This window comes from Miscanthus floridulus, chromosome 7, assembly GCF_019320115.1.
Source record: "Miscanthus floridulus cultivar M001 chromosome 7, ASM1932011v1, whole genome shotgun sequence".
Classification (NCBI taxonomy): Eukaryota; Viridiplantae; Streptophyta; class Magnoliopsida; order Poales; family Poaceae; genus Miscanthus; species Miscanthus floridulus.
Window position 1 is genome coordinate 97,718,568 of NC_089586.1, and position 72,089 is coordinate 97,790,656.

At 44.5% G+C, this 72,089-nt stretch overlaps 3 pseudogenes; all 3 read left to right on the forward strand.

The window, feature by feature from the left end:
- The first annotated feature begins 20,800 nt into the window (after positions 1–20,800).
- On the forward strand, positions 20,801–37,412 carry LOC136465927 (uncharacterized; annotated as a pseudogene).
- A 4,909-nt stretch (positions 37,413–42,321) lies between these two features.
- LOC136465928 (uncharacterized) lies at positions 42,322–45,702 on the forward strand (annotated as a pseudogene).
- A 4,659-nt stretch (positions 45,703–50,361) lies between these two features.
- On the forward strand, positions 50,362–63,018 carry LOC136465929 (putative ripening-related protein 2; annotated as a pseudogene).
- Positions 63,019–72,089: the final 9,071 nt, after the last annotated feature.

Here is a 72,089-nt window from a genome sequence, read left to right on the forward strand (position 1 = left end):
CTTCGCCCTCGATGTTTGAGGAGCTCCTTGATGGTTCACGGGCCCTTATATCATAGCTTGTGAACCAAGGACTCGCAAGTGCTCCCAGACAGGAAAGCTCCTATGACGTCGGTGTCAGCGACGTTGGGCGGCTCGTTGCACTACCGGGAGAAGCGCTGGATGTACCCACAAAGAGTTTCCCCAAACTTCTGTTGGTAGTTTTTGAGATCCCATGGGTTCCCAGGATGCATGTATGTGCCCTGGAAGTTTTCCATGAAGATTTCTTTTAGGTTCGCCCAACTTTGGATTCAGTTGGGCGGAAGGTGTTCCAACCACGTTCGTGCCGAATCGGCAAGGAACAATGGAAGGTTGCGGATAATGAAATTGTCACTATCTGCTTTGACGGCTTGGCAAGCAAGCCAATAATCCTTGAGCCACAGTCCGGGGTTTGTTTCCCTAGAGTATTTCGAGTTATTGGTCGGCGGTCGGTACCACGGTGGGAAGACAGCGTTGAGGATGTATCGGCTAAAGGCCTGAGGTCCTGGCAAGTCAGAGCTCAGGCTTCGGTCCTCGCCGATGTCATAGCGTCTGCCACAATGAGGGTGGTAGCCATTGCTAGCCTCCTCCCTCTCGTTGATGTGGGCACGCCTATTGTAGGATCTACATGAAGACAAAGAAGGCCTAGATGGGGGTGAATAGGCCTGTAAAAATTTAACTCAAAACTCTATTAGAACAGAGGGCGGCACTGCCGGCCTTACAGGACGACACTACCGCTCCGCAGAAATTAATCTAACACAGTTGAGATTTAACAGATATGAACCTGACCCCACTAGCTGCTTAATCCTGCAATATAACTTCAAGATCCAGTTCGAAGACTGGATACCACAGAAACTTCACACAAATGTAAATTGAGCAACTAAACCCTAACAACAGCTAGCAACAAAGTAAACAGCAAGTATAATCAAGATGAAGCACGCAAGACACAAGATTTATCCCGTGGTTCAGCTCACCACTAAGGTTTGCCTAAGTCCATGTTGTTGAGGAAGCCACAAAAGGCTTGAGCTTGCCACAAAGGCTTGCCTTACCCTCGTTCTCAAATCAAGAGAGTGAACTCTTGAAGTGAGGGGTGATTTCTTAGCTTTCGAGTGAGGTTACAAACCTCCTAAGGCTGCCACACAAATTGGCAAGCACCAGGGCGATGCCTAGCCGGCTAGGAGCTAGCTCCAAGAGTAACAAACCCTAGAACCGCCGGCCAAACGTGAACCAAATGCTCTTAGACTTTGGAAATCAGTGGATCTATTCTTCAATCGAGTTTTGCTGCCTTTTCTCTCAAGTTTTGATGGTTGGAATCAAGGATTTGCTTGAGGGATGGGGAAGCAACAATGGAGGAGAGGGATGAGCTTTGGTTCTGTCTGTTTTTGAGCAGAGTGACTCCGTGAGGAAGATGACCGTTGTGGGCCGGGCCTGAGGGGTATAAATACCCCCCCAAGTCCAACAGTCAGTTAAGGGTGGCACTGCTGCTCTTAACAGGGTAGCACTGCCGCCCTAGCCAAAACAGGTAACATGATCTAAAATTTGGTTGGCTGTTTTGACTAGGTGAGATGATGTAGATCTATGAATTTGAGCATCTGGTTCAACAGTTGACCAACTGTCCTAAAATCCCTCTTAATAGTACGGCTTTTCCTAAACTCAAATTCAAAACATAAATGAATTTAAACCTCTTTTGAGCTAGGTCTAGCCACCTTTCGTAATTAGGACACTTGTAACATGTACATCATCCTCATTCTTTGATTCCCTGCTTGTCATCTCGATAAACCTCAATAGTCCTCTAATTTGGTGGTCATCAATGCCAAAACTCACAATAGGGCTTGATTGCACTTACACCTACAGACATCCAGGGTGTCGCGCGCGTCATGGTGGAGGCCGAGATGCTCATGCACCGGGACCATGGCGCACGCCCTATCACCTTGCTGTGCCTGGTGGACTGGCATGTCCCTATCAGGTCGCTTTGAAGGCGCGCGCTGGCTGGCGCCGAGCTCGCATCGTCGGGACAGCGAGCTCTCAGCCTATTGTGCCACCACGCGCTCGAGTAGCGTGCGAATCTCATGATGGGTTTGACGATCGTCGGGCGTCGCGGGGCCTAGAAGCCCCCGGAGCAAGGCCGCCATGACAGCGATGTTCTGGCTTGCCCGGGTGAAGTGTGGGAGGACTTCGTCATCCTCGATGATCCTCCGGTTCACTTCACGGGCCATGGCATGCGCACGCTCACTGTCTCAGTGGCTCTTGTTCTCTCGCTCGAGCTTCGCACGTTCCTGCTCGAGCTAGAGCATGTTTCTTTGAGCTCTTGGTGCCACGCCCTCAGCTGCTCTATTGCAGGCGAGGTGGGGCCCCTGCATCCCCCTCGACCTCATCGTTGAGGTCATCTATTGGGGTAGCCCCTCCCTTGTGGATGCTTTCGATGTATCCCTCAGGGGTACCTGCCATGAAATATTCTTGCGAGGGGTGATGGCTCCCCCTACTAGAGTCAGAGTTGAAGGGCAACTCTGATTCTCCTGTAAGAAGGTCGTGGAAGGATTCCACGACATATTTGGTCATCCCCATGAACTCGTCGTTCATAGGGGATGGGGGCATGCGCTGCGCCACAAGGTGGTCAACGGTCTCTGCGGTGTGGCGCAGACCGAACGGGAGCGCTATCGGGGCGCTCCGGATGAGGTATTCCGGGGAGAGGGCTCTCCTCCAGTAAGCTGCGTCATGACATTGGCGAACGAGAAGGTGAGGTGGCGTAGGTCCTCCCGGGATGGTCGGGGTCCCAGGAAGGCATCGAGCTGGCGCTTTAGCCTCCCATAATTGAAGTCAAGGAGCTAGTCGCTCCTGGGGGAGCGGGTCTTCATTGCGTGCAGCTACAACTCCTCAAGCGCCTCGGCGGTCATGTCGAGGCTGACGGAGTGGATAGGTTGGACGGCGACGGGAACCTGCGCCAACTCTTCCTCTGTCGTAACGATGAAGTCTAGGTTCCTGAAGCGCACGTGCATGCCCGGGACACAACTGACACCATGACTAGCCATCCAAGGCCTGATGTGGACGTCGAGATACGCAAAAAGCCCCTACCTGGCACGCCAACTATCGGTGTTTTCGGACCACCGATGAGTAAATTTGTATTTGTGTGTCTGGCTCGGATGGTGTACTCAGAGGACACAAGGATTTATACTAGTTCGGGTGAAACGTCCATACGTCTAGTTTGCTGCTACTCGTATTACCGATACTTGGTTTGTAGTAGGGGTTACAAACAGGTGAGAGAGGAAGAGGATCCCAAGTCTCTGGTGGAAGGAGTGAACGGGTGTTGGAAGCTCGCTTGCCGCTCGCTCAGCCGTGTGCTCATGTCGTGCTCTTGTGTTCCGATGTCCCATGTCTAGATCACGATCCCCCTTCATGGGACGCCCTGCTTCCCCTTTTATAGGCGAACGAGAGAGAAGAAGGCTTCTAGGGCTGCCAGATCCTTCTTCTCCTTCATACGGGTCTCGCTGATAATGTAGATGTCAACAGGGAAGGCTCCATATCGTGGCCCTGTTCGTCACTAGTGCCATGCGCAGGCGTCATCTGCTAGTCATGGTGTTCCACTCTGTCCCGACAGACGTCATGGTGAACTGACGTGCCTATCAGCGTCCGTACGAGGATTAGGCAGAACAGCACTGGCACGCCCGACACTGTTCTTGATGTGAATCCCCTGGTATGGCCTGTTATGACCATGGGTTACATCGAGGCGTGCTAGCCTCTCCCCTGGCGTCAGAGTTTTGACCCAGACCCATACGCTTGGGCCTGGAGTGGTTGGCGACGGTATGGGTCCTCATCGGACGAGATGAAACCTGGGTCCTCGAGGTCGGGCGGGGCAGAGCCCGCGACCTTGGGCGAGACGGAAACCGCGTCCTTGGGGTCAAGCGAGACGGAGCCCGCACCTAAGGGGTCGGGCGAGACGGAGCCCGCGGCCTCGAGGTCGGGCAAGACGGTGCCCGCGGCCTCGAGTCGAGCGAGACGGAGCCCGCAGCCTCGAGGTCGGGCAAGACGGTGCCCGCGGCCTCGAGGTCGGGTGAGACGGAGCTCGCGGCCTCGAGGTCGGGCGTGACGGAGCCCGTGGCCTTGGGGTCGGGTGAGACGGAGCCCGCACCCAAGGGGTCAGGCGAAACAGAGCCCGCGGCCTTGGGGTCGGGCGAGACGGAGCTCGCACCCAAGGGGTCAGACGAGACGGAGCCCGTAGCCTTGAGGTCGGGCGAGACCTTTTAATTCGTCTCAAGCCATCCGAGAAAGTCAGCGTAGGCGCTAGCTTCCTTACTTTGGGTATCCCTAATATCGGTACCCGACACTATTTTCTTTGTTTTTTGGGTGGGGTAGGGGAGGGGGGGGGGTTTAAAGTGCATTTGAAATTAGTTCTGGCGGTAACAAAGTTCTAAGCAGATTATTATTTCTGCATAAAGTTCCAAATTCTTATGGGTCATGGTATTTCAGTTTATGCAATTGATACCACAATTCCACAAATTCCTATTTATTTTTGCTAAGACGTTCGATTATTCAGCTTTATCAATTAAATTCTATAAACTTGAAGAATCGAGCATAGTTTAAATGGTTAACGGCAATGAGGGAAGGAACCCATGTTTGATGTCATGCGTGTGAATAGTAGGTAACGTACACATTAACAATAAGGCGTCTGTGGTGATTTCACTTTATTAATTACAAAATCTTCATGCCTAACCCCTATAGACATTTCTCTGTCTACATCGACCACTAAGCAAACAGATACAAATGTGCAACTCTCCCAAATTCCATTCTCACGAGCGTTCACTTGTTTCCAATCCTACGAACGATCCAACCGAACAAACACTCTCCACCACGCGTCCATGCCGTGCATTGCTCCTTCTCCTGTAAAGCTTTTGTTGTTCTTTATCTCTCCCTTGCCTCTTTCTATTACACGGAGCGGAGGCTGCCGAGCTGTTCGAGTCGAATGCGCGCAAGTGCTCGCACGCTTACCGTAGGTGCGTCGATCTTTCTCTCTCTTTTATTTCTACTTTTTCCTTTTTCTTTTTCTTTTTTATACATTAACCTATCTATTTTATTTGATCATATATGTATTCATATACTAGTTGTAGACGTATAATATAAAACAGTGCACCATATGTTTTTTTTCTTTTCACCATTTTCTCTCTTCTTCCACTTTTTCTCTTCTTCTGATCTAATTGAACCTTATGATCATAAATCTACAAAAGTTATAACGAGAAGTCGTGCTAATGATTTGTCATGTAAAAAATTATGTACATAAGTTGTGAGTATAACTTTGTAATTTTCTAAAAATAAGAAGTTATGATTTTTTTTTCCGAAAAAGAAAGTCAAAAAAATTATGATGATAAGTTGTTCTGTAAAATGTTGTGCACATAATTTATTTATATAACTTGTAACTTTCCAACAATGAAAGGTTTATGGAAATATTTTTTCTAAAAAAATTAAAAGTTACGATGAAAAATTATGATGATAAGTTGCTACGTAAAAGGTTATGCATACCACTTACATGTATAATCTTGCAACTTTCCAAAAAAGAAAAAAAATATGGGAATGTTTATTTCCATAAAAGGAAATTGTGTTAAGTTATGTTTAACAAAATATTATATATAAAAGTTATGAACATAACTTTGTAACTTTCTAAAAAATATGGTGATAAGTTTTGCATAAAAAGTTATACGTAAAAGTTGTGAGTATAACTTTGTAACTTTCTAAAAAAGAAAGTTGTTGGGCTGGTGTCTGGTGGGATCGCTGATTAGATAGGTCAGACGTCGGAGAACCAGCACGCATGGCAGAGCATGCGATAAGAGAATGAACGGCGCACGCCAGACACTGTCCAAATAGGGAAAGAGGTGGAAAATTTTTTCTGAATAAAGAAATTTGTGGGACGTGTCGAATTGATCGCTGATCTACAATTAAGTGAACTTCACGAATTAGTGAGTCAACGACTCTCATTTGAGCCCAAGGATGGTTAATGAAACTAATAAGGAAATTTTCCCAATTTTTAAAAAATACATTAGCTTGTTTTTTTTTTGGAGGATGGAATGAGTCGGCAAGGGGATCAACAATCTTCTAAAGGCCCACACATTGTTCTTAATATTGGGATAAAAGGACTCTGAACAAGGGAACTCTATTCCCATCTTGCGTAACTGACCACTGCAAATCAAGTTGAAAGTACTTATATGCTTAACACGTTTTTGTCTCAATGACAGGCCGCTCGAACATTGTCTGATTTTTTTGAAGGATATTATTTGGCTTTCCATGGAAAATACCTACTTTTTTTCCTTTTTTGTTGCTAGTATATTGTGAACTTTTATTTTCACTTCTGCTTTGAGATATTTGTGCAGACATGTTGTGCCTTATATAGTAAAATAAAGAAGAAAACTATTGTAGCCAATCACATTTTTTTCTTTTTACAAAAAAAGCAAGAGCTTTGCTATTAAACTTATTGGTCAAAGAAAGAAAAGAAGAAATGACAGTAAAACAACAATAAAGGAGGACATGTGATGGGGAAGAATAAGCAACTCAAACCAACTCCACTAAGCCTGATCCTGGCTACACATGTAATAGCGACCTAAAGCCTCAACCCACCCCCCCCCCCCCCCACCCCCCACCCACACACACACAACCAAAAAGGGGGGAATTTAGTAGGGACGGTCCTCATGTAACACTAATGGACACTTACCGTGGATTCATGACACGTGTCCATACATATGCAACAACATATGGGACTATTGTTTAAATTTAGGAGGAATAATTGAAAAACTACAAATCTCTGATGTATTAGATGCATACGAATAGACACGTGTCATAAATCCATCGTGATTGCTCATAAGTGTTTCATGGACAGTCCCCACTAAAGTTTTTTTTTCTAAAAAAGGGATTGCAGAGAACCAACAAAAAAGAAACAGAATCGAAAAGAAAAAAATATATGTAGAGATCCTTTTACAACTTTTGGAATACAAGAAAATCATCTCTTAGACACTCTACACTTATATAATATAACCAATATCTTGCTTGAATTGACTGTCCATAATTAACAAAAGCTAACATTACATCAACATTTTGCTAAGCAAAAGGGAGCACAATAATGGAGTTCTTAAAATAAAGGCATTGGCTCTTATAATATACACTTAAAAAAGAAGTAGGTAGGTTTTGCACGGACAAACTTGGTGCTCAGTAGCATGCTCTAGAGAGGCAGTATAACAGGGAATAGGCGACGTGTTTGCAATTGCATCCTCGCAATCTGAAGCTACATGCAAATGTGTTCCCGAGGGTTAATCTATAATCTAAAGAGCGCTTGTTACAGGAACATAAACACGCCTGGACAATGTCAATCACCAATTGACAAAATCTGCAGCAATCATTGGAGACTTCCAGGACCCCCCAATTGAAGCAACCCTTCAATAAAAACCGGTCGCTGGACTGGCCCCTGCTAGATCCGCACCAAATCCAAATCTGGGCTCCCCGGTGATTGTCGCTGTAAAGAAAGCACGGCATGGTGACACCTCCTCCTCGACGAGGCGGTGGAGCCTCCACAGCACGACGGGCCCGGCCCGGGGCACTTGCTATGGCCTATTGGGGCCGGTGGGGCGTAGAGGCACCGTCACGAGTTCGGCCGCTGGGTCCTCCTCCCATCCCCGGCCCCCGCCGCTTTATCGCCGGCCACGGAGGACCCGGCCACTCGTCCGCGTCGCGCCGAGTCAGACGCCCGTGGCATGCATCAAGTGGCATTTCTTTTTTCTCCCCTCTGTCGTGTAAAGTTTGATGTTGGAGCATGTACTTACGTGGAGAGAGGGGTCCTTTTCAAGTTTGAGCATTTCCTTTCCACAATATTTTAGTCCGCGAGCTAAAGAATTGTTTGTTTGGAGTTGAGAACATTCGAGTAACCGTACGTCTGTTTGGCACAGCTCACAACAGTTTCATGAGTTTTTTTTTTGTCAAACACTCATTTCTAAAACAGTTTTATAGGTGATGCTATTTTCCTCCTCCTCTCACATAGAAATTAGTTGGGTTGAAACTGAAAATAGTAGCTTGTCCCATCTTCACACCACACATGTGGGGCCCATCCTGAAAAAAGACAAGTGTTGCCCCACTGGAGAGAGAGAGCGAGCGTAGATGCCGATGCTGTTGAAGGAGCGCATGCGCCGGGGGTGCCGCCACTAGGAGCCACGCACGGAGGTTGCCCGGTCGCGAGGGTGCTTGGACGCCGGAGCTCGGGGCACGGTCACTAGGGCCATTGGTGCTCGCCTCGCGAGCTGCTGCTGGGAATTTTTTTTTATTTTTAACACATTTTGTAAACTAATTTTAAATCTAGCATTGCTTCATTTTTTTTCCAAAACTAACACTTCTGGCCGCGTCTATTTCCCTGGCGCGGCAAAACGCCTGTGCCGCGCGCATGTATGGTGGCACGACGAGAGGGATGACATGGCGACGACCGAGGCGCTGACCGGTGATGTGGCAGGGTCTGCCGCGCCACCGATCTGGGCGCGGCACTGACGCGCCATGGAGACTGGCGCGGCGAGGCAAAGCTAGGCATGGCCGGAGCATAGGCCTGCCCGCGCGGCCTCGGCATGGCATCTAGGCCTGCTCATTGTAGCGGTGACTATGGGCGTCTAGGCATGGGCACTGTGGCTGTCGTCTTTACAGTGGGATGTATAGGGTTATTATTTCATTTCTACTGTGGGCATTTAGCCACTCAAGTGCTTTGATATGATAGCGGGTGAGGACCGGTTGGAAGAGTGTAGTCCAATGTGGGTCCACTGGTCTAACAAGATCATGAGGTTCACCTATCAAGGAAGGAGACTGTATGCGTTACGTGTTGGGCCAGCTGAAAAGGATACCGCAGGAGGCTTTCCGTCCCCTCCGACGTCCATCGGACTGCCGAGCGGGCGGCAGCCTCGGTCCCCGCAAAAGGCTAGACGCGAGGGTCTCGACGACCAGCTAGTACGGAGTATATCTACAACGGCTTCCGGTAGATGCTACTAGATCTGACTAGTGGTAAAGGATCTGATTCAGTTGTTTTCGTCCCTCCTGTTAACTGAATTTTTTTCATGTACTTATAGTGTCTTCTAGCTATATTTACATTGTCTTGTTACTAGATTTATAATGATTTCTTCAGTGTAATTTATTGAACACGGTGGTATAATTTAGAGATAATACAAATATATGCCAAAATTTTCAGAAATACTTTCAAATTATTTTTATGAATTGCAGATACCAGAGAAATATATTTCAAATTATTCACAAATTTTCCATAAATTTCAAAACAAATTTTCCCAAATTGTGGTGGGACCCACCTCCCCAACCTTATCCCTTCCCTTCTATAGCCTGCGCACTTCCCTTTCCTTCCCTTCCCTTCCATCGAATGCACACGCAAACAGAGTCCGGAGAAGAAGAAGCAACGGTGAACCGACCTGGGGGCGGCCCTCCTCGTCGCCCTCCTCGTAGTCGGCCGTCGGCTGCTGCGATGGCCGGGGCCGCGAGCTCTGAGGCTGGCCGCACCTGCTGCCTCGTTGGCCCCCACTGACTGCGCGTGCCTCGCCTGTTCGTCGGTCTCGCTCCCTGCTAGCCGTCTGCGTAAGATCAGATGGCCCAAAAATCAGTTGATTGGAGAGGCCAAATCAACCGGTTGAGGTTTAGCAATTCTGTAGCTAAAATGTTTCAGAAAAATGTTCCCTCTCGCACGAGTTAAAATTTTAGAAGATATAAGTATTAGGTACTGCAATGATGTATCATACAAAACGTCTCATACTTATATTTTCTAAAATTCTAACCCGTGCGAGACCACGGGTTGATGGACACATTTTAGCTATAGTCAGATCTAGTAGCATCTACCGAGAGTCGTTGTAGATGTACTTCGTACTAGCTGGTCGATGAGACCCTCGTGTCTAGCCTTTCGCGGGGACCGAGGCTACCGCCCGCTCGGCAGTCCGATGGACGTCGGAGGGCAGGCCTATGCTCCGGCCTAGATGCCCACAGTCACTGCTACAATGAGCAGGCCTAGATGCCACTTAGCTCCAGCTAGCTTATCAATAAGTTCATTAACTATTGCCATGGGGTGCTTATTCTTTACTATTTGAGCATTCAAATGCCTATAGTCCACAAAAAATCTCCATGTTCCATCTTCCTTTTTTACAAGCAGAACAGGTGAAGCATAAGGGCTTTGACTTTTGATAATTCCATTCTTCATTATTTCTGCAATTTGCTTTTCAATCTTATCTTTTTGAGCTGGGGAATATTTGTATGGCCTAATGTTGATTGGTGGGGGCTTTAGGCAATAACTGGGTGTGACGATCAAAAGGTCTCTGGGGAGATATTGAGGTGGGTTCCTGAAATAGATCAGCATAATCATTGTCGGTGTTTCGAGTAAACATCAACGAGTAAATTTGTATTTATTGCGTGTTGGGCCCGGATGGTGTGCTAAAAGACACAAGGTTTATACTGGTTCGGGCAGAATGTCCCTATGTCCAGTTTGCTGTTGCTGCTCGTGTTATTAGCACTGAAAGGTTCATAGTAGGGGGTACAAACGGTCGAGAGAGGGATAGGTCCCAAGTCTCTGATGGAAAGGTTGAAAGGGCGCTGAGAGCTTGGTTGCTGCTCAGCTGTGCGTTATGTGATGCGTGGTGTTGAATTGATCCGTCTAGTGTGCCATGTCCTCCCTTTTATAGATCAAGGTAGAGCAGGAATTATAGATAGGAGAAAGAGGAAAAACCACAGGCAGAGAAAGTCCTTCAAAGGTACTGGGTCTTCCTTTTCCTTTGAGCCTGCCCTGCTGACATGGCAGATGGTGCCAGGGATAGCACGTTCGCTGATCCTAATAGGGCCATGCTCTAGCTTCGTTCAGCAAGTGGTCATATCCCATCCCACTCCAGCAGGCGGCACGACGCGCCAGGGTGCTGAGCTGCGACCCTACGGGGAGCAGATGGCGTAGAGGCCCCATGTTCGTTATTGTAGATGACATGAGTTTCCTAGTGAACCGTAGTGGTTGTCGTATATTTCTGTCAGGATTCGTGTCCGAGGGCAAATGCCGGCGCCCATAACACCGTAGGACAAATGTCGACGCCCACAACACTGTTTGGGCTTTGACATGCCTGGAAGAGCTTAAAATGCCCACCTGGTCATATCCTGATGGCACTTTCCTACAGATGTGCAGGGTATGGTCCTTGGTATTACGGTTGACTTGAGTGCCCCGCCTTATCTGCGCGCGTAGTTATGAAGGAGCAGCGCATAGACGTCGGTGCGAGGCGGAGCCTGCCCCTGGACGTCGAGCGAGGTAGAGCCTGCCCCGGACGTTGCCCCCGGACGTCGGGTGAGGCAGAGCCTGCCCCCGGACGTCGGGCGAGGCGGAGCCAACCCTCGGACGTTGGGACGTCGAGCGAGGCGGAGCCTGCCCCCAGACATCGGGCGAGGCGGAGCCTGCTCCCAGACGTCGGGCGAGGTGGAGCCAGCCCTCAGTTGTCGGACGAGGCAGAGTCTGCCATCGGACGTCGGGCGAGGCAGAGTCTGCCCCCAGACGTCGGGTGAGGCAGAGTCCAGCCCTCGAGGGTCGGGCGAGGCGGAGCCAGCTCTCAGGGGTCGGACGAGGTGGAGCCAACCTTCAGTCGTTGGGCAAGAAGTGTAGTTGCGTTCTTGTCTGTTCGGAAGCATCAACGTTTGATGATTATTAGCTCCTCCTCTTTGGGTACCCCAGTATTTAGTCCTCGACAATCATTAAGTAATGACTGAATTTGTTGAGGTAACATTGCAACCTGCCCTTCATTCAGATCATGAATTTCCATAGCTGCTGAAGACTGTCGTGCCTGATCACTTTCCCATTTGAATTGTACATAATGCTGGACAGCTTCCCTACTGAATAATACCTGCAAGGCAACAAAAGTTATAGCAGGGCATTGTGAAATCTGCCGCTTAACCCCATGAAGCTCAATTCTCCTTCCTTGATATGTGAACCTCATGATCTTGTTAGACCAGTGGACCCACATTGGACTACACTCTTCCAACCAGTCCTCACCCACTATCATATCAAAGCATTTGACTAGCAAAAGTCCTCACCCACTATCATATCAAAGCATTTGACTAGCAAAGTGCCCACAGTAGAAATGAAATAATGACCCTATACATCCCACTGTAAAGCCGGCAGCCACAGTGGCCATGCCTAGATGCCCACAGTCACCGCTACAATGAGCAGGCCTAGATGCCACACCGAGGCCGCGCGGCCAGGCCTATGCTCCGGCCATGCCTAGTTTTGCCTCGCCGCGCCATTCTCCATGGCGCGTCAATGCCGCGCCCAGATCGGTGCGCGCGGCAGACCCTACCACGTCACCGGTCAGCACCTCGGTCGTCGCCACGTCATCCCTCTTGCCGCGCCACCATGCATGGCACGACACAGGCGTTTCGCCGCACCAGGAAAATAGGCGCGGCCAAAAGTGTTAGTTTTGGAAAAAAAAAATTAAACAGTGTTAGATTTAAAATTAGTTTACAAAAAGTGTTAAAAATAAAAAAATGGCCGCTGGGCCTCAGGGCGCAACCGTGAGGGCCGCCGGGGCTCACCTTCGTGCCGCCGTGAGGGCTGTCGTCAAGTTCGCGGGGCTAGGTCGCGCCAGGGTGTCACGGGTCGCCAGGGAGCGAGCGCCGGCGCGGGGCGGGGCATGGCCGCTGGTGTGGGGCTGAGCGCATTTGTCGGCACGAGGAAGGGCGCAGAGCTCGACTCACAGGGCGTGGCTGCCGCCGGAGTCACAGGGCACGGCCGCCGGCGTGGGCCGAGCGCGTCCGCCGGCACGGGGCAGGGCGTGGCCGTAGGACGCGGGGCGAGCGATGAGCACGAAACGACGGAAGAAACAGAGTAGAAAAAAAGGAAAAAGAGAAGGGCATTGGGGTTTTTTTACGAAGCTATTTTGCTAAACAATTTTTTCAAAACAGCCATTTTGCAAAGCTGTGCCAAACTGGCCCCTAATGTCGTAGACTGATTGATTATTCTATTATATTTGTGTGTATCAGTGTATGTACTCGTGTTTGCGTAGGGAGACTGCACAGCTCTTGGCCGGTGACGGTGAGGCTGCAAAAGGTCAACGGCGACGAGCGCGACCTTTATTTCCTCCGGCAGTGGTAGCGTGCGAGTACTACCATGTTTGCTGAATGAAACAGGAAAGGAACCGAGGAATCTAAGCGCGCGGAAACTTACACTCCGTCGTTCCTTGCTCTATCAGATGTAGAAAGAAATCTCGCAAAAAGGGGATGTTTATATAAAGAGCGGTAACTGGAGCACGAAAGGTACGGAGACGGTGTGTGTACATCCATCTCCGTAACAGGAAAACTGAAGTTTCCATCAGCTTGATGCTTCAGACAGTTCAGACTTCCGGGCGGTGGCCAAGGACTGAATGCAGCGTCAGTTCATCTAGAACGCCAGTCCTAGTTCAAACTCATTTGTTTTTTCAATCTCCAGCTAGAATTCTAGGTGCTTTGGGTACGTAGAAACCAATCAATGCGAGGTCTGTTCGTTGGTTCGATCAATAGGCTTTGTTTGCCTCTGGTGGCTTCAGCTTCAGTCAAGAACTAACTAACTTACTCTGTGTAAACCATTCTGCTCACCATATCTCTTAACGTGCAGTATATAGTACTTGATGATGTTTGCTCATCATACTTACTGGCTTATAAAGGCAAGATAAAGTGGCCAGCTTATCAATCAAGCAGAGACCGAACCGAACGACCAGACCGGTAGGAGGAAACTAAAGCACTTTTGCGTGTTTGCCCCATGGGATCCCCCTAGGAACACCAACACTGTTCTTTCCTTAATGAGGAGGTGCAGCAACCGTGCGAGCGAGACCATAGAAAGCCAAGCCAAGCCAAGGGCCATGGCTCCCTCATCTAATTTTTTTAACACTTTTTGTAAACTAATTTTAAATTCAACACTATTTATTTTTTTTTTCCAAAACTAACACTTTTGCCCGCGCCTATTTGGCTATTTCCCTGGCGCGGTGAAACGTGTGTGCCGCGTCATGCATGGTGGCACGGCGAGAGGGATGACGTGGCGACGACTGGGGCGCTGACCGGTGACGTGGCAGGGTCTGCCGCGCCACCGATCTTAGCGCGGTAGTGACGCACTCTGATCGGTGGCGCGGCAGAGCCAAGTAAATATCGCCCACGAGCCGCCCTCCCTCTGTCTGCCTTAACGCGGTGGACGACTTCCGCGCCGTGCCCTCCCGCCACTCTCAAGTGTTGTCGGCGCCCGACCCTCTGTTGCCGCCTCCCTCCTTCCCTTCCATTCCATTCCCTGGCCGCCTCCCTCCCTCCTCGGCCTCATTCAAGGTAATGACACACTTTTTATTTTCGTTTGAATGGTGGATTAAAATATTATGAATGGGAGTTAAGATTAGGAGGAAAATTATGTTTGGGAACTATGGGCTATGGTTTGGAGAAAGATATTAGTTTGATTTTGTCAATGTTAAGGTTAATTATTTAGTTAGAAGTATGTTTACCATGTATATTTTTGTTGCTATAAGCATTAGTTATATTATTTGAGTTGCAATACAAATAATTATATTTTACATATTTGTGTTATTTTGATTGATGTTTAATTTGAATCGTTTTATTAGACGGAAGACATGTTTCAAGAGCAGTTGTGGCGAAAACGGGGTCGTCCTAGAGAATTGTACCCCGACGAGTCTAGCAAAGATGCCCCGTCCCTCCTGACCTTCATGTCCCTAACTGTGACTATGGTCATCCGGCCAACGTGTTTCAATCGAGATATCCGGACACAGCGGCTCGTTGCTTCTACACATGCAGTCGTTTTAATGTAAGCAATTGTTTCCGTATGTTTTTTTCTTCATTTGTATTACTAGGTTACTAATATTTTGTTAGAATTTTGTTGTGTAGGCCCATGAGAGGTGCCTTTTCTTTTAGTAGATCGACGGTGCAGATAAGTTTGACTCTAGGTACCTCCTTTTCGACGATTAGTGGAGAGGGCGACATCCACGAGAGCACTTCGAGCGGTGGGTTTCAACTCCCCCTAACCCCCTCCAATGACGGTTAAGGAGAAGCACTTAGTCGTAGTTAAACGACTCGAGAAACCTCCTCTGTGCGATTACGAAGATCGAGCTGTGATAAACCCTGATAATACGTTAAAGTTTGTGTGTCCAAACAAGCATGAAGTAAGTGCAAAGTGTATGTGTTGAAATATTGAGCTATATGTGTTCATGTACTAATGTCACCTTATTTAGGTGTTTTCAATGATGAAGTGTCGTTTCAAGGAGTGGTTGTATGGTCCTAAGAACCAATGGCCGAAAGAACCGCCAAAGATTAAGGAAAAGAAGAAAGAAAGAGTAATTTATAAAGCACCTCCTGTCATGTGCGAATGTGGTATTAAATCCAACTATGACCTAGTCCCTTCGAAGCTTGGAATAGACCATTATTGCGGCCATATGGTTGACTATGATGAGGTTGGTTATTGGTGTTGAAAACCTAAAATTGTATTTTCTGGATTTTTTGAAGAATTATGATATAATTTTTCGTTTGAACAGAGCACTAGGAAATGCAAGTGGGAATCTTATGATGGTCAAGATAAGTTCTTGGATGACTTGAAGAGGATGCAACTAATTACACGGAAGAGGGGATATGGACGTGACTATGTTGACCACTTTGTTAAACTGCGAAAGAAAAACATGCGTGAGTTTGCTAGAAAGAGCGGTATTCGTAACCCGATCGATGTCAGTCTTGACAAATGGGGGTCAAAGAGATGGAAGGCATTAGAGGAGGATAGGGCAAGGAAGGCTGCAATGGAGGAGGAAACAGTACAGATGCAGGTCTTGAACGACCATGTTGTTGTATTGTGTGCAAGTGAGTCATTGGAAGCCTTCTTACTTTCGTTGCCTACTTTTAAATGTACTATAATAGCGTTGTAACTTGTTGCATTTTATACATGAAGGGATTAGATGCAGTGGAGACCATGTCGCAGAAGTGGCCAGTGCAAGTTATGTGGAAAACAAGTTACAAGAGCACAGAACCCGAGCCGGTCACCGATCCTGTCCTCCTCCTGCTCGTCCTTTTCCAGTTCGAACTCGTTCACATCGAAATCATTGCTTATACAGCCTACATGACTTGAATAAAACTTCTCCTGCATCAACTGACCGTTCAAATCCATATTACCCTGAGTTGCTTCCCATTCGACCCCCAATTCTTGCTCATTGCCTCCAACACCGTCAATGGACGGCCCATCTAGGACACCCTGCATCCTGTACCCATTCTCCACCACCACCTCAGCCATGGGCACATTGGAACCTTGGAGCACCCTAGTATAGCGGGACCAGTGAGCAGGGTCACGCAAAGGCATGAGGACATAGTGTGCCCTAATCTTCCCAGTATCAAACCTCCCCTTCAGTGTGAAATCACCGCCAAACTTTGCATTCAAATGGACACAAAGGTCGTTGAAGCTAGGAGGTTCATCAAACCATTCCAATTCTTCTTCCATATCCTCAAACATACCATCTTCTCTCCTAACACTTTCTCCGTAAAAAACTCTAACACAACAATCCATCTACAAAAGCATTTCAAGAAACTTCATCAAGTCGTCGAAATCGTCGTACGTAATGTTCATAGTAATATTAATACATATTCTAACTATAACTATACTAACTAATCTAATATTAACATCTATACAAGGCTAACTACAACAACTAATTATACTAAATACAATGTATAACTAGACTCACTAACTGTACTAACTAAACTAACTAACTTTACTATCTATATCAACTTACTATATTGCCTATACTAACTAAACTAACTAACTTTACTAACTATACTAACAATACTAACTTTATTTATTTTACTAACTTACTATATTAACAATGTCGATTCAATCAATAAATATACTAGGGGAGTATCTCGCGGCAGCGGCGCGCTAGACCGGCGGCGGCAGTCGCGGGAGCTGCAGTGAGGGTTGTGGTGTGGCAGTGAGGGCAGTGGCGGGCGTCCGTGGCGCGGCGGGCAGCCGCCGTGTGTGGCCGAAGGGGGTGGCGCGCCGGCGTGCGGGCGCGGCGGGCGCAGCGAGCGGCCGGTGTTCGTGGCGAGGCCGACGCGGCGGGCAGGCGCTGCCGGCGGCAGGCGCGGCGGCGGGCACGAGCGGCAGGCAGACGCGGTGGGCAGGCAGGCGGGCAGGCGCGGCGGCGGGAGGGCAGGCGCGGTGGGCGCGGCGACCGCGTGCGGGCAGGTGGGCGGGCGGGCGCGGGCGGGCGTGGCGGTGGGCAGGGCGTGGCGCGGCGGGACTGGGCCGCGGGCCATTAGCTGGCTCTGCCGCTCCACCAATCAGGGCACGTCACTGCCGCGCCAAGATCGGTGGCGCGGCAGACCCTGCCACGTCACCGATCAACGCCCCGATCGTCGCCACGTCATCCCTCTCGCCGCGTCACCATGCATGGCGCGGCACAGGCGTTTCGCCGCGCCTGAAAAATAGGCGCAGGCAAAAGTGTTAGTTTTGGAGAGAAAAAAATACAACAGTGTTTGATTTAAAATTAGTTTAAAAAAAATATTAAAAATAAAAAAAATCCCCTCATCATCGGCCATCAGCCAGGCTAGCTCCTCCTAGTGGTAGCCCTACCTCCTTTCCACTGATTCAGATTAAACGTCGCCTGCGCAGATTTCAGTCGCAACGAAAGGAACGATCGGAGAAGGCTTTTGACATTGACCTCCACGCACCCGCGGCTGCAGTTGCAGTCCGACGGCAAAAGGCGGCCGTGCCTGTTGTAAAGGCGCCCAAAGCACGGCGGAAAGCATATGCAGCCGATGCGATCGCAGATTAATTACTCGGGGAAACCGCCAATCATGCGTGGGCTACCTCTGGCCTCTGGGCTCGTCGGCTCGATCGTTCGTGCGTGTGCGGGGGCTCCACCCCCCCCCCCCCCCCCCCCCCCCCCCCGCCGGATGGACTCTCAATGTAATGCGCTAGATTAACACGGGGTTTTACTAGTAGCTTTTCTGCTTGATTTGTGCGTTCCAGTCGAAAGCACATGATGACATGAAAGGCTCGTAGTCTAGCAGCGATCCGACGTGCCGACCGGGCGTGGTGGGCTTAGGGTCCCCCGGCTTACATTGCACACACTTGCGGCAGCAGCAGCTAGCAGCAACATGGAGTCGGGACCGGCAGGCAGCTCCTGCAGGACTGGGCCTCTGGGGAGCTTTTCGGTGCCTGTGCCTCGATCGGTACTCTACTGGGAACCATATCTGGTTGTCGTTGGGTTTTGGGTCGCTATATGCTCCTGTGATGATCTCCGGTGCTATAGGAGCTTGCTTGCAGTTGCAGTTGCAGGTGTGAACAGGTTGCATCTCCTGTCCTGACATCGCCAACTGCCAATCTTGCATTGGCACCCCGCTTATCTTATCGGATCATATTTGGTTTGCTTTCTCAGAGCAGACCAAAAGATTTGGAGCTAGCTAGGAGCAGAGAGGGGACAGGGTTGCGGTAGTTCATGGGGTGTTTCTGTCTGCATTGGAAGATTGTGCCTGCGTTGGTATGGTTAGGTGTCAGACTCATGGAGCATGGTTGACAGTAGATAAATAGATAACCCATAGTTAAGCAGGATTTCAGAAGACCACATGTTGGATCTGAGGATTAGTTATTTAGTTTAGTTTAGTTGTACAAGTCACTGTTGTTTACACTGCCCTGGCTTTGGCTTGCCGGTAGGAGCGCGAGCACTGTAGCAGGAAAACTGCAACCCAGAAATGGTTTACTCTGTCTTCCTCATACGTTGGATGACACGAAACGACGAGACAGCGTTACATAACGGGTGGAACTTGTCTGCCAAGGCGGGTAAAAAAATTGCACCTACTGCACTAGCTCCTTGCGAGTTACTCCTAGCTACCAAGCCCTCGTTTAGTTCGGCCCGAATTCGGCGCCGTCAAAGTTACTGTAGCCATAGTATGTGATGTAGCATTTCATTTGTATTTGGTAATAATTGTCCAAACGTTGACTAATTAGGCTCAAAATGTTCGTCTCGCAAAGTACAACCAAACTGTGCAATTAGTTTTTGATTTCGTCAATATTTAGTACTACATGCATGTACCGCAAGTTTGATGTGACGAGGAATCTTCTTTTTGCATAGTGCCAAAATTTAGAATTTGGGGTAACTAAACACCCCCAAAGGGAGCAATCAGGCAACGACCCGTTTGTCGGAAAAGTTCCCCAACTTACTCCCTTTGTCCCAATATATGAGTCGTTTTGGGACTGGGTGACAATACCAAGGAAGTGAACCAACACTACTAGACAAACCCCCATTTAACAACGGATATCCACCAACGTTTAATTTATGTGTCGCCGGCAGCACAGCAACAACGCATGTGAAATGTTAGAACAGGTCATCCGTATCTAAAAGTGTTCCAACGGTAGCGTCTTCTGCCCCCTCCGCTCACCGTGTGCTCTATTACTTTTTATTAGTTCCCCACCATCTACTGTTATTCTTTTATTTTCTATTTCCCTCCACCAGCTACCGACGTACTCCCTCCGTCCCCAAATACAAGTCGTTGTATGATTCAAAAATGGTCTCACAATACTTGACGTTATAGACCGACATATCAGTCTAATCATAGCCAACTTACATCAAGCGGTCAGATCCTGTCCTCCACTCACCTGAAAGATGGATTAAAAAGCAAAAAAAAAAAAAAACGTGTACTGATAGCCTCTACAGTGTGGAGAATTGAATAGAAAAATATTTCGAACCTCCTTCTGCAGGATGTCACCATCACCTACGAGATTGCCGTGTAGGGGCGTTAGGGTCTTCTTGCTTGGGCATTGGTCTTCATGATAGCTTCTACAACATCCTTTAGGGTCTGTTTGGTTCGTCTAGTAGCTACTAAATTTAGTAGTTTTTAGTCACTTTAGTAACTTTTCAACCAAACACTATGACTAAAAGCTACTAAAAGGATTTTAGTCATCTCTAGTAACTCTGGAGTTACTAAAATTAACTAAACCGTTTGTTTAGTAGCTCGAACCAAACACCCCCTTAATCTGGGACAGAGGGAGTAACAAGTTCCATGTTTTTAGTTTTTTTTTTTAAATTTATATCACCAGGTACTGGCGTACAACAACAAAATAAAAACCTTGTTTCAAGGAGAATCGAACAGCTGACCCTTTTACATGCCTCCTATCCACGCTAACCAACTGAGCTGAACTCTGTTTCGTTAAACTAGGATTCACTAATTCTTTTATTGAAGAATAGATGTGAGCAGGACAAAACCCTCTTCGTGGTTTCCCAGGGTCTACATCCTAACCACAACGGCCGCCGCCGCTCTGCGTGGTGCCGTGGTGTGGTACCCCATCCGCCCCTGTGATCCTGTCGGTGCCGCGTCGCCCCATCCTCTCCGTGCTCCTCGTGGCTCCGTGCAAGTTGTGCGACACCACAACGGCAGCAGCGGCGGACGCGGCCACTGGCGAGATAGCGACTGCGAGAGCTGAGCAGCAGGCCGGTACGTATGTCTTCAAGTCTCCAATTGCTTAAGCCAATCAACCTACAAACCACACCCTCTTTGTCGTTGAGATCGTGCAATTTGACCCCGAATGATGAGATTCGAGTACTCCATTCAATTAATTAAATCGAAATCAAGGGTCATGCTTGCCCTCACTGATTTGACTATTGTGTCCTGCTAGCTCTTTATTGTAGCATTACTGTTAAAATTCAGTCACAGCATATGACCACAGTGTTTGTAATGCTCAAGTTGCTATATGCGATTCTTAGCATTGAACTTACCGCCTCTATTTATTTATACAACAATAGCTTTTTATGATTTCACAATGGATTTAAAAATCATCAAGCTTCTTTTGGGCTATCCTAAAGATTCTACTTGGTACATAGCTGGTGTAGAAGGATTTGTTGAATTTGCATTTGAAGATAAGCCCGAAGATACCAAGATTTATTGTCCATGTCATACATGCGTGCATACTAGTCTCCTATCCAGGGATGAAATATATGAACATTTGGCCCGCAATGGGATACTTCAGAATTATGAAGATTAGGATTTTCATAGTGACCCTTCGGTACAGCACACCGTTGATGAACAACCACAATTTCAGAATGAAGAAATGCATCATAACATGAGTCAGCTGCTTCATGATGCATTTTATCACATGTATGATGACATACCTATGACAGATACCGTAAATCTTTCGAATCCACCTGTCAGCGGGCCAAATTTAGAAGTAGAAGAGTTCTATAAATTGGTTGAAGATTAAAAAAAAGCCTTTATGGACAGGATGTGAATTAACACTGCTAATTTTACTTGTGCTTTTGTTCAATGTAAAATCCATGAACAAATGGTCAGATAAATCATTAGGTGGTCTACTTGGTATTTTGCAGAAGGCTATTCCAAATGGAAAGGAACTGCCCAAAAATTTTTATGAGGCTAAGAAAATTATTTCCAAATTTGGCTTGGGCTATGAAAGCATTCATGCATGCCCAAATGATTGTGAACTATTTTGGAAAGACAAGGAAAATGATGATTTTTGCTCAAAGTGCAAGGCTTCTAGGTGGATAGGTATGGAACCTAAAACCAAACTAACAAAGAAGCAAAGAAGGAAAGCAACGCCTTGTAAAGTATTAAGATACTTTCCTATTAAAGACAGGCTAAAAAGACTATTTATGTGCAAAGAAACAGCATGTTGACACAAAATGTGACACACTGTGCCTCACACACAGCAAGCCGGAAAGCGTGGCTTCAATCAGGTCCCCGGGTGCTTCGTGATCCGAAAACGTGCCAGTCAGTTTGACCTGAAAAAAACTAACAAGGGATAAAACAGTTAAATGCCAAACCAGAACATGTCGGGTGAGACCAGACAGTTCCATATATATACGACCCTGAAGCCACTTACAACGACATACAGCTATAGGAAGTTGTCTGCCAACAAGTTTATAAACCATTCAGCTAATCGTAAGATGAACACACGTAAAGATCTGATTGCCGAATGCATGTGCATGGGAAGACATGTTTGAACAAGTAAAATTAATTATGAGTTAATGCATAACCAAGCTCAGCAGTCCAGCCGAGTTGGGGTCCATGAAGAAGAAACATGCAAATAAACATGATTAAACTAATCTAAAACCTGCATCTGCCGCACGACACCTAGTTTCGTTAAAGCTTAAACGTAATTAACATGCATGAACCCACGACATGTGACAATCTAGATTAAAATAATTCAGCCATTACGAGCATGTTATCTATTTGCAAAGGTAATATGAAAAGCAATGATCATTGAAGCACGAATAAAACCATAAGAGAGGGCCGAACAATATCAATCTAGATTGGGCAGAAGTGTGTTACAAATATATAAAATATTTAAAACATGCAACACAGGATAACTTAATAAATCTATTTAGATTTTGCCGTATCTAATAGAGCCGATAACTGTCTTGCTTTCACTAAGCATATTGAGCAAACGCCTGCCGCACGGTATCTACTCATAAACAAAGCATAAGCAAACACTTCTTGATTGTCAAGCAAAGATTCGCCGCACGATCATTGAAAACAAACAAGACTACTTGCATCACGTCTAAATCCACCGCATGATACTAAACATGATAACAAGGTTGTCGAAACTTATGGAGGTCGACGGATCGATGACTCCTCTCGAAGAACTCGACGACACGACAAAAGAACTTGAAAGTTGGCACGGGGCCGGTTGTATTGATTTGGTTGTGAACCCCTATTACAATGGTCGAGGGTCAATATTTATACCCTAGACAAAACACGAGTCCTAAAAGACTACAATTTACAAAGGAACTCTTAAACAAACTTGGAAACTACGATTCCTTGCCCTAAACTCTCAGAGTCCTTTATTATTACAACTTTCATCTTTTCGATCGGCTTTGCCTGCCATCTTCTGCTTTCCCGAATGGAGTCACCACCTTCTGAAGTAACCGACTACACAAGCATTTAGCCGACCGCTCGTTTTGTTTGCCGAATATCCTTCTTCCCGCATGCGGGTCCACCTGTCATCCTCCAAAGTCGACCAAAATCCAGTGTTAACACATGCCCCCTCAATTTCGGGATAAAAGTTGTTTTATTCTGAAATTGACCACAAGCTCCTTCTTCCTCCTAGGTCAGCACCGTTCAACACCGCAGCCGCTGTCCAAAAAATTCAAGCTTTCAGTGCAACCTCGGACCCACTTTGAATCTTCAATGGTGACCCAGGATGAAATTCCAGAGGTAAACTTCACTTATATTCGGCAATTTCCACTTGATCTTCCCGTTCTTCTTTTGGCTTATTCCTCTTTGATTTCAATCACCCTTTAAAGGAATACAAGAATCAGATTTTGATCCCTTATGCTGCCAACCCCAATTCCTATTTCCTCGGCCCAATGGGAAATTCTGACCCTTTTGAAATTATCGAGAAGGGAACCCAAAGAATCCCTTTCAAATCTGGGATCACCTTGCCAAACCGATGGCCAAACACGTTCAAGAATTGGCCATTTCCCCCAATCGCTGGATGGCGGAATTGGTATAGGAGAATGCTGGAGAAAAGCAGCAGCCACTGGGAAAGTCAAGACATCAGTCATTGTCTGGAATTATCCTTAGCAGAAACATCCAGAAACGATTCCCTTTTGATAGCAGCTTCCCATTCTTGGTCTGACACCATTAATGCCTTCATCTTCGGCCATGGTATGATGACCATCACTCTAGCCGACGTGTTCATGATGACTGGCTTGAACGTGTCACTACCAGTATACCCTCATAAGTACAAGAGCAAAAGTAATCAAAGAGCCGTCAGCTCTGGATGTGGATGGGTCAAATACATCCAGAACTACATGAATGCATCTGGCACCATTTCTGACAAAGAGTTGAAAGCCTTCATGAATATGTGGCTATGCAGATTCATCTTCTATGGAAAATCCAATGAACCAACTCTGAATCACATGGTGATGGCTGAAGACTTAGCTGCAGGCACTCAGATCCCACTAGGCAAATATCTCTTAGGGTCTGTTTATCATACGATGCATCAGATTACTCTTCAGATGCGCCAAGGTGGAGAAATCTCTTGTGTGAATGGTCCTTGGTGGCTAATTCAAATGTGGCTCCAGCTATACATGCATCAAATAACCCTTGTGAGCCTCTTCAATCTAAGTTTTCTTTCAGTTAACTATGCTGAAGGCAGTACAGCAAAGGTTAAGGCTTGTCAGACTTATAGGGAAGCAGCATCATCTATCAGCATTGACATAGACATTGGTCATTTCTTCAAGCTGTTTTTCAAAGGATTCGGCAATGTACTCTGGTTCCCTTACAGAGAAAATGAAAATTTGACTTTGTCCTGCAAGTTTAGCTATGAAATTGGTTGTTCAGGTCAAGAATCCACGGAGATCTTTAACTCCTTTATCAAACCTTGCACTCTGCCAGCCGAATTTCATCATGGGAGGTTAGTGCAGTCCACCTATGAATTCTACTATCCAAATATGGTGGCCAGACAATTAGGATGTGGCCAGCTGCCCCCAAGATTCCTCTTCTCAACAATCATAAAGTCAAGGGAAGTCATAACAGAAAGAATGGAAGCCAAGAAAATCTTTGAATTAGGATGGGAATTGCCAACATACGAACCATCTCCATTTGGGCTAATAGATGTTGCTCATCCCTTCTTTGTCTCTTGGTGGCAAGAATGGCATGCTCATATCTTCAATATATCAGTTCATCCTTTATGCAAAAACTTACAGCCCGATTTTACTTCTGATAGTGAGGTAATTTCATTATGCTCATCATTTCCTGCTCTTGAATTCACTTCTTATTTTAACATCTGGTTATGCACAGGATCTTGAGTCTACTCCCCCTGCCGAAGCAATTCAGTACTATTCGGCTGGTCCCAAGCCTACTCTGGGGTTTGATGCTCCAAAATTAAAGGAATTCATGAAAATTCCTGCAACTTTGGATTCAGTACCTTTAAAGGCACTCATGAGAACTCCTGCTACTTCAGCTACTGCATCTTCAAGAGGAAAAAGCAAAAGGAAAACACCTGAAAGTTTTCTCTTACCCAAGAAACCAAGGACCAAGAAAGCCAAATTATCTCTTAAGGTATGAACCTTTTATTCTCTATCAGGTTAACAACCCCACTTAGCAGTAAACCTGACCACCTCTATATTCATTACTTCCATTGCAGCCACAAGTCGAAATTCCCAGACTAGGCAGCACCTCAACAGCTGTAAAACCAACTCCTGAAGTTTCCACTGAAAATGAAGAAATCCATGACAGTGAAGCTTCAGAGACTCATGAGGCTGAAGGTTCAAAGGCTCATAAATCTGATGAGACTATAGGTAACATCGTTCAACCAATTCTCTTTTTTTCTTTTTTTTTTAAATAACATCTATCCCTTATGCTCATTATCATTTACTTTATTGAGAATAGATGAAATCTTAGATGAACTGGTAAGGGAAACTTCTCCTGATCAAGCTCCAAACCCGTCCCTTTTGAACATTCAGCCAAGTCCTCCAGCAAGCCAGGGTATAACCCATCCTGATGATCAATCAGTTCAGCAGGTAATGCCTTGTCTTACACTATATTTTAGCAAATTCACCCAATCGGCTAACACCTCCTTTCTTCTCTTTTCTTTTAGAAGAACATCACTAAACCGACCACCAGCTACTCCTTCTCTATTGAGGACTACATCATTGAGAAAGGTGAAGAGATTACTTCTCAACAAACCTTATCGCTGGAAAATCAGGCTCGGCTAAAAGAGGTGATCATTCTGCTGAACAAGGATACCATTAGTCTGGTTCAGGATGCAGATCAGATAAGAGACCTCCTTGAACTCATTGATCAAGATATCCCTTCTGCTCTCAAGGCCCCCCTAGAATCTGTAGCCCATCTTGATGACCACTTTGCCATGGTGAGAAGGGCAACCAAGAACATATCTTCAAGGGCTGCTTTGCAGAAGGATAGATCTTTGAAGAAGCTGGAGATTAAAGATCTTTACTCTCATATCCAGACTACAAGAAATTCCTTGACAACCTTGGAGCCTGAACTGAAAGCCATGGAGGATGAAAAAAATAGACTAGAAGCTCAACTAGCCGAACTGAATGCCAAAATTCAGTCTCACAGGGCCCATATAGCTAATTTGCCGAAGAACATAGAAGCAGCTTCACTAAAGATAACTTCGGCCATCAAAGAAGATTAGCAAATCAAAACTAAGTTATCCAGCATCCAGAGTTCTGGAGATGAGGATCAGAAAGTGCTAGATAATGTTAGCCGAATCAGGACTGAAGCCATAGAGGCAATCAATGAGCTTCCAAACAAGTAGATATTGGGCTTGTAATAAACTTAAGTGTGATATCCTCTATCCCTTGATTTAATCAACTTTATGTTTACATATTTTCATTCGTTTGAAAAAGCAATCGGCCATTTTCCCTTAAATTTCTCGATTAGAATATAGCCGATTGTCTCCATTCTTCCGATAGCCGAACGAATCCTAATTTAAATGTTGTGAGGGTATAGCCGAACAATGCTGGCTCCAACAAATCAGGGAGATAGTCGAACGACGCCCGACTTAATCCATGCCTGGCCCAGCCCAGTAGCGGTCCAGCTGAAAGGGAAAAACCCTACTCCATCGTTCGGCATTCTCGCCCCACGACTCCGTGGAATTCGCCACGATTCTTCGCTTCGGCTTATAAATAGACCCTTCCGTTAGCCTTCATCGCTATCTCCATTTTAGCGTTCTCATACCTGTCTCCTCCACTTCCTTTGTTCGATTCATTCCAGAAGAAAACCCTAACCTCCACCAAAGTAAATGGCGAACAGTGGCGACCGTGGCAAGCGACCTGCCGACGGAGAGGCGGAAGGAAGCAGAGCATCGCGCTGCCGGCGCCGTGGGTACGAATCGGCTTTTTGCCCCCTAGCGATTTTCTCGTTCATCTCTTAGTTTCGATTTTTTCTTCCTCATTCATCAGGATAAGGGTCATCAGCTCCAGCCAATATCATCTCCTTCCTCTAGCGACAGCAGCTCAACCGGGAACTCTATCATTCGGCTCCTCTGGATCCTCCAGCTCTTCAAGCTCCTATCATCCCAATCCTTGGGGCCCAGCGGAACCAGCAGATGCACACCATCCATATTCTCACGAGGAAGCGCTCAAGTTTCGCCAGGAGAGGGACGAGGCCCAGGAGGAGCTAGGCGACGTCTCCAAGAAATTCGGCATCGAGCAAGCCGAATGGGAGGACCAGCGGAAGCAACTCTGCGACGCCATCACCGGTTTGATACCTTCATTTGGTTTTATCATTCTGGCTTCCCCCGCTTGCTGACCCATTTTTTTTTCTCTTCTGCCTAGCTCTTTCTGCGGAGAATGACCGCCTGAAGGCGGTGGCGAACAAGGTTGCCGACAAGGTGAATGCCCAGGGGAAGACATCCGAGGCACGCCTTGATGCTGTGGACGGCCGTGTTGATCAGGCCGTCATCCAAGGTGTGCACCTTGGTGTTTCTCTCAGGCTGGCGGTAATGACCTCCCGAACCAACGAAGACTACTCCTTCCAGCCAGTCGGCTTCGCTGGAGGACGCCCGGACGAGATCGACGACATCGATGAGCGTCTGGAGGTCTACGATGATCATGCCGTCGCCCTTGCCGAGTCAACAAATCCCCAGTCCGTCCTCAACAAGTTATTTGAGGAGTAGTTTGTATTAGGATGGACTTCTGTAAATAAACTTGTCTTTTAGAAGAATACTTATTTCTTTGATTCTTTTCGGTAAAATTCTGCCTACGACTGTCAGAAAAATGCTAAAAACACCCCGGTCTTGCATAAACATTCTTGTGCTAGAGGCGATGCAAACTGCATCGGCTATCTTGTGCTAAAGGCGATATGAACAATATCGGCTATTCTCAGTTTTATTTTTTAGGCTAAAGGCGATTTCCCTTTTATCGGCTTTTCTGATCTACGTTCATGAACCAACCTCAACACTGGGGTAATATTTCTTAAGAAATCTTCCATTGATAGCTCTGGTAAACTCCTCCTCAAATAAAGTCTTCAATATGTATGCATTACCAGGTACACATTCTACTATTTGGAAAGGACCTTCCTAATTTGGAGACCATTTGCCGAACGCTCTATCCTTTGTTCCAACTAGCAATATAGTTTTCCAAACCAAGTCTCCTTCTGCGAATTGCTTCAGCCTAACCCTTTTGTTATAATACTTGGCAACGCGTATTTTATTTTTCTCAATATTTTCCAATGCCTTGAGACGAATCAAATGTAAATCTTCCAATTCATCCATCATTAGATTCTTATAATCTTCTTCTACCAATTCTTTCTGTAACACAACTCGCCTTGAACCTGACCGTAATTCCCATGGTAATACAGCATGATGCCCATAAACCAGTTCATAGGGAGACATTTGAGTGGACCCATGACAAGCCATTCGGTAAGCCCACAATGCTTCATTAAGAACCAAGTGCCATCTCCTTGGTTTTTCATCAATCTTCTTCTGGATGATTTTAATCATAATCTTATTTGATGCTTCTGCCTGACCATTAGCTTGTGCATAATAAGGAGAAGAATTATACAACTTAATCCCCATATCTTTGGCAAAATCACAGAATTCTGAAGAAGTAAACTGAGTTCCTTGATCAGTTGTTATAGTTTGAGGAATCCCGAATCTGTGAATTATATGTTCCTTAACAAAACTGATCATATTCTCTGACGTTACATTCTTCAAAGGGATAGCTTCAACCCACTTGGTGAAATAATCCATGGCCAAGAGTACAAATTTGTGTCCCTTACTAGAAGGAGGATTAATCTCACCAATTAAATCTATACCCCATCCTCTGAACGGCCAAGGCTTGATTATGGGATTCATAGCAGACGTTGGAACTTTTTGAATATTGCCGAATTTTTGACAATTGTGACACCCTTTGTAATATTCAAAACAATCCTCCAACATAGTCGGCCAAAAATAACCAGTTCTCCTAATTATCCACTTCATCCGATAAGCTGACTGGTGTGCACCACACAATCCTTCGTGAACCTCATACATCACTTTCTTGGCCTCTTCTTGACTTAAACATTTGAGCAATACTCCATCGATGGACTTGTAATATAACTGATCATCAAGGAACACAAATTTGAGAGCTTTGTACCTGAGTTTTCAGGAATCTTTTTGAGATGGACCTTTCAGATAATTGGTAATTTCGTATCTCCAATCACCATATACTTGATCAGTATTTAAAACACCTTCTTCTATAGCAAAAACTTCCCGACTCTCTCGATATCCAGAAGCAGCTTGAGCTAACTTATTTGCTTCTTCATTATACTCTCTAGGGATATGATGCAAGGTTACTACCAGAAAATTCTTCAAAAGTTCTCTACACTCCTCATAATATTCTCTTAACACATTGTTCTTGCATTCATACTGACCACTCAGTTGATTAATCACCAACTCAGAATCCCCAAAGATTTCAACAGCAACGGCCTTTACTTCTATAAGAAGCCGAAGCCCTCTAAGCAACGCTTCATACTCTGCCTGATTATTAGTAACATGAAATTCAATAGGAACCGCATACTCAAAAGTTTTTCCTTATGGGGAAATCAAGAGAATACCAGCACCACCACCTTTGTTACAAGATGATCCATCGAAGAACAAGGCCCAAGGCACAATGCTTATCGCCTCAACAGAAAGATCCCGATGTTGGGTAATAAAATCGGCAATAATTTGACCTTTTACCGCCTTTGCCGATTCGTACCTTAAATTAAATTCTGACAATGCTAAAATCCATTTACCAATTCTTCCATTCAAAATTGGCATTGATATCATATGTTTGATTACATCAAAACTAGAAACTACCACGCATTCGGCATTCAACAAATAGTGCCGAAATTTGGTACATGAGTAATACACACACAAGCAAAGTTTTTCTGTAGCCGAATACCTTGTTTCCAGGTCTAACAGCTTTCGGCTAAGATAAGCTATGACTCTTTCTTTTCCTTCAAATTCTTGCATAAGGGCCGATCCTATCGTTAGGCTATCGGCCGCCACATACAACTTAAAAGGCTTGTCAAGTTGTGGAGGTACCAGCACAGGTGGTGCCTTCATATATTGCTTGATCTCATCAAAAGCCTTTTGTTGTATGTCACCCCATATAAATTTTTGATCCTTCTTGAGCTTTAATAAAGGAGAAAAGGGTAAAACTCTCTCTGATAGATTGGATATGAATCTTCTTACAAAGTTGATTTTGCCTAACAATGATTGTAATTCTGTGAGATTGGTTGGTGGCACAACTTTGTCTATTGCTTCCATGCTCTTTTTCCCAACTTCAATTCCTCCTTTATGAACTAAAAAACCCAAAAACTCACCAGCCAAAACTCCAAAGGCACATTTGTTTGGATTCATCTTCAAGCCATGCTTTCTTGTGCACTCCAGAGTCTTTCTTAAATCGGCTAAATGTCCTTCATGATTTCTAGACTTGACCACTACATCATCGATGTAGATCTCTACAATCTTGCCGATCAGCTCGTGAAAAATATAATTCATAGCTCTTTGATAAGTTGCACCGGCATTCTTTAATCCAAATGTCATGACTATCCATTCAAACAAACCAATATGACCAGGACATCTGAAGGCCGTTTTTGAAATATCTTCCATTGCCATAAAAATTTAATTATAGCCAGCATTACCATCCATAAAACTAATGACTTCATAACCTGCTGCTGCATCTACTAGTAAATCGGTAACTGGCATTGGGTAACCATCCATGGGAGTGGCCTTATTAAGATTTCTGAAATCTATGCAAACCCTCATTTTTCCATTTTTCTTGTATACCGGTACTATATTTGAAATCCACTCTGCATACTTGCATGGCCGAATGAAGTTTGCTTCTATTAATCTTTCAACCTCCTTCTTCACATTGGCCAATACCTCCTCTTTGTACATCTTCCATGGAGGTTGTTTGTAAGGACGAAATCCAGGTTTAATGGGTAATCGATGCTCAACAATGGAACGATCCAATCTAGGCATTTCCGTGTAATCCCAAGCAAAACAATCTTTAAACTCTTTCAATAGATCTATCAACTTTGATTTATATTCTGGGTCTAACTTTGCACTAATATACATCGGCCTTGGCTTAGAACCATCACCAACATCAATTTCTTCCAACTTATCAGCCGACATAAAACCACGTCCCAACTTTCCTTTGTTGCCATCGACAGGATTTCCCATTAAAAATTACTATGAGAGCCGACTGCTTGGATCGGCTGTTGGCCCTCGCTGAAAACATTTACAGGACCTTCTTTCCACACTTTTCCAGGGAAACAATCGACGCCTTCATATTCCCAGTAGGTAGATTCTGTGGCAGCAACACTTACCGAATCATCAGCATGTACAACTTCAACGTCATCTCCAATCCATTGAATGAGAATTTGATGCATGGTTGAAGGAATGCAGCAATTAGCATGGATCCAATCTCTGCCCAAGAGTAGACTATATGCCCCCTTGCCATCAATGACAAAAAAGGTAGTAATCAGAGTTTTCGACCCAATAGTCAGCTCGACATGGATAGCACCTCGGGTATCGGAAGGGTTGCCAGCAAAGTCTCTAAGCACCATGTCAGTTTTCAATAATTCTTCATTAGTCATCCCAAGCTTTTTGAAGGTAGTATAAGGCATGATATTGATAGCAGCCCCTCCATCAACAAACATCTTAGTTAAAGGCTTGCCATTGACATATCCCTTTAAATAGAGTGGTCTCAAGTGATGATTCTTGATTGGTTTGTCAAAAACAGCCTGCTGTGTTAATACAAGCTGAGCCATCAAATCCTGACATTCACTTTCATCAAAATCAGAGTACACCTCTTCTTGGACATCTTGGCTTTCGGGAGCTATAAACTCTGATGGGAGGAAGAAAGCCATGCAAGCATCAGTCGAAGGACCACATCCATCAGGCTTCTTCTTAGGACGCCATATTTGCTTTGTTTCGGTAACTTCCTGTTTCAATTCCCTATTCCTCAACCGTTGAACTCTTCTTTTCTGACTTTTCCTCAGGCCTGGAGGACACCATTGTCCTTTTTGCCATACGTATCTATAGGAATCAGCTTCTTCATCATGCACCCTATCATGAATCCAACCTTGACCTGCAAATCTTTTCCTTTGCTGATTCTCAAAATCATCTATTTTTAAGCGCCGATCATCTTCAGGAACCTTCGTTCCAAGTCTTTCATAGACGGGACGGCGGTTGACTCGAGATTGCCTATACTCGGAGTACTGAGCACTATACTCCGGACAATTATTTCTAGCAGGCAACCTCAAGCCTTCATTCCAACAATGCCTAAAGAATGAACAACCCCAATGAGACTGCTCCTGTTCTGTCATGTATTCTTCTTGCTCCCTTCGGTATACCTCTTCCTCATACCTCTGGCATTCTTCCATAAACCATTGCTTCTTATAGTAGTCCTTCTTTTGCTCTCTCTGCCACTTGTTTAGCAAAATACGTGATGTAACTCTGGGTTTGGAAGTTTGATCTTTCTCGGTTCGGCTATTCTGAAACCAAACTCGTTGCTGCAGCTCTCTACTGGTGACTTGCCGATCCGGGTCAATAGCACCACTTTTCTTTGCTCTATCAGAAGTCAACACCTTCATCTTGCCTTTACCTTTGAGATCATTGGTAGAGACCATATTCATAGAGAAAGAAATCATATTTTGTGGAAAAGGTTGATCATCAATTCTCATCTTGCCATCAAACTTCAAATGTCCCTCTTGGATAGCTTTTTGGATTCGTATTCTGAACACTCGGCAATCATTGATAGAGTGAGAATTAGTGTTATGGAAGCCACAATACTTTTTGTCTTTCACTCCTTCAGGACGTAGCATGGGATGTCCTTCTGGCAGCTTGATGCGTCCTTCCTTCATCAATAATGCAAAAAGCCTGTCTGCCTTAGTAACATCAAAATCATAGGTTCCCTTTTGTTGTTTCAACCAGCGTTGACTAATTTGAGTAGGCTCCTTTGCCCAATTCAACTCAGCTGCAGCTATCTCATCTTCATCAATATACTCAGTCGCTTCCTCCAGAAAACCTTGATACACCTCATTAGTGGCATTGTTCTTCTGAAAGCGATTATCTCTCCTGAATCCTTGGGCCTGATTACTCATAGCTGCTAAACGCTGTGCAAGTTGGCCAAGATCATCAAACTCCATGCCGAACAACTTCTCCCTGATATTCGGCAACATTTCTGCTATAGCTATTCCAGGTAGTTGATCATCTGGTAAATTCAGAGAATAATACATATTCTTGGTCTCCCTAAATTTGCGAAGATATTCCAATGGTGTCTCATTTGTTCTCATCCTCAGACTCATGAGATCGACCAACTTCTTCTCATTAGTACCCGTGTAGAAATATGAATGAAACTTCTGCTCTAGCTCTGCCCACGTACCAATGGAATGAGCTGATAAAGACGTGAACCATGTGAAAGCTGGTCCTGTAAGAGACAAAGGAAAATATCGAATCCTCCAAGCTTCATCTGAAGTAGCTTCTCCAAGCTGCATTAAGTACCGACTGACGTGCTCTATGGTACTAGTATCATCTTGACCAGAAAACTTGGTCAAATCTGTTGGAGGCTTCACCCTTGGAGGTAATGCCACTCTGTTGTACCACTCTGGATAAGGAGACTTGTATGAATAGGATTGATTTTTTGGCTTCAAGCCGAACTGATTTTGCATCATATTAGCCATCCTGTGCATCAAAACATCAATGCCTGAATCCTGATTTCCTTGTACTTGCACTCTAGAAGGCAATCCTGAAACACTCCTATACCCTAGATTTGGCACAGCATTGATAGCATTGTAATCAATAAATTCTTGATACCCATCTCCATACATATTCTTCTGTAATCTGTTTGATGCTGGAGAAACTCTATAAGCTGAAGGTGGCACTTCTCCTGTGGTACCAAATGTCACCTGGCCATAGGTGGGATGTGACTGCTTTTTAGTGTGAGTCAATCCACCTATATTTGAAGTCGATGCTCCTTCTTTTCCAACAGGCTTCTCTTGATGCTTTGGAACATTAAAAAGTGTCGATCCACTGAGTGGGCCAACATTTTCTTCAAAGTATTTATCAACCATTGGACCAAAAGTACTGATCATGATTGCCCGAAAGGTATTCAGAAAAGCTGTGTGATGGTTTGTCATGGTTTCTCCCATAGCTTTATAAACCAGGGCTGCCATCTTCTGAGCATCCTCCTCTTCAGTGTAATTAGTTTGATGTGGAAGAAGAACCCTTGGCATTGACTGCTTTTGAAACACTTTATTGCTCTTGTTTTTGGAAAAAGACATCAAACACTTCCGTTGGTATTGCTCACATGCTTGTAGCACTAAATCCCTGTAATTATCTGGCAATTCTGCCATGCTCACATCCAGAACATGATCATTGTTGATCTCAGACGCCATCTTGAACTAACAGATTGTCCCACCGGGCGTGCCAAAAAGTGTGTTGACACAAAATATGACACACTGTGCCTCACACACAGCAAGCCGGAAAGCGTGGCTTCAATCGGGTCCCCGGGTGCTTCATGATCCGGAAACGTACCAGTCAGTTTGACCTAAAAAAAACTAACAAGGGATAAAACAGTTAAATGCCAAACTAGAACATGTTGGGTGAGACCAGACAGTTCCATATATACGGCCCTGAAGCCACTTACAATGACATACAGCTATAGGAAGTTGTCTGCCAACAAGTTTATAAACCATTCAGCTAATCGTAAGATGAACACACGTAAAGATCCGATTGCCGAATGCATGTGCATGGGAAGACATGTTTGAACAAGTGAAATTAATTATGAGTTAATGCATAACCAAGCTCAGCAGTCCAGCCGAGTTGGGGTCCATGAAGAAGAAACATGCAAATAAACATGATTAAACTAATCTAAAACCTGCATCTGCCGCACGACACCTAGTTTCGTTAAAGCTTAAACGTAATTAACATGCATGAACCCACGACATGTGACAATCTAGATTAAAATAATTCAGCCATTATGAGCATGTTATCTATTTGCAAAGGTAATATGAAAAGCAATGATCATTGAAGCACGAATAAAACCATAAGAGAGGGCCGAACAATATCAATCTAGATTGGGCAGAAGTGTGTTACAAATATATAAAATATTTAAAACATGCAACATAGGATAACTTAATGAATCTATTTAGATTTTGCCGTATCTAATAGAGCCGATAACTGTCTTGCTTTCACTAAGCATATTGAGCAAACGCCTGCCGCACGGTATCTACTCATAAACAAAGCATAAGCAAAGACTTCTTGATTGTCAAGCAAAGATCCACCGCACGATCATTGAAAACAAACAAGACTACTTGCATCACATCTAAATCCACCGCATGATACTAAACATGATAACAAGGTTGTCGGAACTTACGGAGGTCGACGGATCGATGACTCCTCTCGAAGAACTCGACGACATGACAAAAGGACTCGAAAGTTGGCACGGGGCCGGTTGTATTGATTTGGTTGTGAACCCCTATTACAATGGTCGAGGGCCAATATTTATACCCTAGACAAAACACGAGTCCTAAAAGACTACGATTTACAAAGGAACTCTTAAACAAACTTGGAAACTACGATTCCTTGCCCTAAACTCTCAGAGTCCTTTATTATTACAACTTTCATCTTTTCGATCGGCTTTGCCTGCCATCTTCTGCTTTCCCGAATGGAGTCACCACCTTCTGAAGTAACCGACTGCACAAGCATTTAGCCGACCGCTCGTTTTGTTTGCTGAATATCCTTCTTCCCGCATGCGGGTCCACCTGTCATCCTCCAAAGTCAACCAAAATCCAGTGTTAACACAGCACCTCTCCTAAGATGTCATGATGAAGAGTGCATCAAGGATGGTGCACTACGACATCCAGCTAACTCCCGAGCATGGACGGACTTTGATGAAAAGTTTCCACAAATTAAGTCAGATACACGAAATATTCGATTTGGCTTAGCTACTGATGGGTTTAATCCATATGGGATGTTGAGTTCTAGATATAGTTGTTGGCCAGTTGTTTTGGTAATATATAACTTACCTCCATGGTTTGCATGAAAGAGCATTATCTAATGTTGTCTTTAATAATTCCTGGTTCTACTAGTCCTGGGGACAAAATTCATGTGTTCCTTAAACCACTTTTGGAGGACCTAAAAGATTTATTTCAAAATGGTATGCCAACATATGATGCATCAAGAAACGAAACTTTTTATTTGAGAGCAGCAATGCTAATGACCATTAGTGTCCTACCAGACTTGGGAATGCTTGCTTGTCATATGGTTCATGGAAATTTTGCATGTCCACCTTGTGGTGAAAATGCATGGACCAAACGCCTGAAGCATGGTCGCAAAGCTTGTTTTATGGGTCATCGTCGATTTCTTCCTCTTGACCATCCTTTTCGTTTGGATGGGAATTCATTTGATGGAACAGTGGAGCTTGGAACAGAGCCTCAAACTTATTATGACCATCCAATTTTAGATGAAATCACTGCATTAGGTGATTTCAAGGAGTCAAAAACTTATAAGGCATTAAGTAGTCTTTTCACATTGCCTTACTGAGATGATAATATTCTTCGATACAATCTTGATGTGATGCATATAGAGAAGAATGTGTTTGAAAATTGTTATGGTACACTATCTAGTTTAGATGGAAAGTCAAAAGATAATTTACAAGCTCGTCAAGACCTCAAAGAGATGAACATTAGGGAGGACCTCCACCCACAAAAAAAACCTTCCTGCCACCTGCAAGGTTTGCTATGTCTAAAAGTGAGAGACAAACATTTTGTAAAGTGCTTCGAGACATAAAAGTTCCCAATGGCTACTCTGGAAACATATCACAATCTGTAAATTGTGCTGAAGGAAAACTTATTGGTCTCAAAACACATGACTGCCATGTTCTACTTCAATAGCTCATGCCTATTGCTCTAAGGGGCATTATTCCAGATGATATCACAGCAGTAATGTTTGAGTTGACTGCTTATTTTCAAGGAATATGTTCGAAAGTGCTTTGGGTTGATGACCTTGACCGTTTGGAACAATCAAGTAAAGTTACACTATGCAAAATGGAGATGATATTTCCTCTTGGAATTTTTACAGTTATGGTTCACTTAGTCGTACATTTAGCAACTAAATGTAAGATGGGTCGACCCGTTTGCTATCGATGGATGTACTTCATTGAAAGGTACTGAGTCGAACTAATACAAGTTCATTGCTTGGATCATTTGCTATATATAACCTACTAAATTGATGCTTTTCCATATGCTGCAGGTACCTATGTAAACTGAAGTCATATTTTCACAATAAAGCTCATCTAGAGGCTTCAATGGCAAATTCATTTTTGACAGATGAGTGTATGGTGTTCTGTTCTAGGTACCTGGAAGGTTTCTCCACAAAGCATAACAAACCATCAAGGAATGATGAGAACTAGGATCATCTTGAATCTAACTTATATGGACATGATTCCTCTTTGTTTCCTCCTATAGGAAAACCATTGAGAAGACCGTCCAGTTTTATTTTAACCGATCTAGAGAAACTGCAAGCTCATAGATATGTACTATACAATTGTGAAGCTGTCATTCTGTACTTGAAGTGTTACCGACACCTATCAACATATTACATATGTTCCTTTAAAATTGAATCCATGTTAATTTCCATTTTAGAGAGCATGTCGCTGATCTCAAAAGAAGAAATCGTCAACGTCATCTATCTTTGAAACAAATTGAGAATATACAAAATAAAGAGTTTCCTGACTGATTCAGACAACATGTAGGTATCAGGGTTTGTTTTTTCTTAAAAAAATAGGAAAAATTGACTTAAGTATATTTTGTGATCATACAGATCATGCAGTTGGAGCAAAAAAATGGTTGCGATAGCATTGATGAGGACATTAGATGGTTGGCTCGTGGCCCATTGGATGCAGCAAGAAGACACAGAGCCTTTAGCATCCGTGGTTTCAGATTTAGAGCCAAGTGTTATGACAAGGTGACGCAAAATAGTGGAGTTGTTGTGACTGCAAAAACATCAAGTTATTCTTCTACAGGGGATACTAACCCTATCCTTGGAGATATTACCTACTATGGAAGGATACTTAATATAGTTGAGTTAGAGTATTATGGAAGATTCTCAGTGGTGTTGTTTAAATGTAAATGGGTTGATGTTACTCGAGGAAAGGGAGTGAAAACAGATAAGTTTGGTTGTACACTTGTGAATTTCTCACAGCAAATTCACAAGGGTGACTAGGATTGAGCATGAGCCTTTTGTATTTGCCAATCAAGTTGACCAAGTGTTCTATGTCGAAGACGAGTATAACAACCCAGGATGGTCAGTTGCATTGAAGATGAAGCCTAGAGATGTATTTGAAATGGGAGAAGAATGGAATGATGTAGAATGTGAAGCCTTATCATGTCAGTACTCTTGAGGACGTTTTTGCTAATGCACATAATAGTCATTCATGGACTAGAAGAGATGTAGAGGGTACAACTGTAGAGGCAAAAAAGGTAGATCCTAGGTACAAGTTCTGATCAAGAAGATTAGCTCAACAAAATTAAAGGTCAGATATGTTTGATTTTTGTACTGTTCAATATTGTATAGTTGTACTAAGATTATGTACCAGCCAACAAGTTTCTTTTTAACTGTTTGTATTATTCAGGTGATGGTCTAGAAACCAACATCATCGCTACAATGCATGAACATCTTGAGTTGTTTTGCCAAGTTGTAATTTTGTGTATTCCTCTGAGTTTTTACTCTAGAAAACTTCAATAAACGTGATGTTCAATGTTTAACAATTTTAGATTTGAGAATTCAGAATATAATTGTATGGGGTCACAAGTTGTATGGTGTCGGCAAAACAAAGATCACATTTGAAATTTGAGATTTTAGAATATAATTGTTTATATGTCCATCATAAATACAGTGGCAACAAGCCCATCATCTCTGTTGGCAGGAAATATATTGAAAAAAACAAAAAAAAACACCTTGTGAAGGTATAAGATTGAAATGAAATGTCTACAGGTGCGCCACAGCTTAGGTGCGATTTCTAAAAAACAAAAAAACGCATTGTTAAGGTATAAGATTGAAATGAAATGTCTACAGGTGTGCCACAGCTTAGGTGCAATTTCTAAAAAAACACAAACAAAAACACCTTTCAAGATGTGATTTCTAAAAAAAATATGTGATTTAAAAAAACGCCTTTCAACATGTGATTTCTAAAAAAAACAAATAACAACTTTCATCATGATTTGAACCCACGACCCCCAGCCCCCAACAAACTGAACACATCTCTACCATTAGACTACACATGCATTTGTTAGTGTATATATATTTTTTATCAATATTTCGTTACCTTGTGATAGGTTGCATGAAAAACTTCATAACTTTCTCATATGATGTCCGATGAAGACGAACTTTATACCAAAGTTGTAGTACTTTTCGAGATCTACAACTTTGTAGTTCAGACTTTTAGATTTGAGGTTGTTTGGATATTCAAATATGTATCATAAGATTTATAGAGTTAATATCAAAGGAGTCCATATGCTATAAAGTAACAAGTGAGTGTGTAGTGGTAGAAAAGGATCTCAGATGGAGAAACAACCAAAATAAAAAGTTGAAGATCTCGAAAAGTTATAAAACTTTGTAGTTCACAGCTTTTTATTTAAAGTTGTTTTGATGCTAAGTATTTGTTTCACCAGATTTAATAGAAGTTAATACCAAAGGAATCCATATGCTCTATGGTCATAAGTGAGTGTGTAGTTGTAGATAAGGATGTCGGATGGAGAAGCGACCAAAACAAAGTTATAAATCTCGAAAAGTTATGCAATTTTATAGTTGACAACTTTTTCATTTGAAATCATCTATCATTCAAAAATTATGTATAAATTCTCACATTTGAAATTCGAATTTTCCAAACAACCTCGGATGGACAAATGACCGAAACAAAAGTTGTAGATCTCGAGAAGTTATGCAACTTTATAGTTGACTGACTTTTTTCATTTGAAATCATCTATCCTAGAAAAAATCACATGAATTTCCTCACATTTGAAATTCAAATTTTCAAACAACCTCAGATGGAGAAATGACCAAAACAAAAGTTGTAGATCTCGAGAAGTTATGCAACTTTATAGTTGACGACTTTTTCATTTGAATTCATTACGGTCCCGAATACTCATTTCAAAACTAGATGAACATAGATTCAAGCACCCGAAATATAGCAACTCCCTTATTATTTACTTTTAAGTAGAATGCCAAGTACCAAGAAACTATTTTCATTAATATTTATCTTATTAATAGAAAGTAATATAATTGGCCACATTAAATTGATGCCATTAGTCATTACTTTAAAATAGACTAATTTGGTACATATTATTAATACTATCACAAAACCAATATACGTAGTCATTACTCATAGAAGTAACTCTTAGATAGCGAAATCTAGTAGTATATTTTTTAGATATAAGGACCGTACAGGATGTCCATCAAATGTTCTTTTAGATAGCGAAATCTTATAGTATATTTTAGATATATTTTTTTAGATATATAAGCACTAGAAATCCAGAATCGAGAGGCGTGGAATATTAGTTTCCCTCCTTAAAACATTGACTGGAATTATCCGACCAAATTTTCCCTCCAGAAATCCATTTGCCGCTCCGTAACAGTTGCCGCTCTAATCTAATCTAGCGAATAAAAACTCGAAGGCCCTCCTCAATCCTCATTCCCTCCAACTGACCGAAGCTCCTAGGTCGGCGCGGCGGTGGCTCCCTTCCCTCTGGTTCATCTCCGGCCATAGCGTTATCTTCGCCATCGGAAGCAAGGCTCCATCAACGGCGGCGGCATCCGCGGCCTCGTCCCGGTCACCATCATTCCCCGACCAAGTTGCAGGTACGCTGAACAAACCCTGTCACCCGCCCAAGTGCCCACAGATGCCTAGCCCTGGCCCTGGCCCTCTCTCTCTCTCTCTCTCTCTCTCTCTCTCTCTCTCTCTCTCTCTCTCTCTCTCTCTCTCTCTCTCTCTCTCTCTCTCTCTCTCTCTTGTTCCGTTACTTGCAATGAGGGCGCCATGCCGCAGGCCACAGCCATCAACCGGCCACCGCCCCTGAACAGCGCGCGTCACGAAGGATTCTATGGGCCACCGCCCCCTCCTCCGGCCTCTGAGCCTGTCTGAATGCCCAGTGTATCGATCAGTTTGTTTAAGCCACAACCCAAGACTGAGGGATCAGTATTCTTTGTTAATTACTGATACAGTTTCTATGGTCGATTAGTGAATCCACAAAAAGAGTAGCTCCAGGGAGAATTACGGCTGCTATACAATTCAAAGGGAGAATGTCACCTGAACTGATAGGATTTGCGCTTATAGCCAATGCAGTTAGATGGCTGACAGACTCATATATAAGTGATGCCGAGACGATAATATGGTTGTTGCCATCTGATAAGAGCATCATAGGTTGTATATGCATTTGAAACTTTAATTAGATAGAGGTAAGGAGCATGTGAATGAAACTGTTGAAGTTGCATAATGCATATGTTTCAACTGTTTTTTCAGATTGAGTTCTTTCTCCCTTGTTTATATTATAATATATAGGAGCTAGAAATTGGAAACGGCAATTCTGCTGGGAAGATAGGATGCTGGATTTAACAGACTTTTGAATGGGGATCCCATTTCATGGTTCCAGGGAGGGAAAAAAACTTCTAGGCCTATTCTTTGTGAATTATCCTATGCTTTATTCTTTTTTTCCTATTGGTGCTAAATTTTATTTAGATTGTGCTACCATGGCGGTGGATAATTGGACCATAAATCTGGAATGCGATGGGAAAGCTGAAGGACATAAACATGTGCAAAGGGAAATGGATAGAGATGAGATATGCTTTTTCAACTTGATTGATCTGATCGAGGGTTCTGGGTACACATCAGTCGACTATCTATACTACAAGAGAACAGATAGCTTGGTTGTAATAGAACAAGATTCTGATGTGATGGAAATGCTCAATGAGTGTGAGAGCGAAAAGACGGTTAATTTGTTTGTGACGAGGCAGAGACTGGCCACTTAGCGCCTACCAAGTCCAACAAAGAACCATCCAAATCTAAACCAAAAAAATAAAGGTATTAGAATGAACATATAATTTACTTTTCTATGTATATTTGATTATTCAAGGACAAATATTCTAAGTCATGTTAGTTATCAATGATTTATTTTCATCCAAGATTAGCATATCCAACCCCACCATGGTATGTGACGTAATAAATACAATCTTGATAGTCTAATACAAATATCTAGTTGTTTAATAAAAAGATTACATATTGTTTATTATATTTACTATGTCTTTGATGATGTTGTGCAGCCGACATGGTGACTACAAGAAAGCGCACAATTCAAAGTAATGATGAATATATGTTAGAGCAAGATACTAGGCAAGAGAGCCCTCAACAAAATGTTGCAAGCATCTGAAGTTCATACTAGTGCTGGAGGAGACCAGATTGACAGTGAGGTTAATGTCCAAGGTAACTCATAACCTACAATTCTAATTAACATAAACTGATTTCCTGTAATTTTTCTCAGTGAATATTTATTTTTTGCAATGTACTGTTGGCTAGATGAAATTGAAGGATAGAGTAAAGCTGTGGGAGGACCAAACTGAAAGATATTTGGAACCTTCCTAAAGGTCATAGAATTGTGGTTGCATGTAATGAACTTGAGCAGCCAATTGGAGTAGAAGCTGGATTTCTAGGAAAATTTCTTGGCACGGTGGCTAGAAATGGGTGCTTGTGTAGCTTGAGCTACAAGGACTGGAGACTTCTAATAGGAAAGAAAGAAAGAAACACCAACGAAGAAAAAAATAAGAAGGATATACTTAAGCAAGTAAAGGTATGCAATTCTGGTGGTTATGCGATAATATTATTCGCTAAATTTTAATATCTAACTTATAATTTTTAACCATATGCCTTCTGCTATTGGTGTGCAGATGAGATTTCTTTACCCTTTATGCATGGAAAAATGGATACTGCGAACCCTCGGAGAGAGATGGAGGCAACACAAGTCAAATCTAAAATCAATTTATTTTGATGTGCACAAGAGCATGGAAACTAATTGCAACAATGTGCCACCCGGTGTAATTGCTGACCAGTGGGTTGCACTTGTCAATAACTAGGATGACCCAGAAATCACAGGTACCTACATATTGTTCGATTTATGTGGTTCTCAATGCATACTAAATTTCCAAAAATTCTGCATAACTTAAATGCTTTTCTTTGTATTTTGTTATTTTGGGACTAGGATATAAGTGAGGCAAATAGGATAAACTGTACAAAGAAGAAGTCAACCCATACTGCTGGAACAAAGAGTTTTGCTCGAAATAGAGAGGAGTGGGTAATATTCTTGCCACTCTAATTGTGTGTACATCCTCTGGCTGCATTCATATATATGATATAATAATTATCATGTCCTTGATATTAATTTTCATGTTCAACAGAAGGAAAAAGATCCTGAAAAGAAATACCCTCACTAGGGCTGTTTTGTATATTCATACACTACAAGACTAAAAGCGAGAAGGACACGAATGCACATGTGGTAATTTAATTATGAATGCTCAACTTTGTTTTTTATTCTACTACCTTTACAAATTTATTTGATTCATATTATGGCTATGTACAGGATGATTTGAAGAAACTCATAGGGCAGCAACCAGATTTAGCAGACACTAGTCAAGGAAAGGTTGCATGGAGAGGAGATGCACTAAATAGAGTACTAGGAGAAGAGAAGCCTGGTCATGTGCATGGCTTGGGACTTCGTTCCAAATCCAAATCAAGTTTTTGACCTGTCAACTTCAAAGCGCCTTAAGAATATAAATATGACTTCGTTGGATGACAAATCGAGTGAAGATGTTGTATCTCTAAGACTTCAAATGGAAAAGTTTGGACGTCAAGTCCAAAATCAAGATGCTACAATACTAGAATTACAATAGAAGACAAAAATCTTGGAACAAAGACATATCCAATAGGTAAATTTACAGAACCTCTACAGTAATCATTTTTATGTACTAAAATTTTGATTTCTTGTCACAGGAATGTTTAGATGTTCCATTGCAAGATGGCTTTTCTACTGATGTGCCAAATTCGAAACGAAAAGTATGTGTCTCTATGGAGCATTAACAGAACATAATCTTTTATGTAAAATTATTTTTTTGAATAATTAGTTCTGAATGTATTATCTTTTGTCTCTCAATAGCGAGTATATAGTGATCCTCGAAGTGAAGAATTTGGCATGGTTGATCAATTGAATTGTATAACGGTATAACTGAATGGGCATGATTCTCCAACCAGATTTGTGTAAAGAAAATTTAGTTATTCTTTTCCATTACAGAGGGAGCAAACTACTAATGTTGAGCGGACACACTACAAATATTATTCTACCTGAAGATAAGGTTAGTGCACATAACTTAACATGGATGAAAAGCAATTCATTATGTTTGTATTTGTGGATACCAATGCTACATCTATTGCTTTCAAATCTCCTGACTTGTGTGTCATTCTAGAAAAAGAGATTTTAGTACATCTTGACATAACATGCAAATTCATTTATACTAGACTTATGGTTCAATAATTCAATTTTATTTCATTACCATTGTATAGTAATGAAAGTCACCTATTCTGATTGTTTGTTGTATCTAACTGTAGAGCAAGGAAGCTAATGCCCATCATGAAAAAAGTACAAGCCAATAAAGTTTCTGCTGCACATAAGGTTAATTCATATACTTATTTCTGTTCGAGAAAAAAATTCATATACTTATTTCTAGCAGCATATACTTTGCAGAGATTGACTACTATTTTATTTTATTATAGGCCAAATCAAACCAAAATGATATAAGATTGGACAAAAACAAGTATACTACAGCCAAGGTGATCAGTGTCATTTATTTTGTTATATGAATTTTATTAAATTGATGACCAGAGTGTTGTAATCAAACTAGCATATATTAAAGGTTGTGGACCAGGAAATATCTTCCAATTGCTCAAATCATGAAGCATCTTATTTCCAGGTAAATAATCTCTTAGCAATATATTGATGTTATATGCAAATTTCAATTATTAGCTAACTTGCTGTGACTTTTTATCTGCTCCACAGAATAAGAAGATGTCAACAGGAGCTAGTGCAGCTGTACTTGCTAATGTATAAGACACATCTTCCAAAAAGAATTTCTATTTCCTATTTCCTAACAATTCATGTAACTACAAACTAATATTCCACGTAATATAATTTTGCAGAAATATCAGCAATGGTACTAAAAATTTGCCGGCTGCTAATTCATTGAAGGTATGAGTGTCTAATTAATGTTTGTACTATGTTTCCATTGTGTTCTTATTTATTCACACAATTTTATATGTGAACTAGGTTGGCACAAAAGTATTTTTAATGAGCATGAAAAACCAAAGCAAGGATGTTGCCTTTGCTACAGTAATAAGTTGTGATCCAACACAGAAAATTGAGGGTGTTCAGCTAGGCAAAGAATTTTTGATGGTGCGTGTTAGTATTGCATTGGCACAAGATGAACCATTGGTACGACCATACAAGAATTACAAGGTTATTGGAGATGTAACCTGGAGCTTCTATAGCAGTGGCCTTCAACATTTGTACTGGTGTTATCCTGTTGCCCCATTAAATTTTATTTATCCTAAATGTCGCATTAACATACTCCAATTTTCATTGTAGCTCGAGAAGATAAATGGATGAGATAGACTAAATTTGAGAATGGAGGGATGGACATGAGAATGGAAGGCTAGACAGTTGGTGGCATTCTATAGGACTTCTTTGTGTTTTATATTTTATTTCCATGTGTGGATATGTGTTCTGAACAAAAAAAAAATATTCCATGGATTACGTGGATGGTACTTATTGTAATGCAAAAATTGCTTTTAATATATGACTTACTGTTTGTTATTTCTCATGTGTGAGATGGTCTCTAATTTCCCAATTAAATTGCATGTGCGTGATCTCTTTATTTGGCCCCAAATTGAAATAATTTCCAATATTGTTTATTGGTGGTTTATTCCTAGCTACGCATATAGGTGTTGCAGCAATCCAAATCTATATGTTGCTGCAAACTATAGAAGTCATTCATTCGTGATTGGTACAAACACATATAAGCGTTGCCATATCTTATAAATATCCGTTGCAAGTTTGCAACGGTTATTCCTAGGTGTTACCAACGCATATATATATATATATATATATATATATATATATATATATATATATATATATATATATATATATATAACCCTTGCAACACTATTGTTGCGTTGGTATAGACTCCACCAACATATATATGGACTTTTAGTATAATATATATATATATATATATATATATATATATGTGTGTGTGTGTGTGTCGTAAAATGGTGTGTCATATTGTAGTGCAATGACCTGCATGCCCCTACGCTTGTACTCATTGAGCGGATGCATTAACTGCTTATGCTACCTGTGTACTCGAATGGCCACGCTTGCACGAAACATTTATCATTAAACTAAGGGCATGTTTAGTTCCTAAAAATTTTCACCCCAAAGTGTCACATCGAATCTTGCGGCACATGCATGGAGTACTAAATGTAGACGAAAAAAAACCTAATTGTACAATTAGGTGAGAAATCGTGAGACGAAACTTTCAAACCTAATTAATCCATAATTAGATACTAATTAACAAATACAAACGAAAGTGCTACAGTATCCAAACAGTTGCCAAACCCAAAACATTTTGGGAACTAAACTCGCCCTAATAGACCGTGGAGGGGGCAAAGACTGGTGCACCTAAGTGGCTAGGCACTGAGACTAGTACGATGCTACGTTGGGAGTAGAGAACGACAATCTTTCAGGGAAAATTTGAACTCCTAAACGACTGATATTCTGGGACGGAGGGAGTAGATTTGTTCCTGCATTGCTTGCTTCGGCCGGCGATTTTGGATTTCTTGCGCGTTCGCGTTGTGAGTTGTGACACTTGGGGGGTGTTTAGTTCACCTCAAATTCCAAACTTTGACACTATGCAAAAAGAAGATTCCTCGTTACATCAAACTTGCGGTACATGCATGGAGTACTAAATATTGACGAAATCAAAAACTAATTGCACAGTTTGGTTGTACTTTGCGAGACGAACGTTTTGAGCCTAATTAGTCAACGATTGGACAATTATTGCCAAATAAAAACAAAACGTACTGTAGCTACAATGTTGATACAGGAATTCAGCCGGCGCCGACTCGGTGAAACTAAACGAGGCCTTGGAACCCTCTGCGGCTTTGCTGTTTGTAAATGGAGTACAGTCAAGCACTGGACTAGCGCGTCGTTCGTGTCGTTAGCATGGGCAGATTATGGGCTTTGGGCTTTCGCAAACCATAGATAGGCCGGCGTAGCCTGTCGAATCAGCTTCCGCAGCGCCCGTAGGCCGTAGCCCAGCCCATAAGAGCACGGGGAGCGCGGATGGGATGCGGGCCGAGACTTGCCCCCCGTCAACGTGGGCTCATCTTAGTTTGCACTGTTCACAGGAGTTTTTTTTCTCTCTTCTCTCCTCTCTCTCCTCCTCTCACAGAGCCAGAGAAGCTGGAGCTGGTGGTGGTGGGAACCCTACCAAAACGGGGCCAAAGATTTTACCACGAGGTGTGTATATGATGAATATTTTTTTTATCATAATTACTGTTTTTTTAGCATGGATGCACCCTCATCGCCTTGCTTGTATGTAGCTTTGCCTTCATGTTCTAGTAGAGACGGGGTTCATGGGCAAGTGAGGATATTTCATTTTTATGTGCTCATTTGCTCGGGCAAATTTGCATTGTTCAATATGACGAAATCTGACATATGAAGTATGAACTAATGCAGTCATGGGATTGCTATGAGGATTGTGCAATCTTGCTTGAGGGTTTTTGCAGGCAATTAGACACGAGTAACTTGCAAACTTGCACTGAGCAAGTCCGGATACAAACTAATGCAAGCAACCAAGCATAACCTATAAGATTTAGAAAAGTTAATAGAAAAAAAACATCCCCTAATGGTGGGTTTGAATCCTCAAGAATGCACGGACACCACGGAAAACCATGGGCGTGTTTGGTTGCCCCACTCAGGCCACCCAAAGGCCCATTCGGCATCGCTCGGTGCACTATGGCCGTATTTGGTTTCCCTCCTCGTATGTTTTGCCTGTTCGTCTCATACCTCTGCCCTCTTTCATCCCGCTCGCCTCCATCTTCTCGATTTTCACTTCCCTCGCGAGCCAGGATGGCTTCATTCACGAATGGTGCAGGGGCCTATGTGTCAGACACCCAAAACTTTGATGCATGCATATAACAAAACACGACATCGTCTCGTACTGGACCAACAACAAAGACAACCAAACACAACAAAGTGCATAGTCTCATCATGGCTGGAAAGAGCGTGGACAGACACTCCATTCCGGCAAGCCGACCTCGGAGCAACCAATCACGCCCCATATGATTTGTGGCGTGAGATCTTGCGATGGCTACTTGGGTGTGAAGGATTTTTTTTTTTACTTTTTGAGCGTGGCCATGTATTTGTTTTGTGATTCTTTTGAATGCATTTTTCATGTGCGGTTCGTAACGTGGCGCTCTCCTAGAAATTTATTTTCAAGGATAATTGCAAACAGTGACGAAGCCAGAAAAAAATTTAGGAGGGGCTGAACAAAAGAATAGAGGCTTTTTTATCTTCTCTTAACCTCAGCTCCTCCTACCTATTACATGTATGCATAAAATTTTAAGGAAAAACTTAGAGGAACTCCACGTGCTCAGGATGGGTAGGGGGCTGATGCCCCCCTAGCCCCACCGCTGGCTTCGTCCCTAATTGCGAACCGTCCTTGAAACTGTCTCATTTCATCAGCATTAAGATAGAGGCAGTTGCAAAAACTCTGTTTGAAATCGATTGGAAATAGTTTATATGAAGATCAGAGTTTACAAACAAGAGAGCATTTTGGACAGGACAAAGATGGTGATGATGTAAATGAGCACAGGAAAAATTAGCGCCTGTTTAGTTGGAGGGAATTTTGAAATTTGGCTACCGTAGCACTTTCGTTTTTATTTAGCAATTAGTGTTCAATCATAGACTAATTAGGCTCAAAACGTTCGTCTCGCAATTTTCCACCAAACTGTGTAATTAGTTTTTTTTCGTCTACATTTAATACTCCATGCACGTATCACAAGATTCGATGTGATAGGTACTGTAGCACTTTTTGGGAAGTTATTTTGGAACTAAACACGGGCTTAGGAGGAAGACTGCCATTTAACGGTTTTAGTCTGTGAAGCTAAAGATTTTGCGGTCAGGTTGCAGTCGGTCAAGACCTGATGCTGAACTCCACTGTTTAGGAGGCAGAAATCTATTAGCATTGGTTCGAGAGTCACCGGTGTGGAAGCATTAGAGCAAACCACAATGTAATAGTCCATATATATAGGACCTACTTAAGCAGTTCATAACTATTATTTTGTTTTCATAATGTTTCAGTCAACAAGTAGTCTATATGATAGGTCTCATCTAATAAAAAAAATATTCATCTCTACAATCCTATATAAGATCAAGAAAGAGAGGGAGGAGCAAGAAAAGATAACATTTTTTATTCTCTATGGATAGTCCATAACCTTAAGGGTACTTTTTTTTTTTTTTTTTTTTTTTGCTATGGATTGGTCTCACTATGGACTGCTTTTGAGGAATATTAGGGTTGCTCTTACGTGTAGTCAGGAGTAAAGGTACTTCACTAGTACTACTTCAGGGGCGTTTGGCACGGATTTGGAAAGCTTCGGCTCCCACCTGCCATTCCACTGTGACACATTGTTCATTGGAACTAGATTTCTCTCTCCTCCCTGACCTTCTCGCAGAGCCAATTGAAGCTGGTATAGTAAAAAAAATTAGTTTCCCTACTCCAACTAGCTCGGTGAGAGGGAAAGAGAGAGGAGAGAGAAATCCGGCTCCAGTAAACAGTGCCCTATAGCGGGAATCGCAGCTGTCCGAATCCATTCCAAACGAGGCCTTCAGTATTCTGAGATACAGTACTACACTGTAGTTGACCTATGTGAATTGCAGCAGCTTCGCTGCCTTTAACGCGGTTTCAGCCATGAGCACCGAGAAGGCCTCCCTCATCTTGGCCTGCGTACTGAGAGCCCTCCTTGGTCGGAGCACCGAGAGCCCTCGCTTCCCCTCTGCCGTACTGGCGTGTGCTTTGCAGGATCTGATGATCGGCAGACTTGACGACGATGGCCGGATAGAGCGAATCTGATTCCTCGCGGGCTTCTTTCCTTCTTCTCTTCTGTGCCGGACTGCCGGCCGGGATGTGACTAGACCACCCAACAGTCTCCGGGCGCGGCGGTGCCCCTTCTGTCCAGTGTCCACTGTCTGCCGAACACGAGGATGAACTCGAACTGGGTGTACTTGGGGCGTAGCGTAGATCCTGGCTGCCGGTGGCGCGGCCACAGCTGTGGCTTGTGCGGTTTCGGCGGGAGCCAAACACGTAGCCTGGCCGATGTACATAGCCTGTACCGATGTGGAAGCATTTACCGATGTACGTAGCTTGGCCGCACGCTCCCACGCCATAAAATATTGCCGCAGGCCGCCTGACCGTGACCACAGCCGCCCACAAACAGACGGATCGCGAGACGTCGATCACCATCAATTTCCTCGTGCTCGCGCTAGCAGGCCTCGTGCTAGTCGCCTTCCCGAGCCTCTGCCGCGGCGGCGACCCTGCTCAGCGCCACAACCTCGCCGACGACGTCGAGTGCCAGCCGGTCGGCACGCTACAGCCGACCCAGAACCACTCCTGCGAGGACTGCTGCGAGGCCGGGCACTCCTACAAGACGTACCGGTGCTCGCCGCCGGTCAGTGGCGGATTGACAAAAAATTTTAGGGGCTGAACAAAAGTGCGACAGCAATATACCTTTAACTGCTGCTCGATCTTAAGTCTCAGCCCCACCTACACGATAGAACTTTCCCTAAAAATTCATAAGGACTCCAGGGCTCCGGTGTCGGTAGGGGTCTCGAGCCCCCCCCCCCCCCCGCCACACCGTTGAATCCGGCGCTGCTGCCGGTGGTCTCGGGGTCGGGGGGGGGGCGCACCAAGGTGATCATGACGCTCAACAACTTCACAGAGGGCGGTGACTCGTTGGAGTGCGACGGTAAGTTTCACAGGAACTCAGAGCGCGTCGTGGCGCTCTCCACGGGGTGGTACGCCGAGGGCAAGCGCTACGGGAACACATACGGATTAGGGCCAAGGGCAGGTCCGTGCTCGCCAAGGTCGTGGACGAGTGCGACTCCCTGCACGGCTACCAGCCGCCGTGCCATCCCAACATCATCGATGCATCCCAGGTCGTGTGGGACGCGCTGCGCATAACTGGTGACGACGTTGGCGAGTACCCTATTGCATGGTCCGATGCATCAGGGGCGGACCCATGCGGTATGCCAGGTGGGCCACGGCGTACCTTGTGGTGCAGTCTTGTACTCCTTAGCAATGGATTATTCCTTATATAAAGGAATTTGTATATAAGTTTACCAATACATTTTGTCAGCCCAATGATAAGACCCTCATCATAGCCGCCGCGACGTAGCCCACTTGCCTGCCAAACCTAAGCGCCGCACTGCCGCGCCTCGTCCCGCGTGGTCGCGCAGGGACGCAGCCTGTGCGCCCACGCCGCCTGTGCGCCCACGCTGCCGGCGCCGGCAAAGCAACGCCCTCCGCGGCTCCGCCCTGCGTCGCTGGAGGACCGAACCTGCTCATCAGCCATGGACGATGCTGCTAGAGAGGAAGAAGGTTCCATCTGAGGCTCTCCACCGCCGCCGCCGCCTCCAGGTCCGCTGCCGCCCGCCACCCACAGGCCCACCACCCCCAAGTCTGCCGCCCTTAGATCGGAGTAGTTTGCCCCCAGATCCACTGCCCCCAGTAGGCCGTCGTCTCCGCACGTGTCTGCCACTGCGAGCTACAGTGGGTGGACTCCTTACGAGTTCCCCTTGCTGTGGATCGAAGGAAGGAGGCTGGGACTCGGGAGATCTCGCCGCTGGTTCCAATCCCCGGCCAGAAAACTGTCATCGACGGCTACGGAGCCCCAACAGATCTCCGGCATGTAGGCCATGATGGTCAATTGTGTGATCTTGGCTTTCAATGTTTGTTTACCGAGAATGAAGTGGTTGTGTCAAAGAAAGATGACGATCAAGTTATATTCAAGGGTTTTAGACACAACAACCTATATCTAGTGGATTTCACCTCCGAAGATGTAAACTTAAAGACATGCTTATTCACCAAAACATCACTTGTGTAGCTATGGCATAGAAGACTTACACATGTTGGGATGAGCTCACTTAAGAAGCTAATGAAGAATGAAATGGTGAGATGTTTGAAGGATGTGAAATTTGAGAAAGACAAGCTTTGTAGTGCATGTCAAGCCGGCAAGCAAGTTGCAAATACTCATCCAACAAAAGCTTACATGTCAACAACAAGAGTACTAGAGCTTTTTTGCATGGATCTATTTGGACCAACAACTTACAAGAGTTTAGGAGGAAATCTCTATTGTCTTGTGATAGTTGATGACTACTCTAGATATACTTGGGTGTTCTTCCTTCATGACAAGACCGAACTGGCTGTATATTTCAAGAAGTTTGTCAAGAGAGCACAAAATGAATTTAAAGTAAAGCTCAAGAAGATAAAAAGTGATAATAGAAAAGAATTTGACAACACAAACATTGAAGTATATTGTGATGAAGTAGGAATCAAGCATGAGGTCTCCGCAACATACACTCCTCAACAAAATAGTATAGTAAAGAGAAAGAACCAGACTACTTATCACCCTTGCAAGAATAATGCTTGATGAGTACAATACACCCAAAGCTCTATGGGCGGAAGCTATCAACACCGCATGTTATGCATCTAATCATCCTATTTCTTTAAAAGTTTCTTGGCAAGACCCCTTATGAGTTGCTGTGGGGGTATAACCCCTAAGTACCCATGGCAAGGGACATGGGCCGCATCATCAGAGGTGCCCCAGCCCTACTAAGATCAAGACGTACGGTGCACGGCGCTGCTCGGTGTGCACCGCAAGCCTACAATAAGATAATACAAAATAGGATACTTTCCTTATAACCCTACCCCTCCAGAGCATATAAGGAGGGGCAGGGGTCCCCTAGTCAATATCCCCATATAGATCCTAGGCTTCAGCCTAAGGCATCTAATCACACTGCAACATCATATTCATAGCCAATACAATCCAATAGACCACAGAAGTAGGGTATTACGTCGCGCTGATGGTTCAAACCTTTCTAACTCTTGTGACTCTGTTGCCTTTCTTGTTCTTGATTACGCGCACCTCTACCGATCAATCTACCTTAGTGGGATACCCCTCTGGAGGACTGCCGACTGATATTTGTCGACAGTTGAGCGCACCAGGTAGGGGTGTGCGTGCCTGTTTCCATGACGAACAAGATGGTACATTTTATAGGCTCTTTGTCCTCCCCAAAGCCCGGCTAGATCTTTACTGGTCGGATCGATCTCTTAGGGTCATCAATGCTGACGGAGACAGAGAGATCATCGAGCCGGTGTAGATTCGATTCTGCAGCCAACCACTACCAACACCTACAACAGATAGATCCTGATATCAGGAACCGCCTCCGAGGTCATCTTCACCAACAACTCGCCGCCTGCGCCCCCGCTACCCGAGGAAGCAGATCGACAACTATGATCTGATCGCATCCATCGATCAGGTTGGCCAGAAGCTCACCGACCACCTAGGCATAACAATAACGCCTTCCAGGATCATGATAAAGTGGTCACCACTATCTTCGTGGCCTCGCCGCCGTCGAGAATAGAAGAGATCGAAAACTCACTGCTCGTCAGGTGCTCATCATCAATGCTGACCAGATAACGCCATACGCCACCGACCAGACAATCTATCTAAAGCTAAGTCATGCTTTAATATTTTTTTAAATATTCTCCAACCTTCATATATCTCCATGATATTTCTCTGAGCTATTTTCTTTATGTTTGCTCTCCAAACAGTTTTCTTTTATGTATACCATCTTAAAGATGACATACAACTAATCCTAAGGCAAATCCCCGAACAGTCATGCTGATGCTCGGATGTCCCTAGAGACGACCCTGTCTCCAGCTCCTCCCTACACGTGCATGAGCATCTGTCCTCTGTGTTATGGGTGGTCGGCAGCGGCTCCTTAGCAATGCTTTATTCTTCCTACACGCACACGGGCTCCACGCTCCGCGTCATGGTTAATGGGCTAGCTAGGGCTAGAGACTCAGCTACACACTAATTGGTCGGGTGGTTTATATTAAATATAAACATATCTTCAGAATAACACTAAGTGTTCACACCAACTGATCGCCTAGCTACATATGCTATTTCATCACCATTGTTGATTCTTCTCCGGAGTTCATATATTTTATTTCTACATCATATACTACCTATTCTACACATTTGTTTCGTAGGGGCATGGCTCGGTCGACGAGCTTACGCTCAGGGACTGGACAAGATGCTCATCATCTAGATGGTAGGACCACCTATCGGACGGACCTCATCGCCAACCAACTGGTCGGACTGCTCGGCACTCACTCCTGCTCGGCTTTCACTTCGCTGCCGACTAGTTGGACTACTCATCGCATGGGCTTCATCGTCAGCTACGTTGGGGACTCCTCAGTATTTGGATTCTTTGTGCAAGCATCTCTAGCTAAACTGGGGACTCCCTAGGTGGTTGGACCACCTATCGGACGGACCTCACCGCCAACCAACTGGTCGGACTGCTCGGCACTCACTCCTGCTCGGCGTTCACTTCACCGCCGACTAGTTGGTTGGACTGCTCGTTGCTCGCGCTTCATCGTCATCTATGTTGGGGGCTCGCCAAGCTACGCTAGGGGGCTACTCGGTGTTCGGATTCTTCATGCAAGAGTCGCCTAGCTAAGCTGGGGACTCCCTTGGTGGTCAGGTATTGCTATGTCTCATTAGTGTGCTATCAAGCTGCTCCATAGTTGTTTGGATCTGGGTGCTGATTTTGGGTAGCATGTCTGGGGTCTTGATACGCGCATGTCAGATGATGTCGACAAGCTTTCAGACTTCTTTTCTTTGACCCTACTACAAGAATCATTCTTCATCTTCCAGCAGGCTCGGGGACTAAGTGGCTACACTTCACCTAGCGATGAATGTAATGCACTTTTCTTGATTTACCCTCCTTATTGACGGAGTCTAAGTGGATACACTTCTCCTAAGTGGAAGAATTTTCAAATTTTATCTTGAGCCCCTTACATCCTTCTGGCAAACCTCAGCTTGGAGTAAGTCTAGGCTTGTTCATAGTTGAACTACTCGGACATCGTTCCCACTGCTCGGACAACAGCTCGGATGACAGTTCAACTGCTCGAATGCCTGTTCAACTGCTCGGATACTCGCTTCAACAGCTCAGCTCCTAGTGAAACTGCTCGGACAACTATTCCTGATGATCAATAGCAAGTTGGACAGCTCGGACAAGCTCAAGACAGTGTTGCTCAGCGGATACAAGGCGCTCAGGGACTAGCTGTGGGGGTATAACCCTAGGTACCCACTGGCAAGGGACATGGGCTGCACCATCAGAGGTGGCCCAGCCCATAAGATCAAGGCAGTACGGCGCACGACTGCTGCTCAGCGTGCACTGCAAGGCTACAATAAGATAATACCAAATATGATACTTTTCTTGTAACCCTACCCCTCTAGAGCATATAAGGAGGGGTAGGGGTCCCCTAGTCGATATCCCCTATACGGATCCTAGGCTCAGCCTAAGGCATCTAATCACACGCAACATCATATCATAGCCAATATAATCCAACAGACCACAAGAATAGGGTATTACATCACGCCGATGGCCCAAACCTGTCTAACTCTTGTGGCTCTGTTGCCTTCTTGTTCTCGATTACACACATCTTTGCCGAACAATCTACCTTCGTGGGATTCCCCTCGGAGGACTGCCGATGATATTCTGTCGATAGTTGCTCAATGGGAAGAAGCCGGACGTATCATTCTTTCGGGTGTTTGGTTGCAAATGCTATATCTACAAGAAGCAGCAACACCTTAGGAAGCTACAAAGACATTGTGATATTGGTTTTCTTATTGGTTACTCATCAAAGTCCAAAGCATATCGAGTATTTAATCATGCCACCGGCTTGGTTGAAGAAACATATGATGTGGAATTTGATGAATCTAACGGCTCCTAAGGAGCACATGAGAATCTTGATGATGTAGGTGATGAACCATTGAGGGAGGCAATGAAGAACATTCTGGTTGGAGACATCAAGCCCAAAGATGATGAAGATGATGTACAAGTGATTGATCCACCTTCTTCATCAAATGTGCCACAAGATGATGATAAAGATGGGAGAGTAGAAAATAAAGATACTTATGTCTCCTATGATCAAATGGTGGCATAAGCTCAAGATGTTGATGCTCCACAACCTCCCTCTCAAGTGGTTGATAGAAGAAATTCACCCCTACTAAAAGCACATCCATAAGATCTCATCATAGGGAGTCCTTCAAAGGAAGTAATGACTCACTCTCAATAACTTGTTTCATTTATTGAACATCACTCATTTGTTTGTTGCATTGAACCTAAGAATGTAGAAGAAGCTCTTCAAGATCCAGATTGGATAAATGCCATGCATAAAGAGTTGAACAACTTCACCCGCAATGAAGTTTGGACACTTAAAGAGCGACCACAAGGTGCAAGAGTCATTGGAACAATGTGGGTGTTCCACAACAAGCAAGATGATCAAGGCATTGTTGTGAGGAACAAGGCAAGACTAGTTGCAAAGGGGTTCTCTCAAGTTGAAGGGTTGGATGTTGGAGAGACCTTTGCACCGATTGCAAGACTTGAAGCCATTTGTCGGTGCAGAAAGTGACCAACCCGTAAATATTTGTAGTTTTGCTATACGTTGTGATCGGATGTGGCCTAGCACTCAATGACATAGGGTTTATACTGGTTTAGGCAACGTGCCCTATGTCTAGTTTGAGTCGGTCGGTGACTTTATTTCTGAGCCCAGGTGCTTGAAGTTTGCTGTGGGGTTATAAATGGAAGGGAGAAAGACAGGGGTGCAAGAGGTCCGGTCGGACCCTGGCCTGAAGGACCAAGAGTGACGGGAGCTCCGCTGTGCGCTAAGTGTTCGAACGTCTGTTGTTCATTGGGATCCTTGGTCGTTCGGATCATGTGTGTTGTTTTAGTTATGAACTGAGGGGTCTATCTGTTGGGAGAGAGCGCATCCCCTTTTATAGATGAAGGGGATGGCCTTTACAAGCGCGCGTGTGCGAGAGAGAGAGAGAGTACGCATGCTACTAAGTCTTGTTGCCCACGCCGTCAGGTATAAGATGATGGTAGGCTCCCATAACACTGTTGTTGTCAGACGCATGTGGGAGGTTTTACCGTATTCACCATGTATGGTAGATGATGACGCCCACAACACTATTGATGTTCAGAGGTATGTGGGGGGAGCCTTACCACGTTTGTATGGTATGGGAGTTGATGGCACCCACAACACTATAGGGCAAATGTCGGTGCCCACAACACTGCTTGGGTTTTGGCATGCCTAGAAGATTGTAGGACACCCTTCTAACATGTCCTGTCTGTTACTATCCCGCGGGTGTGTAGGGTATAGTCCTCGATATAGCGGTTGACTTGGGTGCCCTACCTTACTTGCTCCGTCCATTTCCTGGTCTTTACCGAGCCGGCGTCCCTAGTCGGTTGGTCCTAGTAGGCTCCGACTACGCTAGTCGGAGAAGAGCTGTAAGCAGGAGTTCGGTGCATCCCCGGTCGAAGAGGCGGGTTGGAGTCAGAAGCGAGTGTTGTTCCTCCTTGGCCAAGCCTTTCGGTCGGAGAGGTGGGCTGGAGTTGGAAGCGAGCGTTGTTTCTCCTTAGCGAGGCCTTTCGGCCAGAGATTGGATCCTCCTTTTGGCCTGTCGTTAGGTTTCTTGGGCTAGCCCAGGAGTTATGCGTCGTCCACAACATCGTCTGCTGGGCCGAGCCTTCGCTGGGAAGCCAGTCCATGAGGGACTCCGGGTTTATGAACCCAACAGGAGCCCCCGAGCCCCTAGGTGATTTAGGTAGAATTGTCTGAGGGATTTTTTTATTTTGACGGTGGGTGCACGCGAGCGCACCTGCGGGTGTAGCCCCTGAGCCCCTGGGTGATTCGGGTAGAATTGTCTAGGGGTTTTTTTGTGGTTCTAGCGGGGAAAGTTTTGTTTTGTCAGCGGGTAAGTGCGAGTGCACCCATGGGTGTAGCCCCTGAGCCCCCGAGTGATTCGAGTAGAATCACCTGGGGGGCTTTGTCAGCGGGTGTGCACGAGGCATTTTTTTAGGGACCAGGCGAGACAGACTCGTGGATCCTGGCGTCGGGCGCAGCCGAGGCAGTTTAGGGATTGGGCAAGATGGAGCTCGTGGATCCTAGCATCTAACGTAGCCGAGGCATTTTGGGATCGGGCAAGATGGAGGTCGTAGATCCTAGCGTTGGGCACAGCTAAGGCAGTTTAGGGATCGAGCGAGATGGAGTCGTGGATCCTGGTGTCGGGCATAGCCGAGGCAGTTTAGGGATTAGGCAAGACAGAGCTTGTGAATGTTGGCATCGGGCGTAGCTGAGGCATTTTGGGATCGGGCGAGACGGAGTCGTGGATCCTGGCGTCAGGCGTAGCCAAGGCAGTTTAGGGATCGGGTGAGACGGAGCTCATGGATCCTGGCGTCGGGCGTAGCTGAGGCATTTTGGGATCAGGCGAGATGGAGTAATGGATCCTAGCGTCGGGCATAACCGAGGCATTTTAGGGATGTGGGGTTTTGTCAGCGGGTGTGCATGAGGCATTTTTTAGGGACCGGGCGAGACGGACTCGGGGATCCTGGCGTCGGGTGTAGCTGAGGCAGTTTAGGGATCAGGCAAGATGGAGCTCGCGAATCTTAGCGTTGGGCATAGCCGAGGCATTTTGGGATCGGGCGAGATGGAGCTTGCGGATCCTAGCATTGGGTGCAGCCGAGGTAGTTTAGGGATTGGGCGAGATGGAGTCGTGGATCCTGGCATCGGGCGCAGCTGAGGCAGTTTAGGGATCAAGCAAGACGAAGCTTGTAGATGATGGTGTTGGGCGCAGCCAAGGCATTTTGGGATCAGGCAAGATTGAGTCACGGATCCTGGCGTCAGGCGCAGCCAAGGCAGTTTAGGGATCGGGTAAGACGGAGCTCGTAGATCTTGGCGTCGGGCGTATTTGAGGCATTTTGGGATCAGGTGAGATGGAGTCACAGATCTTAGCATCGGGCACTCACTCCTACTCGGCGTTCACTTCACCGCCGACCAGTTGGTTGGACTGCTCATTGCCCATGCTTCATCGTCAGCTATGCTGGGGGCTCGCTAGCTACGCTGGGGACTCCTCGGTGTTCGGATTCTTCGACCAGTTGGTTGAACTAAGTCTTGTTGCCCACGCCATCAGGTATAAGATGATGGTAGGCACCCATAACACTATTGTTGTCAGACGCATATGGGAGGTTTTACCGTATTCACCATGTATGGTAGACGACGGCGCTATAACACTATTGATGTTCAGAGGCATGTGGGGGAGCCTTACCACGTTTGTATGGTACGGGAGTTGATGGCGCCCACAACACTGTAGGGCAAATGTTGGCGCCCACAACACTACTTGGGTTCTGGCATGCCTGGAAGATTGCAGGACACCCTTCTGACATGTCCTATCAGTTACTATCCCATGGGTGTGCAGGGTATAGTCCTCGATATTGCGGTTGACTTGGGTGCCCTGCCTCACTTGCTCCATCCATTTCCTGGTCTTTACTAAGTCGGCGTCCTCGGTCGGTTGGTCCCAGTCGGCTTCGACTGTGCTAGTTAGAGAAGAGCTATAAGCAGGAGTTCGGTGCATCCTCGGTTGAAGAGGCAGGTTGGAGTCGGAAGCGAGCGCTGTTTCTCCTTGGCCAGGCCTTCCGGTCAGAGAGGCGGGCTGGAGTTGGAAGCGAGCGTTGTTCCTCCTTAGCGAGGCCTTCCGGTCGGAGGTTGGATCCTCCTTTTGGCCTGTCATTAGGTTTCTTGGCCGGCCTAGGAGTTGCTTGTCGTCCACAACATCGTTTGCTGGGCCGAGCCTTCGCTGGGAAGCCGGTCCATGAGGGACCTTGGGTTTATGAACCCGACACCATTTGTATCCTCCTTGCATATGCATCGCATCATGAAATAAAATTATATAAAATGGATGTTAAAATGTATTTTTAAATGGTTTCATAAATGAACTAGTCTATGTTGATCAACATCTCGGGTTTGAAGAACCTAGATATCCTAATCATGTCTATAGGTTGTCCAAGGCATTATATGGGCTTAAGCAAGCCCTAAGAGCTTGGTATGAGCGCCTTCAGGATTTTCTCTTTGAGAAGGACTTCACCATTGGGAAGGTCGATACCACACTATTCACCAAAAAGCTTGATGGAGAGATCTTTAGTTGTCAAGTATATGTTGATGATATCATATTTGGCTCATCAAATAAAGACTATTGCAAAGAGTTTGGTGAATTGATGTCAAAGAAGTTTGAGATGTCTATGATTGGAGAGCTTACATTCTTTCTTGGTTTTCAAGTCAAGCAAATAAGAGAGAGGATTTTTATCTCTCAAGAAAAATATACCAAGGAACTTCTCAAAAGGTTCAAAATGGATGAATGTAAGCCAATCAAGACACCAGTGCCATCTAATGGATATCTCGACCAAGATGAGGGACATAAATCGGTTGATCAAACTCTCTACCGTTCTATGATTGGTAGTTTATTATATTTGACCGCATCTAGGCCCGACATCATATTTAGTGTGTGTATGTGTGCTAGATTTCAAGCTAATCCTAAAGAGGCTCATATGATTGCCATTAAAAGAATCCTTAAGTACCTTAAGCACACACCAAACATTGGTCTTTGGTATCCCAAAGGAGCTAGATTCCAACTAGTTGGCTATTCTGTTTTGGATTATGCCGGTTGTAAAATTGATAGAAAAAGCACATCCGGAGGATGCCATTTGCTTGGTAGATCACTAGTGTCTTGTCCTCTAAGAAACAAAATAGTGTGGCATTGTCCACCAACCAAGGCGAAGTACATTGTCGTGGGTGCTTGTTGTGCATAAATTATTTACATGAAGCAAATTCTTCTAGACTATGGTGTAGTTCTAGAAAAGGTACCTCTCTTGTGCGACAATGAGAGCACGGTAAAGATTGCTAATAATCTAGTTCAACACTCTCGCACCAAGCACATAGATATCCACCATCATTTTCTTAGAGATTATGTTGCTAAAAATGATATATCACTAGAAGGTGTAAGGACTGAGGATCAATTGGTAGATATCTTCACTAAACCGCTAGATGAGGCTACTTTTTGTCGGTTGAGAAATGAGCTAAATGTGCTTGATTTGAGTAACTTCACAAAAAAATGAGCTTGTGTTGTCCCTTGCATTGCATTGTGATATAAAACACATTTACTTTTTAGAAATGCATTTAGGGCTTATCTAACATGGTTAAGATGACCGCCAAAAAGCATGTGAAGAAGCTTAACTTTGGATCAAACTTGATAAGTAAGTAGACTTACTTTCAAGTATTGCATTGCATGTGCATGTGTGTTACTTTGTCATTTCTTTTCGGTTAACTTTTGAGCACCCGTTGTGTTTGTCCACAAATAGGGAGAGCATTTAAAGCTCCTATTGGTCATAAAACCCTCTTGTATGGTCACATGGTGCTCCTTGCCCATTTTATTGCATATTTTCATAAAAACAATTATAGCCTAAGGAAAAATACTTTGAAAATTTTGAGGGCTTGAGAGAGGTCTCTCACATCAATCCCAATTGGTGTTTATTTGTGTCTTATTGAAGTTGGGACTAGATTGAGAAAAGGTAGCACGAAAGAACTTTGAAGATTTGCTAAAAAATGATGACCAGATGCTAAACAGTGTTCCTCTAACGTCCGGTCAAACAAAGAAGATGTCAGGATCGACCAGACTCTGTTGTGCGTCTGATCATGAGGCACCAGACGCATCTGGTCGTGACTCGAGGGGTTTTGGACCTCTCTGTTGTCGACTAGACTCTAGGTGACAGCGTCCAGTCGTTGCCACCGGTGCATCCGGTCAGTTGAATCCGAGTGGATCTAAAATTCCTTTTCGTCTCTGTCACGCGGGGGCCACCATGAATAGTTTTCTTTGTCTTCACCTCATTCATACCTAGGTCACCCGCACCGCCTGCATCATGCCACCGCACCACCGTTGCGCTCGCGCCTATGCCTCCATCACCACGCCCACGCCTACGCCTCCACCACCGCGCCCACGCCCGCGCCCGCTACACCCATGCCCATGACTACCGCCTGCATCGCACCGCCATGCCTATGCCCGCACCTACCTCACCACGCCTGTGCCCATGCCTGCATCGTGCCATCGTGTCACTATGTTGCTATCCTCTCACGCTATCGAGCTTTTTGTCTAGGGGCCAGCAACCCTAGCCCTAGGCATAACCATGCCAATCCCCGAGTGGTGCCTCATGATCCTCTCCTTTACTTGTCGGTCACCGGATCATCGGATTTCTTTAGGTAGCAAGCTATCAATTTCAATTTCTCATCTACTGCTTGCTTCTTAGGGTTTCTCACCTCTAGATGAATATAGTGATTATTTATATTTCCTATCTATTCCATCGTGCAGTGAGTTGGTGCTCTTATGGTTGAATTGGCAGTTGTTAGTAAACTCAGGGCCAAGCCTGCAAGTACGGATTGAGGCCAAGCCTCACGAGTGTTAGTTAGCAGTTGTTCCTTATCAGTGGCAGTGATTCTTGTTAGCTTTAGAGATGACTCATTGCAAGGACATCAGGGGTGATCCCGACGATGAGGATCCAAAGCCTTCGCCTCACCTGACTGCTCAGCAAAAAGGAAAGGCAAAAAAGACTACAAAGAAGAAGCTCAAGTTCAATGGTGTTGAGGCAGAGAGGGCAGCAGCAGTGGCAGCCGCCTCAGAGCAAGCTGAGAGAGGTGGATCTAGGAGTGGCATTCGCATAGGTGATCAGTTATCACCAGCTTAGAGGGCTACCATCGAGAGGATTGAGACTAGTCTTGGTAGTCCACCCAGGACTCTCATGCTTGGAGGACGGCATGTCTCTTTAGAGGAGAGTCAGACTTAGGGGATGACTGAGCAGCAGACATAGTTGGCAGAGCAGACAAAAAATGCTCAGTAGGGAGAGTAGGTTGAGGAGACAGAGCAGGCAGCACAGCCACAGCTTCGACGCTCAAGTCGCACTAGCACTTAGGTGTCACCGAGGCCTCAGACATAGAGGAGGGGCTCTCGTCCACCTCCCAGACCATAGGGTCTGCCTCCCATGCTACACCTTGACCTAAGGGCAGCCATAGCTAGACAGGTGCAGCAGCTATAGTTCATACAGTTTAGGGATTGGTTTCCGTCGAGGCAGGATGAGCGTGACTTAGAGCACTTCTACACTATGTTGCAGGAGGACTTCTATAATGCATATCTCAACAGTGGTGTTGCTTTTAGATCTCAGCGGGTCTACCCCTTAGAGTCTCTAGTTGCAGCTGTAGGCGAGCAGATCCATCTTCACCTCTCTTTTCTACCAGGCTTGTTAGATCTCCTTGGATGGACTAGTCGATATGTTCCATCTTGGGTCCATGAGTTCTACTCCTCCTTGTGGATTGACCCAAGACATAGGTTTATTTATTTTGCTTTCTGAGGGCGTGACTATAGGCTCTAGAGCTTGAGGGTCAGAGAGATACTGAGGATTCCAGAGTCACCTATTCGCCTTCACGAGACATGCTATGGATAGATAGAGCCTCCAAGACGCCCTCATGGCGAACTTGTGCCACCTACAGATCTTGTCAGACCATGCTTCACAGAGCCATTTGGTGAGGGGTCGAGCAGGACACCATGTGACCTTACACCTACTACTTGGCTTCTTGATGCTATTATGAGGACTCAGCTTCCGAGGATGGGCTACCGCGAGGGTCTGACTCGAATTCAGCTGTGGCTAGTGCATTACCTGGTGTCTCAAACTGTCTTTGAAATTTGGGATGTGATGCTTTTAGAGATGGAGGACATACAAGCAGAGGGCTTTAGAGGTCACTGTCAACTGCCTTATGCTCATTGGATCAATTTCTTACTCAGAAAGGCAGTTATACACAAGTCCCCAAAGACAATGGTAGAGTGGACAGGTGCTACTACTAAGTTTCCACAGTATGACTTGAGCCAGATGCTACGTCATAGTCATGCAAGGACACCTCGTTAGCCTAGTCGTCGCCTCAAGGTACCAGAGATAGCAGCTCAGTAGGATGAGATCATCAGAGGCATCATAGAGATAGAGGTGGAGCTTTATGCATAATAAGAAGATGAGGTCGAGAGCGACCCTAGTGACAGCTCAGACGATGACTATCAGCCGATTCCACATATGGCACCTCATCCACATGATAGAGAGCCCAGTGGCTCTAGCTTAGCTCCACCACAGCGACCGCAGACAGACCCGGCACTTCTAGCTATACTTGAGCGGATGAGGCAGGACCAGGTACGCCAGGCATAGGAGACCGTAGTTGCACTTGCTTAGGTTTAGGCATGACATGATGAGTTTCAGCGGCAGTAGCAGGCCATGCAGCAGTAGTAGCTTATGATTCAGCAGCAGTTACTCGACTTCATGCAGCATGTATTCACTACTATTGGGGTTGATCCTCAGCAGTCTACATTTTAGATAGACCAGCCTGCCACCACCACATCAGTGACTTCAGTTGTACAACCTAGTGGGCTTCTGAGTCAAAGACACCTAGCTCCTCATTTTGCCTCACCTACAGAGCAGGTGTCTCAGTGGTTTGCTTCACCAGGGATAGCTTAGGGTCCTCACTTTACTCCTATTGTTACGGGCTTCACTCCGTCTCAAACTTCTTCAGTGTTAGTGATGGACACCCTAGTCTCTAGGAGTCTCAATGCTACCTTCAGTGAGCTTGCAGGGCAGCCTACACCTCTAGTGTCCTAAGTCCCTATCCCTACCACAGCTGCTCCTATTACTAGGACTACCGAGATGATTCCATTGTCTGTTGCATCATCCGATCCACCTTAGACAGTGACTCCTACACTTGAGGCTTTAGCGACAACAACAGAGGCAGATGTGGCTCCACTTCCTACAATGACACCTCTAGAGTCATAGGCTGCGCCAGTTACTGAGCAGACCCAGACCGCTTCACCTTCACTTCCAGCGACAGAGGGTTAGACCGCTCAAAGTTTAGGGTCAGAGAATGATGCAGCTCAGTTTCAGGTCTCTCACAGCACCTTAGCGCCCGACTCATTTGCTCCTGTCCCACCGTCCGACCCTTAGGTTTTGGTGCTTAATGCCAAAGGGGGAGAGGGAGCGAGTATGCTAGATCTAGGGGGAGCGTGCAAGATGGTTTCGATTTGTTTCTTGTGGTCTCTTGTGTGTGATACTTCGTACATTCACGTTTACTTTCATGCATTGTATTATATACATGTGCTGGTGAGACTTATGCAACATGTGTGCTCTCTACATTGATATTTATATATATGTCATGTCACTTGGTTATGCTCATTTGCTTTGCTTCCACGTTTTACTCTGATTTGAATGAGCTTTACTTCATGTACTCATGCTTAATTCATATCTTTTGAGTACACCATGTTGGCTTGGCTCATATAAGCATGTCTAACCCCTTTGTTCTTATTATCAAAAGCTTATATGAACTAAGCATGTTGAAAACCTCACCTATTTTTTTACATACTCAAGGTTGTGTTGTCATCAATCACCAAAAAGGAAGAGATTGAAAGCATCTAGGCCCCTAGTTGGGTTTCGGTGATTAATGACGATACGAGATTACTATGACTAATGTGTGTTTTGCAGAGGCAATTTGAATTAGGTCATGGTAATGGAAATTGCTTGGGCAATCATGGTTGTCATGTGTCTGTCGATAGAAATCATTTTGGTTTTTAAAGGATGGACGCCAAGGTTAAGGACGGACTAGTTCTAAGTGTCGTTTGGTATTGAAGAGACACTTAGAGTAGTTTAGGACTTTGTTTTTCCTTTGGTCATATTATTAAAGGGGGTATGGACTAGTAGCTTAACCTAGGTGAGTCTAATGGATTAGGTGTGGTGCACACTTGTCAAACTTAGCACTAGATAGCTCAGGAATAGCCCTAAGATCAATAGAAGTCAACTTCATTCACAAAGAACTTCGAATTGGAAGTGAATGGAGAGTCAAATGACTGACCGGATGCTGGTTTGGTTGTGACCGGACGTAGCTTGGAGAGTTCGGTCAGTTCATTTGATCGGCAGCAGCTGTTAGAGTGTGACCGGACGCTGGACACCAGTGCTGACCGAACGCGATGCTAGCCGTATCTGTAGTAGCGTGGACAGACTGTTGACCACGGACCAGACGCTGAATAGAGAAGCGACCAGACTCTGGGTGCCAGCATCCGGTCAACATCAGTAAGGTTCCAGAGAGGGTTTTTGATGATCAGACACGTCCGGTGGGTGTTGACCGGACGCATGATAGAGTCTGGTCAGAGCTTAACGGCTCTCTCTGACACAGTGGTGGGTCCAGTCGCCCTGACCGGAGCATCCGGTCAGCCTGTAGAGTGATGACTCAGCCTCCAAACGTTATATTTTGAATGAGAGGGTATAAATACTTACTCCACTCATCCATGGGAGGTCTCTTGCCTATTTGTTCAGCTGAGAAACACCTTTAGAGTGCAAGGGAGAGCAAGAGACTAGTGGGGTGATTAAGATTTGATAATCCAAGATTAAGGACCTCATTAATGCATACGGAGTAGCAAGTGTGCATCCACCTTACTCATTAGGCTTGTCTTGGTCAAGTGAGAGTTTATGCTTGTTACTCTTGGTGATCGCCATCACCTAGACGGCTTGGTGGTGATTGGGAGCTTGGTGATCATTCGGCGGAGCTTGTGGATGACCCAATTCACTTTGTGAGTGGTTGTGGGTGATTCACCACGACGGAGTGTCAAAGAATCAGCCCATAGAGAGCACTTGATCCTTACGCGGATCAAGGGGGGGCTACACCCTTGCGCGGGTGCTCCAACGAGGACTAGTGGGGAGTGACGACTCTCTGATACCTCGGAAAAACATCGCCGTGTTTCTTTCCCTCTCTTTACTTTGAGCATTTATATTTGAGCAATTCATTTCATGTCTTTACATTCTTAGAATTACCATATTATAGTAGGATTGAAACCTAGGGTGTAAAACTTCTGTACGGGAGAATAATAGATACACACTTTAGACACAAGGGGTGAAATGGGCTAAGTGTAGGGCTTAATTATTGCAAAAAAATAGAATTAGCCCAATTCACTCCATCTTGGGCATCTTGATCCTTTCAATATGTACCCTTTCTGTTAATATCACCACTGCTCCATAGGCAATGCTTCCTATAAACATCTATTTGCTTGGTCACCTGTGGAGGCATTTTGAGACTGCACATATAAAAAGTGGGTAGTGCTGAAAAAACTGAATTGACTAGAATTAGTCTTCTATGGTAAGATAAGAATTTGCTAATTCCTAATAGCCTTCTTTCAATTTTTGTCAGCAATGGTGTGTACTCATGTACAATGGGTTTGGTTGTGCCAAAAGGGAGTCCCAAGTAAGTAAAAGGCATGTCCCCAACACTGCATCCAAAAGTTTTGGCAAGGTGTGTGGCTCTGGCTGCAGACATATTAATAGGAACCAAGAAGGATTTCTCAAAATTCACATGTAGACCAGCAGAGTTAGAGAAGGATCTCAGTAACCCTTTGAGATTGAAGAGAGTTCTTGCATCTCCTGGCATAATCAGAAGTGTGTCATCAGCATACTGAACATTGGGAAATCTCCCCAAAAATCATCAGCCAATGGGTGCTTGAGGACTCCAGCTTGCCAGGCTTTATTAATAATTGATTGGAGTAGGTCTGCTGCTAAAACAAACAGAAGAGGGGATAAAGGGTCACCCTGTCTTACCCCTCTCAAACAGTTAAAAGATTTGCCAGGAATCGTATTGAGAAGTACTGAAGAACTAGCAGTGCTCAGGAGATTATTGATCCATCCAATCCATTTTTCTAAAAACCCTTTGCTTCTTAAGATCTGCAGAATAACCTGATGCTCCAATTTATCAAAGGCTTGCTCAAAATCTATTTTAAGAATGATTATCTCTTTTTTGGATTTGTGACAGATATGGAGGAACTGAAAGGCCCAAGCTAGACAGTCTTGAATTGTTCGACCTTTTATGAATCCATATTGGTTCTGATGCACTAGCTGAAGTATCACAGACTGCAGTCTTATTAACAGCAGTTTGGTTATGCATTTGAGTGGGTAATTCAAGAGGAAAATTGGTCTAAAATCATCCACAGATTCAGGGTTGTTTTTCTTGGGTACTAGAGCAATAATGGAGGAGTTGATACTTCTTAGATCTATGTTGAAGTTGCTAAAATCTCTAATCAGCCTGATGAAATCATTCTTGATGATATTCTAGGATTTTTTTATGAAGAAGCCATTGAATCCATCTGGGCCAGGAGCATGACTATTGGGTAGACTTTTTATTACAAGATCAATTTCTTCTTGACTGAAATCCAGATCAAGATGATCCAAGTCATGCTGTGTTAGCAGAGAGGTGAGATCATAAGCCATATTAGTAAATTTAGTACAACCCAACCTTTGTTTATAAGCTGACCAAAGGAGGTTGGCCTTCTGTTCATGTTCAGTAACAGATGTGCCATCAGGTTTTATCAAACTGACAATGAAAATTTTCTTGTGGGAGATGGTGGCCATACAATGAAAGAAAGATGAGTTTTCATCACCCAAAGTCACCCACCTCACTGTGTTTCTTTATCTCCAGTAGATCCTTTTTTATTCCAGGAGAAAGGCAAGATGAGATTTAACCAAACCTCTGAAGATAGACTCCAGTCTAGACAGTGGCCTCTGATCTTCTAGCCCATCCATCAAAGAGAGAACGCAGTTGCAGTTATAGATGGGCTTATTTAAATTGGACAGATTTTTATTCCAATTTTTGAGGCCTGCTCTGACATGTTTCATCTTTGAGGATATATTTTTTAGCAGCATTAGCATAGACTGGTGAGTTATTCCAGTGTAAAGAAACATTCTCTAGAAATCCAGGATGTTCAGCCCAATAGTTTTCAAACCTAAAAAGTTTAGACTTGGGGATGTTGCTACCAATATGTATCACATATGGAATATGGTCAGATGTTGGCCTTGAGTTGCTAGGTAAGAGAGAGTCCAAGAGGCCAAAGTAAAAACCCAGTCCTGTTTCACTAGGAGTGGATCATCCTGCATGTTGCTCCAGTTATATTCTCTGCCACTAAAAGGAATTTCATCAAGATCTAAGTCAGATATAAGTTCATTGAACATATTCATTTCAGATAGCTCACCTCCTGGTTTACTTCTGTTTTTAGGCTGTTTAATGAGGTTGAAATCTCTAGCAATGATCCAATCATCAAAATCATTTGTGTCAAAGTTCATAAGCCATGTAACAAAAGCTTGTTTTTGTGCTAAAACTGAGGGACCATAGATGTTGCTGATATGGAAAATTCTGTTATCAAATCTGCATAGGAATTTCACAGTAACAGAATAGGAGTTGGTTTGTACAATTGAACCATAAAAAATATTACTATTCTAGATAGTCAAAATCCCCCCAGAAGCACCAACAGATGGAGAGTATGCAAACTTATCTAGGTTTCTAGGGCAAATCTTTTTGATGTAGAAAGGATCAAAGTTTTCCCTTTTGGTCTCCTGTAAACAGACAATTTGACAGACACTTTCTGTTATTTTATCTCTAATAGCGTCACATTTAGTTTGGGAGTTAATTCCTCTGACATTCGAAAACAGGATCTTTGTACATCTGTTGTTATCCATAAGAATAGTAGAGATTAAAAGCTCAGTGTTTGGACAACCAACTGCCAAACCAGATAGCATTAGCCAGCAAGAATATTCTGTGTGATACTGCAATCTCATGCTCATAGCAAACATAAATGGAATATGACAGGGGTTCAAAGGGAATTAAAATGGATAAGACATGAGAGCACACAAAAACATAACTTAAAGCCTTGCTATATAGGATAGATTCATGATAAAGTTTTGATAAGTAGCTCCACAGAGTGTTACAACACCAGGTAACATAGTACACCTTTTTATTTATCATTCAGTACATATACTGGGGGCAGGAGCTTAAAAGGTAACTAACAAAAGATAACTTGTGCACTGTCCCAGAGACAAGTACACATGAAACTCTATCTTCCACTTAATCATCAAGGTCATCCTTCTTCAGGAAAGCAGCCAAAACATTCTTAGGCTGGATCTTCAGAAAACCTGTTGGTATGCCTTCCAGGATTTGTTTAGAGAGGTAGGGAGCAGCAGCATCGCCTGAGGGGCCTGGTGGGATGACTGCCAGTGGCATTGGCTGAATGTTGTCATCAACAGCTTCTTCAACAACAGTTGCCTCGATTCCTATTGCCTTCTTGGCACTTTCAGCATCCTTGTAGCCCTGTAGCTTGCTTGAAATCCTCTTGCTCCTCCTCAGAAAGCTATCATCTAGTTTCTCCTTCGCCTTGAAAACTTTCTTCTTCCTTGGTGTCATGAAGATTGGTGGAGGGGAGTCCAGCATCTCAATGTCAGCATCATCATCCTTCTCCTCAACCTCAATTACTCCAGTGTCATCCTTTTCCTCAGCTTCCTTTTCTTCAGTGTCCATGTAGTCCATGGCCAGCTTCTCCAGTGCATTATCTCCAAGCTGAGGAAATAGGATAAAAGCCAGATGGACTAATAAATGAGAATCATTAAAATAAGGAGGTATGGGAGTGTTATGATCAATGTCTACCAAGGTAAGATGCTTGAGAAAAATAGAGGATGGATTGACAGTGATGAAACATAGTGTCTGTTTGATGAGTAGAGGCACTATAGCAACCAGAGGGTCCTTGGGGTCTCTTGGGAGAGATGGGCCAACGATCACAGACTTGAGAGTTGGCATAGATGCAGTCCCACTGGTGCCAAAAAGGGGGACTCTGCTTGTCCCAGGGAGCTGGAACTCTTCTGCCTAAAATCTAGCAGCATGACTTGGGGCAGCAACATCAATCCCTTTACCTTTCTGTAGTTCTGAAGGGGCAGTGACTGTCTGCACTGCATCTACTGCTTGAGTGTGTTCCAAAGCTGGATCCTGTGGTGCTAGATGCTGCATCCACCTACTCGGGCCACCAGCATCCATGTGCATAGCGAAACCAACGTTGGACACTACTGGTGTTGCATCTGAGCTGTTGGAGAGTTCCATACCTAACCATCGTGGTGCTTGGGGTGGGACAGGCTGTAGGGGACCCACTGTAACAAAACCCTCTTCCTCAGGTGGTGTAGAAGCATTCTTCTTTTTCAGAACAAAATAGGGCATGGTCCAGGTGCGACCTTTCTGTGGGAGCTCTGCATTAACCTTGACCGAATCGGGTATCTTGGCGTCATCATTCAGGTATACCTTTGCAACGACCCTAGCAAGGTTGTCAGTCTCATGCCAGTAAACTAAAATCCCAAACTCAGACACAGCTTTGGCTATGACAATACCATTCTTCAAGTCCTCTGGAAAACTCACAAGCATAACCCAAGCTTCTCTATCCAAATCAAATGAACGTGCATTGTCTCCCTCATTATGTTTATGAACATACATGGTATAGCACCCAAAGCTAAAGTCTGGACCTAGAAACATTTCTCTTTCTAATGCAGAATTGAAGCGAACATAGGCATCACCCATAGGGCAAGGTTGGATCTCTGCAACTCGAACGTGATGCATATCCTGGAAGAAGGTGCGTAGAGCGGTGGCCAGGCTTGTGAAATCATCCTTGTGGACGGATGGCTGGAGCTTCACGGTCGCCAGGTCCTCGTTGTAGAGCGTGTAGCACCCGGACATGAACACTTCATGGCGAAGCGGCGGGCGCTGCACCGGTTCCACCAGCGTGAAACCCCGAGGGACATGCGGATGAGGGTCGACCGCCTAGTTCGCCATTGGAGTGGAGGGATTGAGGTTTTGCACTGTTGATAGAAGCGGGGTGGAGGGAGGTGGAACAGGGGAGGATGCATTGAGGGGGAGCAGACACACTCTGGTATAAAGGCACTCCACC